The sequence below is a fragment of the Leptodactylus fuscus genome, chromosome 5 (assembly GCF_031893055.1).
Source record: "Leptodactylus fuscus isolate aLepFus1 chromosome 5, aLepFus1.hap2, whole genome shotgun sequence".
Classification (NCBI taxonomy): Eukaryota; Metazoa; Chordata; class Amphibia; order Anura; family Leptodactylidae; genus Leptodactylus; species Leptodactylus fuscus.
Genome location: NC_134269.1, coordinates 27,464,864 through 27,536,952, shown reverse-complemented (window position 1 = coordinate 27,536,952; position 72,089 = coordinate 27,464,864). Strand labels below are relative to the sequence as shown.

At 42.1% G+C, this 72,089-nt stretch overlaps 6 protein-coding genes and 1 pseudogene across 6 annotated transcripts; all 7 read left to right on the top strand.

Moving 5' to 3' along the window:
- The first annotated feature begins 4,286 nt into the window (after window positions 1–4,286).
- Window positions 4,287–5,219, top strand: LOC142202870 (olfactory receptor 2AE1-like). Its single transcript, XM_075273222.1, has one exon. It carries the CDS (start codon window positions 4,287–4,289, stop codon window positions 5,217–5,219), a length of 933 nt encoding a protein of 310 aa, XP_075129323.1.
- An 8,069-nt stretch (window positions 5,220–13,288) lies between these two features.
- On the top strand, window positions 13,289–14,222 carry LOC142202868 (olfactory receptor 2D3-like; annotated as a pseudogene).
- A 10,297-nt stretch (window positions 14,223–24,519) lies between these two features.
- Window positions 24,520–25,443, top strand: LOC142202867 (olfactory receptor 1500-like). Its single transcript, XM_075273220.1, has one exon. The coding sequence runs from the start codon at window positions 24,520–24,522 to the stop codon at window positions 25,441–25,443; it is 924 nt and encodes a 307-aa protein (XP_075129321.1).
- Window positions 25,444–34,586: 9,143 nt separating this feature from the next.
- Window positions 34,587–35,504, top strand: LOC142202866 (olfactory receptor 1E16-like). The gene has a single exon (XM_075273219.1). It carries the CDS (start codon window positions 34,587–34,589, stop codon window positions 35,502–35,504), a length of 918 nt encoding a protein of 305 aa, XP_075129320.1.
- Window positions 35,505–36,482: 978 nt separating this feature from the next.
- On the top strand, window positions 36,483–45,679 carry LOC142202863 (olfactory receptor 1E16-like). Its single transcript, XM_075273215.1, has 7 exons — window positions 36,483–36,504; window positions 38,324–38,401; window positions 42,085–42,233; window positions 42,548–42,641; window positions 42,783–42,879; window positions 43,372–43,465; window positions 44,714–45,679. The coding sequence occupies exons 1-7, from the start codon at window positions 36,483–36,485 to the stop codon at window positions 45,677–45,679; spliced, it is 1,500 nt and encodes a 499-aa protein (XP_075129316.1).
- Window positions 45,680–57,788: 12,109 nt separating this feature from the next.
- LOC142202855 (olfactory receptor 13F1-like) lies at window positions 57,789–58,718 on the top strand. Its single transcript, XM_075273197.1, has one exon. It carries the CDS (start codon window positions 57,789–57,791, stop codon window positions 58,716–58,718), a length of 930 nt encoding a protein of 309 aa, XP_075129298.1.
- Window positions 58,719–63,979: 5,261 nt separating this feature from the next.
- Window positions 63,980–64,909, top strand: LOC142202854 (olfactory receptor 13C4-like). The gene has a single exon (XM_075273196.1). It carries the CDS (start codon window positions 63,980–63,982, stop codon window positions 64,907–64,909), a length of 930 nt encoding a protein of 309 aa, XP_075129297.1.
- The last annotated feature ends 7,180 nt before the right edge of the window (window positions 64,910–72,089 follow it).

Below are 72,089 nucleotides of genomic sequence, written 5' to 3'. Positions count from 1 at the left end.
ACCGTTTTTTGCCGGTATGCAAATTAGTTCTCTGGCAATGATGGGGGTGGGCCCCAGCACTGAAAATGCGATGAGGCGTCCCCACTGCTGATCGAGAACACGATCCTGCGACACTTCTATCTTCGGCTGGATCCTCCCCTTCTCTGTCGTCTTCCTCCTGTGTCACCTCCGATGCTTGCGCAGTTGGCTCTGCCAGTGAGACAATTATAGAGCCGACTGCGCATGCTGGGCGGCGGCCATTTTTGGGAAGCCGCTCTTTCTCTTGTAGTTCAATGCCTCCCAAAAATGGCCGCCGGCATTCGCACTCGGCTCTGCTGGTGTCTCACTCGCAGAGCCAACTGTGCAGCCGTCGGAGGTGACGCAGGAGGAAGACAACAGAGAAGGGGAGGATCCAGCCGAAGATAGAGGCGTCGCAGGATTGTGTTTTCGAGCTGCAGTGGGGACGCCCCATCGCATTTTCAGCACTGGGGCCTGCCCCCATCGCTGCCAGAGAACGATTTTGCATACCGGTAAAAAACAGTATTTCTAAAGAACGGCGTGGCGGAGATCACATCTAAACGTAAGAGACAAATAGCCTTTCTAAAGGCTATTCCAACGTCTTATCCACAAAAAAAAAAGGTTTTAATGGTAGAATCCCTTTAAATAATTGTAGGTTATCACTTGTGACACCAAAAAATATCCATTCAGTTCACTGGCCGCAGTGCTGATTCAAACCAAATTTATCTGGTCCAAAACAAATTGTCCAACTATAGAAATTCTTGAAATTATATGGACCAGGATGGTAAAGTTTTTGGAAAAAAATGTATAATTCTTTTCTAATTCTGGAAAATGTTTTTAAAATAAACAGTCTAGGAAAAGCTGAAACAAACAAAAAAAAATAATCCTAGTGCAATAATATCTCTGCATAAACAAGATATGACCTAGATATTAAAAGGTATTCCTGAAGATTTATGTTTAATATGGGTTTTTCCATCTTAGACCCATATGGCATATTTATGGAAATATCAGTATTGTCCAATAGACACAAGATCCACGTTTGGGCACTTTCATGAGGACTTGCTTGGTGATATCAGCAGCATATTTCATCATCGATGTATCAAGTCCATCTCCAAGTCCTCAGGCTGTGCGGTCAATGGGATCTACTTGTGTGTCTTCAGACAGAAATGTATACAGCTGTCAGTCATACCATGTAACCATGCTCGGCCTCATCTCTGAAAAATTATTTTAACTGTTCAGCTGTAGAGAGGAGTTTCATTGGTCTCATCATAGAACTCCACCAACTCCTTGACAAATTGCCAGTTGATTATGGTGATTTGGCAGCACGGTTACTGACAGGATGTGGAAGAGTATGGCGATGGAGATGGGAGCTGAAATTGGAAATACAATTTTTATGAAGCATGGCAATTCAATATCCTGTCATGTTGTATGGTAACCGTTCCTCCTAAGGATTTCAATTTGCCATAAAAACAAATCATCACAATGCAAGAATGACTCCATACAGCGCCAGAACTGACGCCTCTTGTGCCAGAACCAATCTCATAATAAATAGAGATGAGAGAACAGTGAAATATTCGAGATTCGTTTCGAGTAGAGCCTCAATATTTGACTGAGGTCAGACTATGAGGAAGGGACAGCTATAACGCCCCGAAACGCATCAGTCAGATGTTTTTTGTATTTAACTCTGCCATTATGAATATTTATTGATATTTTACGGAACATTTTATGTTCAGAAAAACTTTTCACAATAAAAGTTAAGTTTTATTTAAGGAATTTGATGCTGGACTTTTCCATTTTGGATGATTTTGTTTGCACCTTGGGCTGAGAGGCTATATTTTCCATGCACATTCCATTTTCTCTGAGGCTTTCCACCAAAGCTATATGCTTCAACAGCTACGGACACTTATACCAGAAGACATGTGAGTGAGCTGACACACCTTTTGTTTATTGTACTCGATTGAATATGGAATCCCATTATAGTCTATGGGAAAAAATGCTCGTTTCAGGGGAAATCACTATTCGACTAATGGAGAGTCACAAAGTCCACGAATAGCAGGAGGAGAGTGTTTAGGAGGCGCGCTGTGCAGTTAAAGCGCATTATAGTCTATGGGGTCTGTGCGCTTTAACAGCACAGCGCTTGCAGTTGCGCTAATAAAAAGTCAGCTCCCTTGTAACAGCAAGCCGCCAGCTCTCCTGACTAGCAAGGACGAGCCTGCGGTTCAGAGCCAAGTGGGCTCCGCAGGATATGTATTATTTAGATTTTTTTTTATATATCCTGCTGACCGTAACAGTAAGCTCTTGTTCATACCAAAATGAATCCACTGAAAACAGATCTTGAACTGAATGACCCAAACCTCAGCAAAGCCCCCCATAAAAACATAGGTTCACCCAGCTCTAATAAAACATTGATTTTTACCTTTCCTCCCCTCTACCAGACTCCCTTTCAGCATCTTTTGCGCTGCTTTACAAAAGTCCTAAAAAAAAATTCCGTTCACAGAAATGTATGATGACTTATTTTTTATGAGACAAATTGTACTTCATAATGGCATCATTTAATATTCTGGAAAAATTCAGAATGGAGTAGAAGTGAAGAAAAATGCAATTGTTCCATTTTATAACTAGATGTTGTATTTGACCCTGGCATCTGAGAGGACAAGGCTGTTTAGTGTCCCAGAAGGATTCCATTACCATTCCATACAACCTTCTCAGAGGGCCCGGGACCGCTGCCCACCTTGCCTTCCCCCACTAGCTCACCTCTGGACACACGTGAGGGAATTAGTGACATATAAGGTAAGACTAATGAATAAGCGTGATAAAAAATCTACTGTATACTGACAGCCAGTAATGGGTAAAATCCACCACAGACTATGTGGACTAGGAAAATAAAAAAATGATGATGAAAATTTTCCTTTGTGTCTCCAATGGTGAGTCTTCCGGGATCAATAAGAAATCATCTGAAGACTATAAATACTGTAGATGTGACTCTAACAGATCAGCAGCTCCTTAAAGACACAGACGTCTCAGGGAAGACGTGGAAGCTTTATATTTACCAATGTCAGGGCTGGTCTGGTAGTACAAGAAGGGGCTAACTAATGTCAGGGCTGGTCTGGTAGTACAAGAAGGGGCTAACTAATGTCAGGGCTGGTCTGGTAGTACAAGAAGGAGCTAACTAATGTCAGGGCTGGTCTGGTAGTACAAGAAGGGGCTAACTAATGTCAGGGCTGGTCTGGTAGTACAAGAAGGAGCTAACTAATGTCAGGGCTGGTCTGGTAGTACAAGAAGGGGCTAACTAATGTCAGGGCTGGTCTGGTAGTACAAGGGAGGGATACAGAATATTAGGTAGGGGCTGTAATGTTATTTCTGGTGTGTAATAGACTCAGTAACTGCTGAAGAACCTCTTTTACAAATAGTTGGAGTACAACATATGAGTCCTCCAGGTATTTGGATAGGAGAAGAATTCTCTATAACAATGTCAGGCTGCTTCATCTTTATAAATATTTAAAATATTTTTTCACATTTTATTCCACTTTTATAGTAGATTTATCATTTTACTATTCAATTACAGTGAAACCTCTCCAGAAGACCACTCCTTTGAGAAGACCACCTCTGAATTTTCTCTATTATGTGAATGCTGCCTCTCTACCAGCAGACGACCTCCTTATCCAACCTAAGACCACATTTTTCTGTTGGAACCCCATTGAAAAGACCACACATAGGATTACATACCGTGTGAGACTAATATGGACCAGGCTCTGGGCTTTACCCCGTCACTGGACTGCAGCAAGAGCAAGAGACTTATAAGGGACATAATGGGACAATAGTCACCAGCATCTCACAAGAGGAGACACCAAGTCATAGAGATATGTCACTGATATGCCAACAGAACAGATTTTTCCAAGACAATCTTGGAAACTGGGTCACAAAAATGGATGGGTTTACCCTATACCTTACACAAAAAATTGTCATTCCTTAGGTTTGACCTACAGGCTTGACAGTTTGACCTATGAAATACTAGAAAGCATGACCAATGTTAGCAATGCGGGGGGAAAATGGAAATGGAAGTCATGTTGTGGTCTAGAAATCATAGGAGAGCCATGTTAGGAACCAAGAATGAGGGGAGCCATGTGTATATGTATTGATGTGAAATCTATACTGAAGGAAATTGATCGCCAAAAACTGCAGATTTTTTAAATGAAATTTTTAATCATTGTATCTTTATTAAACATTGTGTCTTTGCTTTCATTACATAGTGATATTTATACATATGATTCATAGATTTTATTACTAAAATGTATAGAAGTGCAGATAATGAAACATTTTATAAAGACTTTACGTTGGAAACCTTCTCCGGACCTCAGGGTTCTTCTATTGTTCTTATCCTGGGCATTTTCCTGATGTATCTCCTGTCTGTCCTGGGAAACCTTATTATTATAGTGGTTGTATGTTCGGCTCCGCAGTTACATACTCCGATGTACTTCTTCCTATGTAACTTGTCCATCCAAGGTGTAGTTTCTGTCTCTAATATCCTTCCAAAGCTCCTGGTCATTCAGGTCACCGGACAGACCCAAGTTTCCTTTCGAGAATGTTTCACACAGATGTTTGTATTTGCAGCTTGTGCAGATTCAGAGTTTTTCCTTTTGGCTTTTATGGCTTTGGACCGATATGTCGCTATTTGTATCCCCTTGAGATATTCCATCATTATAAATAAGAGAGTCTACATTGCACTTGTCCTTATCTCCTGGATGGCTGGTTTCTTAAACTCATTACAATTTGCCTTCCTAATATCTCATTTAACATTTTTTGATCCCAAACGTATCAGCCATTTCTTCTGTGATGTAAAGGCCTTAATAAGACTGTCCTGTGGTGACATCACGTACATGAATATTGTGATATTGACAGAGACAGGTATCATAGGGGTTTCACTATTTGCCATGATTTTGGCTTCCTATGCTTTTATTATCTCCACCATCCTGAAGATCAAGACATCGGCTACAAGACTGAAGGTCTTCTCCAGTTGTTCCTCCCATCTCACCGTTGTTTTCATCTTCTGTGGGACTTTGATAATTGTCTATATGAGGCCGGACTCTAAATACTCTACAGTACTAGACAAGGTTTTCTCACTATTATATGTGGCAGTGGTTCCTGTCTTAAACCCTCTAGTCTATAGTCTGAGGAACAGAGAAGTCTTGAACGTGTTAAGAATTTCTAATGCCATTCCCTGATTTACTGTAAATCGTATAATTTCTGAAAAAATTCCAATGTTTCTTCAATGTATTGGTCATAAAGATAAATCTAAGCAAACTTTCTATGTTCTAGATCTGCATCTTCAGATGTTTAATGCATTGACTCGAGATGGATATTTGGGGATTGTGTAATTCAATGTGTTCTTATTGTGTCTTTTTAAATAAATCATTTAAAAAAATATACATTTCTCATAACAGACATGGTAAAACCAGTGGATTCAAGCTTGCAGTATCAGAGTTGAAAGTCCCGTGAAAGTCCTATGCTTTTATTATGTCCATAATTCAGCATCACTGGTGGTTCTTGTTCTTCCTTACATGACTGATTTTGTTAGGTCCATGGGTAATAGTGAGGTTTTAGAATTAGCCTTATTCCATCTAAATCAAATCCAAAGTATTTCTCTAAATATTGGAAACTTTACAAAAAAAACACAAAGATATGTTAGTAGGCATGTATATATTGTAGAAGGCAGAGGGAAAAATTGTAGACGGCAGGGACCTTCCACTGAGGTGGCTGGTATCTACATGGTGACTGGCTGGAGCATGGTCCAGGATTTAGGAGATGTTGCAAACCCAGGCCTATATTCCAGTTCTGGTTTTGCTGGGTGACCCAAGTGTTCAGCTATTAATGAGCTGAGGCTACCCAAGGAGGGGATGGTGTGGCCATCTCTTGTATGAGAAACCTGTTGAACACACAGTCCTGTGTGTCTGAAAGGAAAAGATCCCAAAATCACGTGGTGTACTGGTAAGAAAATGCTTGGGAATTATTTTCTTCGTTTCATGAATTAAGGACAGTTTACGTTACTTGACCTTCATGCTGAAGCAAGCTGTTGGATTTGTGAACTGTGTGAACTGCTACTAATAAAGCTACAACTGTGAACTCTTTGGCATTATCAACTCGCCGTGTTTAGAGGAAGAAAAATTCTGCCCAAAGAACACTTTCCTCACTGTCAACCATGGAGGTGGAAACATTATGTTTTGGGGTGTTTTTCTGCACAGGACTACTTCACCACATCAATAGGAGGATGGGTGGAGCCATGTACTATAAAATCTGGAGTGACAATCTCCACCCGGACATTAAAAATTGGTCGTGACTGGATCTTCCAACAGAACATTGATCCAAAACATACAACCAAGACACCAAAGGAGCGGTTCATAAAGAAGCACATTGAGGTCATGGAGTGCTCTAGCCAAACGCCAGACCTTAATCCCATAGAAAACTTATGGCGGGAGCTGAAGCTCAGAGTTGCCAAATGACAGCCTCAAAATCTTAATGATTTAGAGATGATCTGTAAAGAGGAGTGGGCCAAAATTCCTCCTGACGTGCGCAAACCTCATCATCAACTACAAAAAAAACTCTGACTGCTGTGCGGCCAACAAGGGTCTTATTAAGTCTTGTAAATAGTTTTTTCTCTCTGCAAAATGTAAATAAATTTATCAAATTTATACAATGTGATTTTCAGGATTTTATTTTTGATATTCTATCTCTCACTGTCAAAATTAACCTACCCTTATAGACTGTTCATGTCTTTGTCAGTGGGCAAACTTACAAAATCAGCAAGGGATCTAATAATAAAAACCTTTACTGTACCTTAAAGGGGTTGTCCTTTCCTGTGACCACTGAGGCCACTGATTGGCCATAGTGGTCATATGTTGAGGATTTCTTCTGAAACAAGCCCCTGGGCGCTGCTGTATCAGACAACAGTGGAGGACACCGGAGATCCTTTTTTTTTTTTTTAATTTAATTTCCCCCTTCTCTAGCTCCTGGCAGAGATCTTTAATACCTGGACAACCCTTTTAAGATGATTCCTTGTAGAGATGTCCCTGCTGTCTTTTGTCTTTGATTGAACAACATTAGACAAGTTAATGACAGACGTCATTGACTGGTTTAGATTAAGTGTCTGACTTACTCATGGTTCCAATTGCGTTTTGCTGGTTACAACTGTGATTGGTTGGTTTAGTGTAATCTGGGTCACTCTGAGTCATTGACCTACTTTAAGTACTTGTTGGGTGTTCCACTACTTGTAGCACAGATCTCCCAAGATGTATTCACAATTAATTTTTGTGATCCATGCACTAAAACATTAAAAATTTTCCTAGTGTAGGGCAAGGACTCCTTTATCTACAAAGGAGTCCTTGCACTATGAATATGGCAATTGTAGCAATGTCGATTCAAAACATATTATTTTGAATGTGATATTAATAGATGGATTTATCAAAGGGATTTTGCCATTTGTCATGATTTTGGCTTCTTATGTCTTTATTATCTCCACTATCCTGAAGTTGAAGACATCGGCTACAAGACTGAAGGTCTTCTCCAGTTGTTCCTCTCATCTGACCATTGTTTTCCTCTTCTGTGGGACTTCACTAAGTATTTACACGAAACCTGACTGTAAAAGAAGTTCTTGTTCCACAGAACTGGACAAAATTCTCTCACTGTTATATGTGGCAGTGGTTATAGTCTTAAATCCTCTAATCTATAGCCTGAGGAACAGAGAAGTCTTGAACATTTTCAGAATAACTAGAATTATTTCTTGATTTAACTTAGAAGACTTATTGCGTATAATGTAAAATGGTTCTTCGTATTCTAGCATAGGGGTCCTCAAACTTTTCAAACAGGGGGTCAGTTCACTGTCGCTCAAACAATTGGAGGGCTGAAATATAGTTTTAAAAATAAATTATGCGCTCCACAGCAGCCCCCTCCCCACAGTATTATATGTGTTATGGTCAGCAGGATATATTGAAAAAAAACTAAATAATCCTGTGGAGCCCACTGGGCTCTGAACCACAGGGCACCCTGGTGTGAACAAGCCCGACAGTCAACTTCAGTGCCGGCTACACCACCAACTGAGAGCTCCCTGTTACCTCACAGGGCAGCTACCACTGCAGTACAAAGCAGCCACTTAAATGAATTCCAAAGTCTTGCAGTTACTGCACTGTTAGACAAACACAAAGTAACAAACTAAGACAGTGAACAGGGTCCTAACCAACTAGCTACAGTTGTCCTAAAAATAGCTACAATTTTGGAAGGGAGACCCACTTCCACAAACATAGAAGACATAGACAAAACATACAACAGTGCACATGTAACATTTGAGGTTTGCCACAGCTACCTGCTGTGGAACACCATAGGTGTAACACTAGCTAGATAGGCATTCCCTGGGCCATAACCAGGGAAACAATTCAGCCCTACCTAGCTAAGGCAGTACTCTGCCAAATTAATGATTTGCACTGCCGTGCACCATATGTAATTGAGGTTTGAGGCTAGAGTGCTGGGCGTGCAAACCAGCCTCCTTCAATGGAGGGAAGGTGGGGCCAATCAGCCAGCCCAGGTGCTCAAGCCAGATGCCGATAGTCTGAACTCGGTGTCAGTCAGCAGACCGACCACGCCTATTGGATGCAAGGGGATTAACCCCATGCATGTTGGACTGAACACTTACAGCGGAAGAGTCTGCGACTCTGATACCATGACCGCACCTGCTGCACAGTCCTAACAATATGCTCCTCAGTACGCTCCCTCCCACAGTATTATCTGCTCCTCAGTACGCCCCTCCACACACACACACACACAGTGTTATATACTCCTCAGTATGCCCCCTCCCACACAATATTATCTGGTCCTCAGTACACCCACACTATATTATATGCACTTCAGTACACCTGCCACACACAATATTTTATGCTCAACAGTAATCCCTCCCACATTGCGGTCCTTCCTGCATCGCTTTAGACAGAAAGTTTGCCGATTTCTCCTCCGCTGACTTTCTTTTACAAATACATCTTTGGGGAAACTGCCTGCATTTCCATAGATATAATTGACATGCTGCAATTTCCAAAATTGCACCATTTTTGGAAATCGTGGCGTGTCCGTGCTGCAGTTTTTACTGCAAAGTCTGCATGGTATTTGCTAGAATCCCATTTACTTTGCTATTACTGTAAAACACTACAATTTTTACGGCGGCAGGCATATCACCTTGTTTCTGTCCTGTGGGGCCCCGGCCTTAAAGACAAGAACGGGACTTGTTTCAGCTCATGTTTGCCATAATGGAAAGGAATGGAGCATTAGAGGAGGAAATGAGGGACAGGCATCACTCCTATCCATGTTATAAAGAGTAGAGATGAGCCAGTAGTGTTCGATCGAGTAGGTTTTTGATCAAATACTACAGTATTCGAGATACTCGTACTCGATCGAACACTACTAGCTGTTCGAAGTTTAAGGTTCGATGCAGAACCAGCATTGATTGGCAGAATGCTATACATTCTGCCAATCAACGCTGGTTCTTCTCTTACCTTTCCAAAGTCTTCTCCGTGCTGCGTTCCCGCGTCTTCTTCCGGGTGGAATTCACTCTGCCTAGGCATCCGGCCTAGGCAGAGCCGACTGCGCATGCGCGGGCATGCCCTCGCATGCGCAGTCGGCTCTGCTCAGGTGTCGGGGCCTAGGCATAGCCGAGTGCGCATTCGCGGTCGGCTTAGCCCGGCCCCGACGCCTGAGCAGAGCCGGCTATTCTCAGCCTACGGGCCGGGCAAAGCCGACCGCGAATGCGCAGTCGTCTATGCCTAGGCCCCGATGCCTAGGCAGAGTGAATTCCAGCCAGAAGACGCCGCGGGGGCGCTGCGCCGGGAGAAGACTTCAAGGGGAATCCAGCCCGACCGTCACTCGTGGACTTGGTAAGTATAATTGTATCGAATTTTGCCTACCCCTGAAACGAGCATTTCCCCCCATAGACTATAATGGGGTTCGAAATCCGTTCAAACAGCCGAACAGTGTGCGGTTGTTCGAATCGGATTTCGAACCTCGGACATTTTAGTGTTGGCTCATCTCTAATAAAGAGTCCTGTAAGCGGGTCCTCTATCTGTAAGTGACTTTGCCTCCATATTCTATGACTGGATGATTATTAGATTGCTTTTGTAAAGTGAGGCATGAACTACACCTGTTAAACTGCCACAAATCTTCTTCATTGCACCTAAGCCCAAGGGGATCGAAGACCTGGAGACCCACACCAGGGTGCACCTTGGAAGAGCTACCACAATCAGCCTCTACTATGGTGCAATTTTCTTGTGGATGTACCACCCTAGGGTATGCAGGAGGTGTTGGCATAAAGTCTACTATGGCCAGTAAGAGAAAAAATCCATTTGCATTTTAGCCCATCTGTACCAGTTAGCTCCTAGGATTTTTTGACCACCCAGTGGAGGAGGGGGAACTGAAACCTTTCAGCCCTATTATTAACATTTTGTGACATTGTGTCAAATTGGTTTCAAGGCAAATTGGAATCCTTAACCAAATTAGAGATCAGATAAGTTTGGATCCATCTGTAGATCTGAGAAACAGAACAAAACGACCAAGAAGTTCTCACCTGACTCAATCCAATGAAAGAAATGGATAACCAATAGCAAAGAAGAAAACCGCAGTCCATGGGGTAGAAAACAGAGATGGTCTTGGTCACCGTCCTTACAAGAACAATTTGAAAATTTTTGTATAGGATTAATTTGATTTCATTTTATTGTAAATCGGTGTAGATTGAATGATCTTTCCAATGTATAGTACGTAATATTGGTAGGGATTAGACTTGTTTACTATGTTTACTATGTAATTGCTAATCTTCCGGGATTAATCAGAAATCGTCTGAAAACTATAAATACTCGGATGGTAACAGATCAGCGGCAGCTTATAATATGCCGACGTCAGGTAAGCTTTACATCTATCGTTTTGCAAGGTGTGTTTAGATACAGTCAAGATTTTATTTCCTTTTTTCTTTATTGACGTTTGACCCTTGTCAAATTCATTTACAATAACTTTAGGGAGATGTTCCGTAAAAATATGTAAATCTGAACATAGCTTAGTTTACAAATGTATCACGTCTAGAGATGAGCGAACAGTGTTCTATCGAACACATGTTCGATCGGATATCAGGGTGTTCGCCATGTTCGAATCGAATCGAACACCGCGTGGTAAAGTGCGCCAAAATTCGATTCCCCTCCCACCTTCCCTGGCGCCTTTTTTGCACCAATAACAGCGCAGGGGAGGTGGGACAGGAACTACGACACTGGGGGCATTGAAAAAAATTGGAAAAAGTCATTGGCTGCCGAAATCAGGTGACCTCCATTTTAGACGAATAGTGGATTTCAAATCCGGGTCATATGAGAATGTGAACTTTGTGACTATGAGACAGGGATAACTGTACAGGCAGGGATAGCTAGGGATAACCTTTATTTAGGGGGGAATGTTATTAAAAATAACTTTTTGGGGCTCTATCGGGTGTGTAATTGTGATTTTTGTGAGATAAACTTTTTCCCATAGGGATGCATTGGCCAGCGCTGATTGGCCGAATTCCGTACTCTGGCCAATCAGTGCTGGCCAATGCATTCTATTAGCTTGATGAAGCAGAGTGTGCACAAGGGTTCAAGCGCACCCTCGGCTCTGATGTAGCAGAGCTGAGGCTGCACAAGGGTTCAAGCGCACCCTCGGCTCTGATGTAGGAGAGCCGAGGGTGCACTTGAACCCTTGTGCACCCTCGGCTCTGCTACATCAGAGCCGAGGGTGCGCTTGAACCCTTGTGCACACTCTGCTTCATCAAGCTAATAGAATGCATTGGCCAGCGCTGATTGGCCAATGCATTCTATTAGCCCGATGAAGTAGAGCTGAATGTGTGTGCTAAGCACACACATTCAGCTCTACTTCATCGGGCTAATAGAATGCATTGGCCAGCGCTGATTGGCCAGAGTACGGAATTCGGCCAATCAGCGCTGGCTCTGCTGGAGGAGGCGGAGTCTAAGATCGCTCCACACCAGTCTCCAATCAGGTCCGACCTTAGACTCCGCCTCCTCCAGCAGAGCCAGCGCTGATTGGCCGAATTCCGTACTCTGGCCAATCAGCACTGGCTAATGCATTGTATTGGCGTGATGAAGCAGTGCTGAATGTGTGTGCTTAGCACACACATTCAGCTCTACTTCATCGGGCTAATAGAATGCATTGGCCAGCGCTGATTGGCCAGAGTACGGAATTCGGCCAATCAGCGCTGGCTCTGCTGGAGGAGGCGGAGTCTAAGATCGCTCCACACCAGTCTCCATTCAGGTCCGACCTTAGACTCCGCCTCCTCCAGCAGAGCCAGCGCTGATTGGCCGAATTCCGTACTCTGGCCAATCAGCACTGGCTAATGCATTGTATTGGCGTGATGAAGCAGTGCTGAATGTGTGTGCTTAACACACACATTCAGCTCTACTTCATCGGGCTAATAGAATGCATTGGCCAATCAGCGCTGGCCAATGCATTCTATTAGCGTGAACTGAGTTTGCACAGGGGTTCTAGTGCACCCTCGGCTCTGCTACATCAGATTGCTACATCTGATGTAGCAGTGCCGAGTGTGCATCAGATGTGTAGTTGAGCAAAACTGACTCAGCACTGCTAAGTCTCTGCATTCGCATAGGAATGCATTGGCCAGCCTTCGGCCAATCAGCGCTGGCTCTGCCGGAGGAGGCGGAGTCTAAGGTCGGACCTGAATGGAGACTGGTGTGGAGCGATCTTAGACTCCGCCTCCTCCAGCAGAGCCAGCGCTGATTGGTCGAGTTCCGTACTCTGGCCAATCAGCACTGGCCAATGCATTTCTATGGGGAAAAGTTAGCTTGCGAAAACCGCAAACTGACAGGGATTTCCATGAAATAAAGTGACTTTTATGCCCCCAGACATGCTTCCCCTGCTGTCCCAGTGTCATTCCAGGGTGTTGGTATCATTTCCTGGGGTGTCATAGTGGACTTGGTGACCCTCCAGACACGAATTTGGGTTTCCCCCTTAACGAGTTTATGTTCCCCATAGACTATAATGGGGTTCGAAACCCATTCGAACACTCGAACAGTGAGCGGCTGTTCGAATCGAATTTCGAACCTCGAACATTTTAGTGTTCGCTCATCTCTAATCACGTCCCACTAAAATTTAGATTCATTCTGAGTGAAATTGGTTTCCAAAAACTGGAGAATTTTTCGATAAAAATTTATAGCACCATTGTATGTGTATTCTATGTAAGTGACTTGTATGATTTATACCTCCCTTTACTAATATGTATAGAACATCATTTAATCAGACCATTTATGGAGACTTTGTCTTGCAAATCTTCTCCGGACCTCAGAGTTCTTCTATTGTTCTTATTCTGGGCATTCTCCTGATGTATCTCCTGTCTGTACTGGGAAACCTTATCATTATAGTGGTTGTATGTTTGGCTCCGCGGTTACATACTCCGATGTATTTCTTCCTATGTAACTTGTCCATCCAGGACGTAGTTTACGTCTCCAATATCCTTCCGAAGCTCCTGGTCATTCAAGTCACTGAAGAAACTCTCATTTCTTTCCTAGAATGTTTCACACAGATGTTTGTATTTGCAGCTTGTGTGAATACAGAGTATTACTTGTTGGCTTTTATGGCTTTGGACCGATATGTTGCTATTTGTATCCCCTTGAGATATTCCATCATTATGAAGAAGAGAGTCTACGTTATACTCGCGCTTATCTCTTGGACAGCTAGCTTCTTAAACTCATCACTATTTGTCTTCCTAATATCTCATTTATCATTTTCTGACCCCCAAACATATCAGCCATTTTTTTTGCGATACGAAGGCCTTAATAAAACTGTCCTGTGGTGATGCCACACACATGAGCAATGTGCTGTGGATAGAGGTATGTACCATAGGGTTTCTGCCATTTGTCATGATTTTGGCTTCTTATGTCTTTATTATCTCCACTATCCTGAAATTGAAGACATCGGCTACAAGACTGAAGGTCTTCTCCAGTTGTTCCTCCCATCTGATTGTTGTTTTCCTCTTCTGTGGGACTTCGCTAAGTCTTTATATGAAGCCTGACTCTAAAAACGTGACAGAACTAGACATGAGTCTTTCATTGTTATATGTTGCAGTAGTACCAGCCTTAAACCCTCTAGTCTATACCCTGAGGAACAGAGAAGTCTTGAAGGTTTTGAGAATATCTAAATTCATTCTTTGATTTTTGCCTATTAGTGCATACAATGTAAATGTTTCTTTAGGTTTCTACCAAATAAAGTTTAATAAGTAGCATAAAGATACAGATGTAGCCTTCATTAACAAGATGGTTGGCATGAAGTCCACATAACATTTCGTGCTTGCTGCGAATGCAGGAGACCTCCCAAGGATTAACTTGAAGCTCTCTGGTCCCAACGCAAAATCTTAACTTAGACCCCAGCCTTCCTTGTTTCATTTGGAATAGGGGTATATTTTGGGTGGAAAAGGGACCTTCGGGGTCCTCTCTGTGTGGAGAGCCTGGTAGTGACTGATACCTCTGCACCCCCAATATTTACACCCTTGCTCCAAGCAATTCAAATGAATAGCCATTACTTGTGGCTCCTCTCATGACTGCCATTTGGAAACCTTCTTAGGACCTCAGAGTCCTTCTTATTCTAGACATTTTCCTGATCCATCTTCTGTCTATATTGGTAACCTCATAATTATAGTGGTTGTATATGCGTCTTCAAGGTTGCACAATCCAACCTTACTCGAGCACCCACAATGTAGCTTACACTTTCAGCATTATTACAAAGCTTCCAGTCATTCTGAAAACCGGGGAACTAGAATGTTTCCATGAATGTAACAATGTGGGTTGTATCTAGAGCACTGTGTAAGGATATACTGGTCAGGTTCACTATGCATATATTCTCTTAAATGAAATAGGAAATGTCATGGATTAAGGTACAATAAATTAATTCTGTACATTTTATATGTGTTGAAGATATGTTGTTGGAAGAAATCATCTAGGCCATCTCTGAAGTCATCATCTGTAACCACTGTCCACCTTGTGGGATACAATTGACTATTCTATAAATTCACAGATCTTATGCTGAAAAAACCTTGTTGCAGTTGGTGACTGAACCATTTTTCTCAAAACGGAGGTATTGCCCCGTCTATTCAGGGGATTTTACATTGAACAATGTTTCCCTATCCTTTTCTGTACCAGCCAGCTATCAGTTTTGTTGTTCTTCTTTGCTCCTCTTCTAACATCATGGCGTCCTTTGTGTCCTTCATATCAGCTTGGAGCATAGACGTCTTTTCTTATACCTACAATGTATTCTGCATTGCTGAACTATGACCACTTGGACAACCCATCTCCCCTCTGATAATGTCTCCACCCAATTGGGTGGTCCTTTTTAGCAGGGATACATCAAATATTTTACAGAGGTAATCCTGGAAAAAAAAAATAATTCTATCCATCTAACTGACTATAGAATATTCTATAACCACTATCTTGCCTTGCCGTATCCACATTACAATTCCAGACTACTAACTGGCTATTCTCCCAGTTGTTAGTGAGGACAGTATCCATTAGTTGCCATTTCTGAGACTGAAACCCTTTCATCATCACACCATCAAGAAATGTTGCTTGGTAGAACCGAAACAGTCATTGTGTATCACTTCTTGGAACATATTTTCTCCTCCATTGTTACCCCAACCCTCTCTACACTTTACTTTAGTCAGCCAGCACCCATAGCATAGGCAATTACATATGAAATCAGAACAAGGGAAGAGGCAGGGTGACCCATGAGTTGGGGGCTGTTTCTGATCACATGACCCAGGATCAAAACCAGGGTCCAGCATGAAGAAACCACCAAAGGAAGTCAGGTAAAATGAACTCTCTAGACAACCCCTTTAAGATGACCATGCATAAAACTGCCTTGAAAAACAAATGAACACCTTTTTCACAGTTATTTTGCATCCACCTGAGACCCATTTTCATGGATCCTTCATTGAAATTAATTTTTTGAGAGATCCCTGAAAACAGGCAAAGATAGGACATGGTAAAAGGGTCCCTTGACGGCAGTTACAAAAAACCTGCCACCATACAGCTAGTAGTATTTTAGATGAATAAGACCTTAGAGCTGGGATTTGCTATTCCAGTTCTTTAATATGAGCCTTCAGATGGGCAATACGTTCACATGGGATACAGAGATATTCACCATGGTTCTTTTGCTTATGTAGTGCATCTTTGACTACCTGTGCACTTAAAGAGGACCACCTCCACCAATTCAAGTTCTTAGCATCTATCATTGGGCTCTATCATTGGTAAAAGTCATTTTTAGATAAGAACATCCTTGCATAGCCTTTAGAAAAGCTATTTCACATGTACCTTTAGTATGTAGATTACTTCAGTAGTGTTTGAATAAGTCTGTTTTTATTTACATGCTAATGAGCTTTGACCGTGCACCGGAAGTGTCTGTGTGCACTGTCTGCTCTATGTGTGTGTATGGCAGAGGCTGCTGTGCTGATGACTCATCTCTGCTGTGCATACACATAGAGCAGACAGTGCACACAGACACTTCCGGTGCACGGCTGAAGCTCATTAGTATGTGAATAAAAACGGACTTATACAAAATCTACTGAGGTAATTTACATACTAAAAGCTATGCAAGGATGTGCTTATCTAAAAATGACTTTTCCCAAGATAGAGCCCCTTTAATAGGCACCTCTCCACTTATTCCAGTTGGAATTTTCTTTCTAGCCCTTACCACTCCTGAACAACAAGCGCAGCTAATTTTGGTGCCTGATGTGATATTTAATCTCTGTAATGTCGGACAGGCGGTATCCGGTGTGAATCAGATCTCCAATCATAGGCAGCCAGTGTCAGACCTCAGAATCACACCCCTTGTCTGCTTCTGCCTGACATCGCCCTTCTGACTGTACAAAGTCTGGATAGCATATCAGGCACCAAAACTAACAGCAGTGATTGATCAGGAATGGTGGGGGCTAGAGAAAAAATTCCAACTGTGCGAGAATCAGTGGAGGAGCAGTTATTAACATATGCTAAGAACTAGGGTTGATGGAGATGGTGAAAGTTCTTCTTTAAGCAAACCTACAATCTTACAGAGAATAATAAAGGATGATAGAAAAATACTTACGGAGACTAGAGTGTAATTAAAATAAAATAATTTATCCAAAATCCCAATGAGGTCAAGCTCAGAATGAGTTCTGTAATGTAAATTTCAGTACATGAGAACAATTAACCCTTCCTGGATTAGGTGCTGCCAGTAGTCTTAAGACAATTTGCAACATGGAGGAATTTTGATGCGTTAGCCACTCCACAGAGCCACAATATCTCAGTATGAGATAAGAACAAAGAACAAAAGGTCATCACAGGTACTTTACCCCAGCAAATGAGCAAATGTAGCGCAAAGTATATACAGGTAATAGTACAGTATACAGTATAGTTCATATGACTATATGGTATTAATAACATAACAGTCGTGTATGAGGAGAAAGAGGAGGGAAGAAGGGAGGGGGATAAGATGAAGAAAGAATAGAAGGTGAGAAAGCGCAGAAAGAGAAAAGAAAAAGGAGAGAAAAAAGAAGTAAGAATAATTGGTAAGTGAGAGCTCCACCAAAGACGTCGAGTAACAGTGTGATTCACAACTCCCATCATCGTCTAATAAGATTGCGCAGAAGCCAAGGCGACCACATTTTTCTGTAGCTCTCATTAGATCTCGAGGTCCAACTTAGAAGCTCCTCGAAACGAGCAATTTGGGGGACTTTTTCCTCCCATAGCGTAAATGAAGGGACATTTTCTGTAGCCAGAATAGAGGAATAATCAATTTTGCTGCCGCAAGGAGATGGGTAACAAGTCTGTCTTTCCTTGAATGGTACGCAGAGGTAAGCAGGTTTAGAAATATCATGGACGGGGTGATTATGAAAGTCCTGCTATATATGTCTCTAATCAGGTCTTGAATAGCAGTCCAGAAGGGGATTATCAGGTGACAGTCCCACCAGTATGTGCCATGTTCAGCAGAGCATTCCTCCGACTTAGGCTGCAGTCCATGAGTTCAGTGGCACAGGGACAATTAACTGCAATATGGCCCCTGGTACTGCCAGCAGATGACAGTCCTTCTCCCCTGGGTCACTACCTTATCCTGGGGAGCCCAAGATAAATTGGCCCTCTGGGACTTGGGAGCTTGCGGGATTTGGGGGCACCCCTTCGCAAGGGACTGCGTAGCCCAGTATCGCTCCACCAACCCCACCAATGCATTGACATTTCTTGGGTCTCCATGCCCCACCCACCTCTGGATCTTACTTGGTAAAGATCTCAGGTACTGGTGTACGACAATCCGCTCCATAATCTGCGCTAGGGTCAATGTCTCCGGCTGGAGCCACTTCCGGACAAGATGGACAAGGTGGTGCATTTGGGACCTTGGTGGTAACGCCTCCTGGTATTCCCACTCATTGACTCTTTGAGCCCAGACATTCTGGTCCACACCCAGTCGGGCCAGGATCTCTGCCTTCACGCGCTGGTAATCACATGCATCCTGCTAACTCAGGTCAAAGTACGTTTGCTGGGACTCAGCAACTAAGAAAGGAGCCAACACCTCTGCCCAGAGCTGCAGTGGAAGCCTCTCACGGGTGGCCACTCTTTCAAACCCAGTTAGATAGGCCTCTACGTCGTCCTCTGATGTCATCTTGGCAACGCTTTTCTGGCATCCCACTCTGGCTTTGCTGGGTCGGCCTTTTGCTGAGCAGCCAGCAACATGGACAGCTGCTTGGCCAAAAGACAGTTGGTCTCCTGTTGCGCTGCAATGGCCTCTGCATGTCCCTGCTGCAACAGCCTGTTAGCCTCTTGTTGCGCTGCATTAGCCACTACATGCCTCTGCTGCAACAGCTTGTTAGTCTCTTGCTGCTGCTGATTAGCCAGTATCAGCTGTTTCACAGTATCCTCCATAGCTGTGGCTTTCTATTTCATCTTGTGTATGTCTCACTGCACGTATGCCCGCATCCGAAGCACCATATGTGGGGAATCGCTCAGGTAGATGCCTGTAGCAGTGCAGGAAATAGGGACACAGACAGTGGATTGCACAAAAGTTCAGGCTTTATCCACATGTAGTGCATACACTGCATTTGAAAAGCCACAGGTTAAACAAAAAACAAAATCCTTCTCAGCTGAGAAAACTAACTTAAACATAAGGAAACTTTTCCCTGACTAAACAGGAGACTGGCTACGAGTCTCCCACCTTGGCAACAACAACGGGTGGCACAGTACCTGCTTTGGAGGTCCGGTCTGGACAGTTCAACTCTGTCTGTGTGGTGCCACCCTGCTAGTCTTCACACTCAGACTGTTATTAGGGCCTGATTAGTCAGCTGACCTCCCTGGTGTGAGTCTTTACTACACACTCTTTAGGTGCCTGGCTGGAATGTACCTGTCTTCCCAGACCACACCCTTCATTATATATATATATATATATATATATATATATATATATATATATATATATATATATATAATGTCTGAGTCTACTGAATCTTTGGATAACTATCAGCAGACAACCCCACTCCATATACTACAAAATAAAGATCACATCACTCTCCCTCCTTATAAGGTCAATTTATAAGTTATTATAGGGTTAAATGATTTAATATTATTGCAAACAGGTCAATGATGCAATGACCTAGATATTATACCATATACAAGAATATGAATATTCTACAATGATGTATCTGCTCCTTTGTGTCTAGTGATGTCTCTATTGGGATTAATAACCAGCCATCTTAAAACTATAAATACTGGGATTGTAAGAGATCAGCAGCACCTTACAAGGTACGGACCTCTCAGGTAAGACGTGTACAGATGTATCAAGCATCACAAGGGTAACACACTGTGCCGAGGAATCTTCTTATCATATATTATAACAAAAGCCATTAAAATATATAAGAGATCATTCTGTACTGTGCTGTCTATACCGGATATATTACACTGACCAGTGAGTTAGGAAATAGGTAGTAATAGAAAAAAAACATTCATTTGTTGGATTTCTTCTTTACTAATACATTTTTTTTTTACTTATTCTTATTTTTTTTCTTATGCCATATTCTTTATTTTATAAAGTTTTTTTTTGCTAGATACAACATTGTCTGTGAATTTCAGATAAACTGTTCCTCTATTTCTTAATAGTTTTATTAACAGTATACAAAACCATGCATTGTCTTAAACTCCCACAAGTTCTTTTTTTTCCATTTTAAATGTGAGACTCCTGGTACTTACGTTACTTTCTAGGGTTGAGTGATCGGGAAAGATCGGATTCCGATCGTCGCCCGAGCAAATTTCACGATCGGGATCGGCTGGAAAATGATCAGAAATCAGATATAGAAGTCTCAAGATCAACTCAAGTCTAAAAGTGACTTTTCCCATAGAGAAGCATGGAATAGGGTTGAGCGATCGGGATCGGGAAATATCGGATTCCGATTGGTGATCGAGCAAATTTCACGATCGTGATCGGCTGGAAAATGATCGGAAGTCGGATTTTAAAATCGATCCTGAAATCTCAAGATCGGCTCAGCCCTATTACTTATGTTATATTACTCCAGATTTTGGGAGCTGTCTATTGCAAATCTAGATCCGGAGAATTATGGAGAAGTATATAATATGGAGATGTATATAAGGCTAATATAGACTGTAAAGAAGGATAAAATAATTGTATTATAATGGAGGGTAAGCTTTCATCAGTCCATTGTTCATCTATCATAGCATCAGACTGAAAAACTATTATTATGTCGGATGCAGAAGGAGCACATTCTATCTGCATCCATCATCATTCACTGCCATGTTAAGAACAAGACAGATCAGAGCAACAGACTGATGTGAGCTTAGCCTTATTTCTGTATTTTATTATTAATATATTACTATAAGACGCACCAGGTTTTAGAGGAGGAAAATAGGGAAAAAAAATTTTGAAGCAAAAAATGGTAAAATATTTAATATATGCGAGTTGTAGTTTTGCAACAGCTGCAAGGCCACATTGACAGGTGACCCTGCAGCTGTACGGGGACGCATAGAGTGGTTTTTTTTGCGGGGCCAGAAGTACTTTTTAGTTATACCATTTTGGGGAATATCTATTGCTTAGATCACCTTGTATTGAAAAAAAAACCGGTGGTTTATGATATATGATTTTCTACTTTTATATATATATTCTAGGGACAGGAGGTGATTTAGAACTTTTATTTATTTCATATTTTTATTATATATTGTGAAAGCTTTTTTTTTTTTTTTTTTTTTTTACTATTTTATTCCCCCCCGGGGGCTTGAACCTGCGGTCACTTGATTGCAAGTCCCATAGACGGCGATACAACTGTATTGCCGTCTATAGGACATTCTGTCTATTAGTATTACGGCTGGTCATAGACCCAGCCATAATACTAATATAGCCGTGACAGGTCGGGGAGCCTCATTAGGCTCCCGGCTGTCACCCGAACAGGTCGGCTCTTGCGATATCGCCGCGCAGGAGCCGGCCTGCAACTTCACAGGTATGGGGCCGGTGGGGACCGGCCCCGGGGGAGAAGGGGCCACCGATACTGACCCGGCATCCGCTGTACTAGAGAGGCGGATGCCGGCGAGGAATAACGCTGGCACAGGTGCCGGGGCCTGAGACATCGCTACGCTCCCCTGCCCTGCATGAAGCCAGCGGCGGGGGGACGGAGGAGCGGAATAGCATCGCCGCTGCTGGCTTCATGCAGGGCAGAGGAGCGCAGCGATGTCTCAGGCCCCGTCACCTGTGCCAGCGTCTATCCCTTGACGGCATCTGCCTCTCTATTACGGCGGGTGCCAGGCGCCACATTCGGACTATAAGACGCACCCTTCTTTCCCCCCCAAATTTTTGGGGAAAAAAGTGCGTCTTATAGTCCGAAAAATACGGTACCTCTATTCCTGGAGAGTTTGTGCTAATACACAGCAGTCAATCTGAACAGGCAGATCTGCAATGAAAAGGGAAAATGGAGCCAAAACCAAAGCAACAGGAGGTGGATTTCAGATCTGTCCAAACTTCTAGTAAAGGTTGTAGGAAGCAAAGCAGCTAGTGCAGGGGAAAATAAGTAGATCAAAATTTTCTTCTTACAAAGCATTGTTTTTAAAAATAAGATTTGTAGATTCCTGTGGAATATGTTGGTGTTATATAACTAAAAAAAATATTATTATTATTAAGATAAGATAAGATAATCCTTTAATAGTCCCACATTGGGGAAATTTCAGTATGTTACAGCAGCATAGTAATACAGATACAGGATAATACACAGTAATATATTACAGACGTAGACACACATATGCTGAGAAGAGAAGATATATTAGGAGTCCATAGCAGCTAAGGAGAAACGGAAGAGAAAGAGGAAGACTTCATGGTCATCGTCATAATCGTTCTCTGCGCGGAGTGATCTTCGCTTGGTTTGATGTAGATTATACAGCCTGGTCACGGTTGGAAGGAAGGACCTGCGATAGCTCCTTCTCACACTTGAGATGAAGCAGACGGTCACTTACAGTGCTGCCAAGTCCCATCAGGGTCCCATACATGGGGTGGGATTTGTTCTCCGGCATGGAGGTCACCACAGACAGTATCCTTCTGTCACCAACCACCTGTACTGGATCCACAGGACAGAGCTGGCCCTCCTGATCAGCCTGTCAAGTCTATTTCTGTCCTTGGTTGATATACTGCTCCCCCAGCAGGCCACACCAAAAAAGATGGCTGAAGCAACCACAGAGAAGGTCCTAAGAAGTGTCCCCTGGACTCCGAAGGCCCTCAGCCTCCTGAGCAGGTAGAGTCTGCTGTGGCCCTTTCTGTGCAGCGCCTCCAGGTGATCAGCCCAGTCTAGTTTATTATTGAGGATCACGTCCAGATACTTATAGGTCCTGACTATCTCAATACATGTCCCTTGGATCTCCACTGGGGTCGGAGCACCTCTCCATTTACTAAAGTCCACCACCATCTCCTTGGTCTTCCCGGCATTAATTCTGAGCTGGTTCTGCTGGCACCATTCAACAAAATCCCGGTTTAAGTCTGTATTCCCTATCGTCACCATCAGTGATAAGGCCTACTATAGCAGAGTCATCAGAGTACTTCTGTAAGTAACAACTGGATGAGTTGTGCCTAAAGTCAGCAGTGTACAGTGTGAAGAGAAATGGGGCAAGAACTGTACATTGTGGTGCCCCTGTACTACAGATCACAGTGTCAGACACACAGTCCTGGGCTCTCACATACTGAGGGCGGTTTGTCAGGTAAGTCTAGGATCCAGTTGGACAGGTGATGGTCCACACCACCAAGGTTCAGCTTTTCCCTCAGTAGCCCTGGCTGAATGGTGTTGATCGCACTAGAGAAGTCAAAGAACATTATTCTGACGGTGTTCCCGGGTTTCTCTAGGTGAGAAAGAGCTCTATGAAGAAGGTGGATGATGACGCCATCTACCCCAATGCCTGGCCGATAGGCAAACTGGAGGGGGTCCAGAGCGGAGCTCACTAGGGGATGTAGGTGTGTCAGGACCAGTCTCTCTTGGACCTTCATCAGGTGGGATGTCAGTGCTACAGGTCGGTAGTCATTGTAGTCCATTGGGTTGGGTTTCTTTGGGACTGGTACCACGCAAGATGTTTTCCACAGTCGAGGTACCACTCCCAGCTTTAGACTCATATTGTACATGTGCGTAATAATGCCACCTAGCTGGTCACTGCACAATTTAAGAACCCTTGCACTTATACCATCAGGTCCTCCAGCTTTGTCTGCTTTAATCTTCTTGATTTCCCTACACACCTGAGACTTCTGCAGGATCAGATAGTCAGGTTGCAGTTGACCGCAGGTCGGTGGGGGTTGGGTCTTGGTGTGTGAGGAGAAGGGGGTTGTCTGACATGCTGGTGGAGGGAGCATTGGCTTGGAGTCGTATCTATTGAAGAATAGATTAAGCTCGTTAAGCCACTTCCTGTCCCCTACTGTTCGATGACCTGTCTTTTGTTTGTGTCCAGATATATCCTTAAGGCTATCCCACACCATTATTATTATTATTTCGACTTTTCTTCTTCTTTAAAGGTCATTCAAAGTCAATTACTCAGTGGGAAAAGAAATAAACCACAGAGAAAGTTTTCTTAATAAGTTGAAAGATCTGACATGTATAAGGCGGTCCTGAGATGTGATTGGAATAAGAGTATTTGCATTTTTACACTGCTCCAGTTTCGAAATATGGATAGGAAATTGGGCCTAGTTAGCCTGTCTACATGTATAAACACTACATTTACCAAGCTACAAAACCTGTCACTTTTATTACACTTAGAAAGAGGACTAATATCTCAGAAGTGTTAGAATGAAATATACGTTAAATTTATCAAACAACAAGCAACATTTCATAAATTTGGTGTAAGTTACAGCAATGTAACGCAGAAAAACTGACTTTAAAAAGTTTTCTTATGATCAATTCTCCCCATTATATCTGTGTATTCTTTGCATAGTACATAGTCATACATATGATTTGCATATCATATTACTAAAATGCTTGGAAATGAAACATTTTATGGAGATTTTACATTGCAAACCTTCTCCGGACCTCATAGTTCTTCTATTGTTCTTATCCTGGGTATTTTCCTGATGTATCTCCTGTCTGTCCTGGGAAACCTTATTATTATAGTAGTTGTATGTTTGTCTTCCCACTTGCATACTCTGATGTACTTCTTCCTATGTAACTTGTCTATCCAGGATTTAGCTTCTGTCTCCAATGTCCTTCCAAAGCTCCTGGTCATTCAAGTCACTGGAGAAACCCAAATCTCCTTCCTAGAATGTCTCACACAGATGTTTGCATTTGCAGCTTGTGCAGAATCTGAGTTTTTCCTTTTGGCTTTTATGGCTTATGACCGATATGTCGCTATTTGTATCCCCTTGAGATATTCCATCATTATGAATAAGAGAGTCTACGTGACACTTGCCCTTCTCTCCTGGATAGTCAGTTTCTTGAACTCATCGCTTTATGTCATCTTAATATCTCATTTAACATTTTGTGATACGAAACTTATCAGCCATTTCTTTTGCGATATCAAAGCCTTGATAAAGATTTCCTGCAGTGATATCACACTTGTGAACAAAATGATGTGGATAGAGGAAGGTATCATTGGGTTTTTACCATTTGCCATGATTTTGACTTCCTATGCTTTTATCATTTCCACCATCGTGAAATTGAAGACATCGGCCACAAGACTGAAGGTCTTCTCCAGTTGTTCCTCTCACCTTACAGTTGTCTTCCTCTTCTGTGGGACTTCACTAAGTCTTTACCTGAAACCTGACTCTAAAGATTCCTCAGAACTGGACATGAGTCTTTCATTGTTATATGTTGGAGTAGTCCCAGCCTTAAACCCTCTAGTCTATAGCCTGAGGAACCGAGAAGTCTTAAAGGTTTTGAGAATTTCTCAAATTATTAATTAATATATGTCAGGATACGGAGTCGCCGCGGTCTCCTTGCTGCGCGGCGTCTCCCTGGGAGACGTGTTAGGAGTTCTATTGGGTGTGCTTAGGTCATTAAGGGTTAATCTTTTCCTTGCTCTCAGTCTCCATGCTGTTAGCCATCAGGTGTGTTCTCTGCTGCTATTTAAACCCCACCCAGGCATGGATCCTTGCCAGCCATTCACTTTGTGGTTCCTGGTTCCCCTGCTCAGTCTGATTCCCTGTCTGTTTGTATTCGGTCTGTTTTCTTGGTTTATTTACCCGGCTTGTATTTTTGACTATCCCTTGTCTTTTGATTTGGTACCTTTATTATATCTCCTGGCTCGACCTCTTGCTCATCTGACCTCGCCTTCTCTTCTGTGTCTTGCTGGGACTTGTGGTCCTCCCTGGTTCCATGCTGTTTAGTCTTTTGTTTTGCATTGCAGTTACACTGTGCTTTCTGTTTAGGTGTGACCCCGTGACTCCAGTCCCTAGGACTTTCAGGGTCTCCTCTCCCCTTATCCTAGCCGCCAGGATAGAAGCGTAAGGAGCCGTGGTAGGCGCACTTCAATTAGGAAGTGCATTGGTCTGCCTCATCTCAGATATTACAGCATAGTTATAGCTGCAGGGCCTGCGACCCCTTTTGTCATTAGTTGCACAGTGTTGCTTTCCCAGCTGTGTCACTTTGCACTGCCTGACCCTGACTCCAATCCTTACAATATAGTTATTGGAGATCATGTAATGTTATATGGTTCTCCATTAGTTTAGGTGGCCCTTGATGCTTGGATCTCAGTTTCATGATGTCATAGTGCCTCACACGACCAATGACTCCCGAAACAAAACTGTCGAACAAATCTCGTAATTCGTGAACTTTCGCAAGATGAATCTTGTTAGGTTCGCACCATGCTCCTATTATCTTAAAAAGGGTTCTCCGGGAATATGCCAAAGATGTAAAGAATGACATATAAACAAATATTTAATGACAATTCTACATTCTTAATTGGTTCAGGAAATACACAAATGTGGATTTCTAAGGTTACTGGCTAGGAAGTTAGACTATGCGTGTATTGTCTTATATGAATATATGAGGAGACGATGATGGATAAAGAAAAAATAATTCTATACATTGTCATAGATGTTGAAATTATATTAGGCCTTTTTTGAAGCATCACTTGTTACCCCTTTGCTTGACCCCTGAGGTTCAATAAATGACTGTATTCCATACATTCCCAGCTCTGTTAACGAAACATCAAGGTCTTTTGTAAATGAACATTTTTTTCTCTAGATCGTGGAACTGACTCTCCATCACATGGAAGAGAATTTTATCATATTTTCCCAACAATCTTGGTAGATCCCCTGGGAGTTTGACTTTTTGGTCTGTTGGTATCAGTTAAAAAGGGAAGACATCCAATGGACCGCCACCAGACTCTAGTAGTCAGTCCTAGTTTGTGTCCTTAATGGAACAAATCTGTTTTTGTGTTCTTCTGGTCCCCCTATGTAGGTGTGAACCAAGAGTTGTATAGAATTTTTTTCCCACAAAACTTTCTACAGTATGTGAGAGCCCGGGGCTGTGTGTCAGACACTGTGATCTGTAGTTCAGGGCCACCACAATTTACAGTTCTTGCCCCTTTCTCTTCACACTGTACACTGCTGACTTTAGGCACAGCTCATGTAGCTGTTACTTACAGAAGTACTCCGATGACTCTGTAATAATAATAATAATAATAATAATAATTATTATTATTATTATTTATATAGCACCAACATATTCCGCAGCGCTGTACAATTGTAGGGTTCAAATACAGACAGAAAGGATACATTACAAAGAAATAGTCATTTCACACAATGGAACTTAGGGCCCTACTCGCAAGAGCTTACAATGGTAGGCCTCATCACTGACAGAGACGACGGAGTACAGAGACTTAAACCGGGACTTTGTGGACTGATGCCAAGGAACCACCTCAGGATTAATGCTGCAGAGACCAAGGAGATGGTGGTGGACTTCATTAAGTGGAGGAGTGCCCTGAACCCAGTGGACATCCAGGGGACAGGCATTGAAATAGTCAAGAGCTATACGTACCTGGGTGTGCTCCTCAATAATAAGCTGGACTGGGCTGATCAACTGGAGGCGCTGCACAGAAAGGGCCACAGCAGACTCTACCTGCTCAGGAGGCTGAGGGCCTTTGGAGTCCAAGGGCCACTTCTTAGGGCCTTCTTCAACTCTGTGGTAGAATCAGCCAATTTCTTCAGAGTGGCCTGCTGGGGGAGTAGTATGCCAGCCAGGGACAGAAATAGACTTGACAGGCTGGCTTGACAGATGTCCTGGGGAGACCCCTGGACCCAGTTCAGGTGGTGGGAGACAGAAGGACACTGTCCATGGTGAGCTCAATGCTTGAGAACAACTCCCATCCCATGTATGAGACCATGACAACAATGGGCAGTATTGTCAGTGATCGACTACTTCACCCCAAGTGTGAGAAGGAGCATTATCGAATATCCTTCCTCCCAACCACGGTCAGGCTGTATAAACAACATCAGAGCAAGTGAAGATCACTCCGCACAGAGAACTAAATGGTCCTGAAGTCTTCTTTTCTTTTTAGTTGCTATGACACCTAGTATCTTTTTCTATCTGCTATGAGCTTGTATGTCTTCTTTCTTGTAATATATTACTATATTATCTATGCTGCTGTAACACACTGAATTTCTCCATGGTGGGACTATTAAAGGATTGTCTTATCTTACCATCTTATCTTATCTCATCTTATCACATCTTATATCAATCTGCTAAGCTCCTCCTGCTCTGTAACAAGTGTTATAAAAATGGGTGTGGAGCTGTAGTCTAAAGTTGCACTGTCTAAAGCTTAGGTATTGTTAGTAAATGTTCCCCAGTGCAAGGCCAGAAAGACTATTGCTTGTCATCTAATTTTGGACTCATAAAGAAGACACATATAAATATATTAAAAAAAACATTTAAGACTGAGGTCCCATGTGGCGTACACTGTAGTGTTTTACAGTCACTGCAAGGTGGATGGGATTCTAGCTAATCTTATCCACACCTTTCAGAAAAATCCGAACTGCATGCACGCTGTGATTACCAAAACTATTGCGGTTTTGGAAATCACAACATGTCAATTACACTTACGGAAATGCCAGTGGTTTCATTATAGGTATAACTGAAACAGCTCCTGGAACCTTCTGTATTTGCTAACATGGGTATCTTCCTGTTCTGTTTTCCTACAACTACCATGATGCCTTGCGCTTCACTCAGGGCTGACTCCTTCTCTCGCTCCCTCCCCCTCCATTTCTCACTTACAGCCCCTCCCTTTCTCACACCACGTCCCTGTTTCCCTACCTAAATCCTCCCTTACCCGTCTTCCTGGCAGGATCTTCTTGGTACAAGACTTCACTTGTTCTGGGTCGGCCGCTCAATTGCATGCACAATAGAACTATAGTGCCAGCATGAGCAGTAGTCGACACTGCAACTCTATTGTGCAGGTCTGGCGCTGCTTAGATTCTAAAAATCAACTCTTTTAACTTTCCAGGTATCAAACAAGTAAATAGTAGCCCCTTTTTAATAATCCTCACCGATAGGGAGCCAAAAATTAGAATTAAATAAATCATGGAACCTACAGCTTGCAAAACCAGGGCACGTTTTTATAGGGTGATGCACAGTGGTGTAACTAGGAATGGCAGGGCCCCGTGGCGAACTTTTGACATGGCCCCCCCCCCCCAACCGACACCGATGACGAAGACCTCGACCGACCCCCTCCTCCGCACTCTATTATGTCCCTTAGTAAGCCCTGCACACAGAATTATGTCCATTGGTCACCCCTGCACACAGTATTATGTCCCTTACTGGCCCCTGCACACCGTATTATCCCCCATAGTGGCCCCTGCACACAGTATTATGTCCATTGGTCACCCCTGCACACAGTATTATGTCCCTTACTGGCCCCTGCACACCGTATTATCCCCCATAGTGGCCCCTGCACACAGTATTATGTCCATTAGTGTCCCCTGCACACAGTATTATGTCCCTTAGTGTCCCCTGCACACAGTATTATGTCCCTTACTGGCCCCGGCACACAGTGTTATCCCCCATAGTGGCCCCTGCACACAGTATTATGCCCCATAGTGACCCTACACACAGTATTATCCCCCATAGTGGCCCCTGCACACAGTATTATCCCCCATAGTGGCCCCTGCACACAGTATTATCCCCCATAGTGGCCCCTGCACACAGTATTATGTCCCTTACTGGCCCCTGCACACAGTATTATGTCCCTTACTGGCCCCTGCACACAGTATTATGTCCCTTACTGGCCCCGGCACACAGTATTATCCCCCATAGTGGCCCCTGCACACAGTGTTATCTCCAATAGTGGCCCCTGCACACAGTATTATCCCCCATAGTGGCCCCTGCACACAGTGTTATGTCCCTTACTGGCCTCTGCACACAGTATTATCCCCCATAGTGGCTCCTGTACACACTATTATCCCCCATAGTGGACACTCATAAACAATTATTATACTCTGGGGTCTTTTCAGACCCCAGAGTATAATAATCGGAGACGTCAGAGACGTCAGAAAGGAGGCCTGGCAGGATCGTGGAGAGGTAAGTAACATTGTTTGTTATGTTCCCTTACCTCTCCCGATCCGCCGATCATTATACTCGGGGGTCTGCAAAGACCCCTGAGTATAATGATAGTATTTGTGGGCCCGCGTGTCACTTACCGATCCCACCCCAGCCAGTATCGGTAAGTGAATAGGGGCCCTAATGGCCAATTTTAAAAAAGAAAAAAACCGGAGTGATAGCGGCTGTCACTGGGCCCCCTAATGGCCCAGGCCCTGTGGCAGCCTCCTCCGCTGCCTCTACGGTAGTTATGCCCCTGGTGATGCAGTGTTTCAGTGTGAGAAATCTACAATAAAATATTCATGTGATACCAAAGTTGAGAGAAACATTTATCTAAAAGGAGTCATCTGACAAAATTGACATAATGGTCCATGAGGCCTCTGCGGTACCTCTGTATTCCCTTGATTTCTTAAGAAGATACAAAGAGGATATTTCATTTGCATTCTTTTTTTTTTTTTTTTTTTTAATGTAGATTGTAAGCCCACACAGAGCTCACAATATACATTTTTCCCTATCAGTATGTCTTTGGAATATGGGATGGAATTCCATGCAAACACGGGGAGAACATACAAACTCCTTGCAGATGGTTTTTTGTCCTTGGCGGGATTTGAACACCAGGACTCCAGCGCTGCAAAGCTGCAGTGCTAACCACTGAGCCACCGTGTGGCCCCTTTTCATTTGCATTCTTACTATTGTTAGTTGCTCGCTTCTAGCTGACAATACCTCCATTTATACAGTGTCTATTGGACCCTGTGCAGGAACCATGTGTGCTTACAAGAAACTCCAACATTATATAAATACATACAGCACTTTCCTATGGTCATACTCCAATTGTGTTAAAATTTCAGCTGAAAACACTCATTTTAATGGGTACTTGCCACTGTATGGCTCATTTCACAAAAAGCATCAGATATTAGATGGTGTTGGCTTAAAAAAATTGAGACTGTACACAAACAAGGATCGGTTCACATCTACATATGGGTTTTAGTTTGGGGACCCCCCAAACAGAATTTTGTTTAAATTATCACCTTGCTTCTATCAGTCCAATAATAGGCCCTCTGTCAAAGTCTTTCAACTAAACAAAACGTCTTTGAGTGCATGGCTGAGGCATGTCTAGCAGTCAATGATTCCTCAGCAAGGGTGCACTACCCAAAAGTCACCTCTGAGAGTTTATACCCCAATGTCTAATCAGAGCACTTGAGTTTTGCAGCATTCAGACATCCTATCCTTCCTACCTGGATGTTTTTTTTTTGTTGTTGTTGCATTTTTTGTACATAAGTGTATATTGATTTGTGACTGTTTGTGGTGATATATATATATATATATATATATATATATATATATATATATATATATATATATATATATCACTTCCGTGATGGGAATAACTGTTGAAATCCCCATAGAAATTCACAAAGGACACCAGGTATAAATAATGGCAAGAGAACAATAACCTACAGCACAAATGACTGCAGCGTCACACATCCAACATATCAAGGAGAAATTAGATGCACAAGATAAAGGTATTCTTCTTCTTCTTCCTATGGCTACAGAAAGTTGCAGATTGTTCAGACATTTACAGCTTGAAGACACCAGGACATTCTCCTGTATGAGCCGTGTCTATTACATATCAGCCCCATCTACTTTCAATTTTTAAGCTCTTATTTTCTAATCCATAGAAATTCCATCAACTGAAGCTTCACATATGTGAGAATATTGTATATGAATATGAATATTGTACGGCAGATTTCTATCTGACTACTTCTATTTGGTTATCTGTTATTCTGGGATTTCTAGATCTATTACTGGATTTTAGATCCCCCTTAACTCTAATATTGTTTTTTCTTGGCTGGGATATCTTTGGAATTGATTACTTGGTATTAACCCTGGTAAAATACTGTTCCGCTCTATCACCTTGTAGACAGAACATGAGGACTCACAGAAATCGAGATCTCTGAACAGAAGTTAAGACCCTACTAACCAGCGTAGCTAGAGCCAAGTTCATTTTACCAGTTAAAGAAGGTTAGGTTTGGGGGTCCGGATTTTGGAGAAGACAAGTTGATTCAGGGTTTTATACTGATTGCCCTACTTAGAGTTGAAACAGTTACAGTAGCATGGAGAAATTGGAACCAGCCTCATGTGTGTTTGATTTTTGCTTTCTTCTGGATCAGCAACTGTATGGTTGTTGGTTGGACTTGATGGACACGTGTCTTCATTCAGCCTCATGTACTGAAAGCCCAAAAATCTATTAAAAACGGAAGAGCTGTCCACACCTGTGTACCATACCAGGCGACAGTATGAGCCTAATGGGAGAGAAGTGTTTACTGCAACTACTGATGGGTGAACTTCATGAGATTTGTCGTGCAAATACTCACAAGTAGAGATGAGCGAATACTATTCGAAACTGCCGTATCGAATAGCACACTCCCATTAGAATGAATGGAGGCAGCCGGCGCGCAGGGGGTTAAGTGGCCGGCTGCCGACACAGGCTGTGTGCCTGTGTTCCATGAACAATCAGTCGCGGGTCTGAAGCAAGACTCCCTCTCTAATCTGGAGTGGAATGCCATGACGGGACGTTGGTGCACTACATTGGCATTCTGTCGCGGCCAGCCACGCGGTATACTCACATGTGGAATCCATTTCCCCTCGTCTGAATATACCCTTAGAGCTCCTTTGAGGTGAGGAAAGGTACGAGCTGTTTATTCTTTTTCCGCACCTTGCCAAGGCTTCTGATTATTAAACTCTGGAACCTAAAATTTGTCTAAAACTCATAAATGGGGTTGAGCAATCGGGATCGGGAAAGATCGGATCCCGATCGGTGATCAAGCAAATTTCACAATTGCAATTGGGTGGAAAATTATCGGAAATCAGATTTGGAAATTTCAATATTGGCCCATCCGTACTGTATATATGATATATAATTAGGAAAATAGAAAACAATGAAGCGGCACCACTGAAATTCAAGAACCTAAAACGGTCTTAGACCTTTTTTGAAGTAGCTGCAATATATGGAGTATGTAACAGGTAGCCACGTTGTCAGATAGAAAAACTGATCAAGCTTATAGGGTGGTGCTCTCTGTTTATAAAGTCCATATACAATAGTGAAAAAACAAAATGAAAAACAGGACACTCACCAAACAACGGGTCTAAAACGGGTCAGGCTTGCAAGCCTGATGAAATTTATATTGCATGAAATGATCATCGCTTGATTTGTCTATTTTCCATCTACTCTATCCCAATGCACTGGAATTTTTAAAGAGATGAAATAAAGTTCGCTGTTTTTAGACCCGTTGACTGGTGAGTGCCCGGTTTTTCATTCTGTTTTTTCACTATTTAATATATAATTAGGGTTGAGCGATCGGGATTGAGCAAATTTCACAATTGCAATCGGGATCGGCTGGAAAATGATCAGAAATCGGATTTTAAAATTGATCCTGAAATCTCAAAATCGGCTCAACCGTACTCATAAAGAATAAAGAATAGAGATGAGCGAGTAGTATTCGATCGAGTAGGTATTCGATTGAATACTACGGTATTCGAAATACTCGTACTCAATCGAGTACCACTCGCTATTCGAATGTAAAAGTTCGATGCAGAACCAGCATTGACTGGCCGAATGCTATACAGTCGGCCAATCAACGCTGGTTCTTCTCCTACCTTTAGAAGTCTTCTACGCGCAGCGTCCCCACGGCATCTTCCGGCTCTGAATTCACTCTGCCAGGCATCGGGCCTGGGCAGAGCCGACTGCGTGTGTCCGCTTGTAGTGCGGGCATGCGCAGTCGGCTTTGCCCAGGCCCGATGCCTGGCAGAGTGATTTCAGAGCCGGAAGATGCCGCGAGGACGCTGCAAGGAGAAGACTTCTCGGAGGATGCAGCCCGACCCTCACTCGTGGACTTGGGGAGTGTAATTTGATTGAACGTTGCCTACCCCTGAAACGAGCATTTTCCCCCCATAGACTATAATAGGGTTCCATATTCAATTCGAGTAGTCAAATATTGAGGGGCTACTCGAAACGAATATCAAACCTCGAAAAATTTTACTGTTCGCTCATCTCTAATAAAGAACCCTACCTGCAATGCTTACCGAGTAAAAATAGTTTGGAAAAGAAACCCAATTATCATGGAAAAGAAGCAGGAGCCAACATAACCCAGGTAGTTAGAGATATGGTGTTAACCAGCATCAGAAGGTTAATTTTTTGAACTGGGCCCCATGAGCTCTCCATACACCCTGACTCCTGGATAGCTATGATTGTGGTATTAGGGAGCCTTCACACAAAGTTACGCTCTGATCGCGCGTATCACATTGTAAGCAATATTTTTAAAAAGCCTCCCATTAATTTCAATTGATCACCCATAGAAATCAATGGGATCTGTTTTAACGCCGCTCATTCTGAACGAGTTCACGTTCAGAATGAGCGGAGCGTATATTCCATGTGAAGGCTCCCTTAGTGATAACAAGGAATCTCGGCTATGTTTATACAACTTGAAAATATTTTTTTCTTCCATTCAGGATAATGAACAAGTCTGTTGCCCAAGGATTTTATTTGATAGCCTTTTCTATCGATGGTGTGAGGCAGCCATTGTTGTTTCTTGTCTTCTTAGTCATTTACTTCATTGGTGTTCTAGGAAATCTCATTATTCTTCTGGTCATTGTCATAGACAGACATCTTCATACCCCCATGTACGTCTTCCTAAGTAACCTTTCTTTTGTAGACATCTGTTACATGAATATTACCCTTCCAAAACTGATGTCCATTCTACTCTCGGGGGACAATTTTATACCTTTTATACTTTGCTTCATACAGCTGTACTTCTACAATTTCATTGTTGGGACGGAGATTATTTTGCTGTCAGTCATGGCCTATGATCGGTATGTGGCTATTTGTAAACCCTTACAGTATTGTCTCATCATGAGACAGAAGCACCTTGTCCTGATCTTGTGTGTGAATTGGATTTCGGGTTGTTTGAACTCTTTGATTTTCATTTCCTTTGTCTCTTGGCTGCCATTTTGCCATTCCACAACGATTCATCACTTCTATTGTGACAGTAAAGCTTTAGCAAAAATTTGGTGCCCCACAATATCCTTCCAAGTGATTCTTCACCTTGAATCTTTACTGTTTGGACCTATCCCCTTTATGATTGCTTTATTGTCCTATATCCAGATCATCAGGACCATATTGCAAGTCAAGTCAACACATAGCAGAAGAACGGCTTTCTCCACCTGTACGTCCCATCTTACTGTTCTCACTATCTTCTATGGAACAGTTATTTGCACCTATATGAACCCAGTCTCCGAAAATTCAGAAATTTTTGATCAGATATTCTCGGTATTATACACGGCAGTGACTCCCATGTTAAACCCTTTGATATACAGTCTTAGAAACAAAGATGTGAAAAATGCTCTCTTTCTTCTTATGTCATACAAACATTAGAGTCTTTTCTCCTCTGCAACAGGTTTTTACAGGACTATCAGACCTCCATCATAGTTGCATTTAGAAACAAAGACATAGTGGGCACAGATATGTCTCAAGTTCAGGAACAACAGAAGGGTACACAGAAGGTTCAGGGTCAAAATGAGGCCTAAATAGGCTCCAGCCCCACTGCTGAACCCCCTGACCCTAGAAGTGCCAGTCCCAGCACTAGAAGGAAACCAGAACCCCTGCAGACTAATGTTTGGTTCAACATTCCAGGCTTGTGTAACACCCATCACATGTTGCTCTCTTGGACATCAGTGATTTCACTACTAAAAAGCTATTGGGCACCTCCACTTCTGAGTTTGATGCGCCAGAACTGATAGACCTTGTAATGAGCCCACTTGTTGACTCCAATATTTTGCCTGGACATCCATCTCTTAGCTTTTGAATGGATGGACAAAATTCATTTTCTATTCTTCCAACTGTCAGGGCACTGACACATGATGCAATTTGGCAACTTTCTAGGCTGAGAAACTGTTATCGTTGATGCTGTTGATGATGCTGTTTCTATTTTCTTGGGAAATCTTCTTGGTTGACCTTTGAGTTGACCTATGGCTTAGGAACCAACCTAATAACACTGTGAGCGATTAGGAAATGTAAGAACAGGTTGTAATATGTAGTATATAAGAAGAAAAAAAATTCCACCAACAAGAGTAGAGATGAGCTGTTTCGAATAGCACACTCCCATAGAAATGAATGGAAGCGGACGGTATGTAGACTTTGCCAGCGGCTGACCGCTTAACCCCCCACGTGCCGGCTACGTCCATTCATTTCTATGGGAGCGTGGTATTCAAAACAGCTGTTTCGAATAGTGTTCGCTTATCTCTAACCAGGAGCAAAACAGAATCTGCATAACTAATCATATGCTAAATAGTTACAAGTCACATTTATGTATCAGATAGCCAAGATGGTTGTCTATAAAATGGTGGTCGTCTCATGTATGAAGCTGTAGTGGATGGTGAGATATGGAGCCTGAAAATCACAAGGTCAAAACATTGTTACTAGAGATGAGCGAACAGTAAAATGTTCGAGGTTCGATATTCGTTTCGAGTAGCCCCGCAATATTAAACTACTCGAATCAAATATCGAACCCCATTATAGTCTATGGGGGAAAAATGCTCATTTCAGGGGTAGGCAATGTTCGACCAAATTATACTTATCAAGTCCACGAGTGAGGGTCGGGCTGGATCTTCCGAGCAGTCTTCTCCGTGCAGCGTCCCCGCGACATCTTCCGGCTCTGAATTCACTCTGCCAGGCATCGGGCCTGGGCAGAGCTGACTGCGCATGCCCGCACTACAAGCCTGGCAGAGTGAATGAAGAGCCGGAAGACGCCGCGGGGAAGCTGCACGGAGAAGACTTCTAATGGTAGGAGAGGAACCAGCGTTGATTGGCCGACTGTATAGCATTCAGCCAATCAATGCTGGTTCTGCATCGAAATTTTACATTCGAACAGCAAGTACTACTCGCTCATCTCTAATTGTTCCCCGTTTGCTTGTCAGTGTAGAAATATATATCTATATACCAGAGCATTATGCAAAATAATATAAAGAAAGTATTACTGAATCTTTTATTCAGCAAAAATACTTTGGAGCCTGTTGATCATCTGTTTGGGCTTTTGCCTCATACACTGAGGATCAGTTCACACTGAGTTTTTTGGCAGTGAATTTTGAGGCGGAAACCCATAACACTGCACCTCCCTAAATTTCCTCCCTCATCTCTGTCTACCGCCCAACCCGTGCTCTCCGCTCACTCAATGACCTAACACTTACATCCTCTATTATCAGAACCTCCCACGCTCGTATACAAGACTTCTCCCGAGCTGCACCACTTCTCTGGAATGCTCTACCCCGGACAATCAGATTAACTCCCAATTTCTACAGCTTCAAACGCAAACTAAAGACACATCTTATCAGACAGGCCTATCACAATTTGTAACGTAAACCCTTCCACAGTTAAAATTCCTAAAATGAACCCTCCTCTGTTCTTGTTCTGTTCATTTTCCAATGCCCATTGATATCAACAGGGCTTGGCTACGTCACTTTGCACAGAGGTCCACTAGGTCTTTGCAAAAAAAAAAAAAGGATCAACATTTAACTCTTAATGTAAAATACAATTTAATATTATGATATTGCATGTGATGTTGCAGGAACGTACACAAGGAGGTGGTTACTCAGTTACAACAGCCCCCTGCTGACCTTGACTATCCACTGCGCTGATTTCCTTGATTCTTATTTAAGTCTCCTTGTTTCCTGCAAACAAATACAATAAGAATGCTGAAGAAATAGCAAAAACATGAATGTGAACAGAGCCCTAAAGAGGTTGTGGAGGATTAGAAGACATGGCTGCTTTCAAGAAGTGACCTCACGTCCATTAGTCATAGGGCAATGCTACAGCTCAGTCCCATGAATGAGACTAAGCTGCAGCATGACTATGTGACCAGCGGACATGATGTCAGTTCCTTAGAAGAAGATATCAGCCATGTTTTCTAATCCCGCACAACCCTTTTTATTAATAAGATTCTAGAAAATCCTGTTGGACAATAAAATATATGTTTAATGAATGGCCACCGTATAATCACAGATGAATAGCTGAATGAGATGTATTTCTATTCCTTGACATCCCCTTTAATATTTGGACTATTACTATGTGGCTTACAGTAAGGTTAGAGCCCGGTATACACATCGCTCATGTTACAATGAATGGCAGACATTATACTGGGATTGTATTTGTCTGAGGTAACTCTCGGTCATATCTCATTTGCTTTGTGTTACAAATAGAAGTTGATAAATCTGCAGAGACATTGCCGAGATTTCATACAGAATGGAATTTCATTAATCTTACACATTATCCGAGATGTAACACATTAACTATCATTACAAGGCTCAGAGGAACTTATTACACCAGAGGGATTGTGGGATCTGATCATTCAGTTCTTGGAAGAAACAATCTCATGTAAAAAATATTAACTGTTTATCTAATGTATAAGCCACATATTGGAGATTTACCTTAGTATATACAATAATATCTATCTATCTATCTATCTATCTATCTATCTATCTATCTATCTCCTATCTATCTATCTATCTATCTATCTATCTGTCTGTCTGTCTGTCTGTCTGTCTGTCTGTCTGTCTGTCTATCTATCTATCTCCTATCTATCTCCTATCTATCTATCTATCTATCTATCTATCTATCTATCTATCTCCTATCTATCTATCTATCTATCTATCTGTCTGTCTGTCTGTCTGTCTGTCTGTCTGTCTGTCTGTCTATCTATCTATCTATCTCCTATCTATCTCCTATCTATCTATCTATCTATCTATCTATCTATCTATCTATCTATCTATCTCCTATCTATCTATCTATCTATCTATCTATCTATCTATCTATCTATCTATCTATCTCATATACTCTATATATAATATCTATCATATTTCTATTAATGATAATAAACCTTCAACATTCCCTACAGTAACCTTGTAACATATCCAACTTTCAGGTTCAATGAGCAGATTTTATGGGTTTTAATGTTTAAGTTTATGATAATGATTTCAGTAAGAGATTGAAAAGAATAAAGAGAGATTGTTAAAGGGATCATTCAGGAATTTTACATTTATTTCATTAAATTAATTTTGAATCAACTGACTAAGCTCAGGGTTGGCCTTAGGATAAGTCATAAGTATCTGATCGGGGGAACAATAGGAGGCTCACACATAGATCAGCACCAAATACTCATCTGTGAGGGCTGCCTACTTCCAAAGACTCTCAGCCCACATCTCAGACTTCACATCTGCACATGAGAAGAGGAAACTCTACATCCTACTAGGAGAAGAGGAGGCCACTGTGGGGATTGTAAGCGGCCAATATTTGTGGCCGGCGGGCATGCACAGTCGGCTTTGCCCTAGGCCCGAGGCCTAGAAGTTTGAAGCCAACCCCCAGAAGAAGAAGCTGTGAAGACCCTGTTCCTGAAGAAGATGGAGTTCTCTTGCAGCATTGGGGACACCCCCAGTGCTGTTTGAGAGCTGGGGCCCACCCCCAGTGCTGAGAGAGAACTCATTTGCATACTGGCGTAAAACAGGATTTTTACGGAACGGCGGGGCGGAGAAGACATCTAAAGCAGGAGAATAGCCTTTCTCAAGGCTATTCTATCATTTTGTGGAGAAAAAAAGGTTGTTAATGGTATAATCCCTTTAAGTCTTAGACATTGTGCATTGAACTGTTTGCTGTATCCATCTTGCATCTGTTGGCATTGTTCAATAAAAGTAATTTGGCTTATCCTTCAACCGCTGGACTCCTATCTATCTATCTATCTATCTATCTATCTATCTATCTATCTATCTATAAAACATAGTGTAGAACACTGTCAGGGCTTCTAGGAACCTATCTATAAAACATAGTGTATAATACTGTCAGGGCTCCTAGGAACCTATCTATATATCATAGTATATAACATTGTCAGGGCTCCTAGGAACCTATCTATAATACATAGTGTAGAACACTGTCAGGGCTCCTAGAAACCTATCTATAATACATAGTGTAGAACACTGTCAGGGCTCCTAGGAACCTATCTATAATACATAGTGTAGAACACTGTCAGGGCTCCTAGGAACCCATCTATAAAACATAGTGTATGACACTGTCAGGACTCCTAGGAACCTATCTATAAAACATAGTGTAGAGTACTGTCAGGGCTCCTAGGAACCTATCTATAATACATAGTGTAGAACACTATCAGGGCTCCTAGGAACCTATCTATAAAACATAGTGTAGAACACTGTCAGGGCTCCTAGGAACCTATCTATAAAACATAGTGTATGACACTGTCAGGACTCCTAGGAACCTATCTATAAAACATAGTGTAGGACACTGTCAGGGCTCCTAGGAACCTATCTATAAAACATAGGGTAGAACACTGTCAGGGCTCCTAGGAATCTATCTATAATACATAGTGTAGAATACTGTCAGGGCTCCTAGGAACCTATCTATAAAACATAGTGTAGGACACTGTCAGGGCTCCTAGGAACCTATCTATAAAATATAATGTAGAACACTGTCAAGGCTCCTAGGAACCTATCTATAAAACATAGTGTATGACACTGTCAGGACTCCTAGGAACCTATCTATAAAACATAGTGTAGAGCACTGTCAGGGCTCCTAGGAACCTATCTATAATACATAGTGTAGAACACTATCAGGGCTCCTAGGAACCTATCTATAAAACATAGTGTAGAACACTGTCAGGGCTCCTAGGAACCTATCTATAAAACATAGTGTATGACACTGTCAGGACTCCTAGGAACCTATCTGTAAAACATAGTGTAGGACACTGTCAGGGCTCCTAGGAACCTATCTATAAAACATAGGGTAGAACACTGTCAGGGCTCCTAGGAATCTATCTATAATACATAGTGTAGAATACTGTCAGGGCTCCTAGGAACCTATCTATAAAACATAGTGTAGGACACTGTCAGGGCTCCTAGGAACCTATCTATAAAATATAATGTAGAACACTGTCAAGGCTCCTAGGAACCTATCTATAACACATAGTGTAGAACACTGTCAGGGCTCCTAGGAACCTATCTATAAAACATAGTGTAGAACACTGTCAGGGCTCCTAGGAACCTATCTATAAATCATAGTGTAGAATACTGTCAGGGCTCCTAGGAACCTATCTATAAAACATAGTGTATGACACTGTCAGGACTCCTAGGAACCTATCTGTAAAACATAGTGTAGGACACTGTCAGGGCTCCTAGGAACCTATCTATAAAACATAGGGTAGAACACTGTCAGGGCTCCTAGGAATCTATCTATAATACATAGTGTAGAATACTGTCAGGGCTCCTAGGAACCTATCTATAAAACATAGTGTAGGACACTGTCAGGGCTCCTAGGAACCTATCTATAAAATATAATGTAGAACACTGTCAAGGCTCCTAGGAACCTATCTATAACACATAGTGTAGAACACTGTCAGGGCTCCTAGGAACCTATCTATAAAACATAGTGTATGACACTGTCAGGACTCCTAGGAACCTATCTATAAAACATAGTGTAGAACACTATTAGCAGTGTTTGGGAGAATTTAAAATACAAGAAATTAAAATAATATTTAAAATACTTGTCAGGTATTTGTATTTTGTAATTAAAATCCTTTTTTTATTCAGTATTTTGTATTTGTAATTAAAATACTTTTAGGAAGTATTTTACATATTTTAATTACTGTCTAAATTCATAACAAATGTTGTAATTTAAATAACCCGCCTCACCAAACTTTAAAAAAAAACAACAGCGCGAGACACGTCATTACTCTCGTTTCTTGTATCTCGTGCAAGATGTGATGAGAGGAGGGAAAATTCCAGCGTGTTCCAGCAAACACAATTCTGCCTTGAAGCGTGATTTATTTTTATTTTTTAATAATCCCGATCGCATAATCTATTCTGTAAAATTACTACAAAAATGTAGGAAAATCGTAATACCAGTGAAGGGGACGCAACCGACAATGACTCACATCTCGAAGACCCACATCTTCCTGCAGTTTTGGACGGAACTTTTTTCAAAATTAACAAGACTAAAACTGAAGCAGCAGGGGCAGGACAAAAAGTGTCAGCTTACTGCAAGGCCTGTCCGAACAAGTTAATCACGGGTCAAATAAATTCAACATCCAACTTCCTTAAGCACTTAAGGGTAAGTTATTTCATTACATCATGGATTGGTTTTTATTTTACAATCCCCAACCCCGAAGCTCATTTTTAAAATCTATATATTACGCTTTTTGGTAAACTTTTTTTTACATTATATTACCATTAAAAAAAAAAAAAAAACCTAAAAAAAAAATATGCGGGAGAAATCTGTAGATGGACCATAAATGCAATAATGCAAAAATACCATAGACTACAATTAAAAAACCCTTGTGAAGTTTTGGTTTATTAAAAATATTTAAAATAATTAGCGATTTTGCAATAATTATGATGACTTTAATGTTTTGTTTTGTTTTCAAGAATGTCCATCCAAGCCTCGTACAGAAGTACGAAAAGTATAAGGAATCGAAAGGCAGGCAGCGCAAAGGTGACCAGACCCAACAGCCTCGAGCACGTGACGATTCAACCTCGGTTAAAGTCCAGACATCATGGACTTTGATGAAAGAACGAAAGAAGAATCACGCAATAACCCAGAAAGAAGTGGACGATCTTGTCATGAACTTTATTGTTTCCGAAGGCCTTCCTCTTTAAACAGTGGAGAAGCAGACTTTAAAGAACTTAGTTGAAGGCTTAGCACCAGGAAAACGTGATCAGCACCAAAAGACCGGATCGAAAGAAAATACACCGAGCTGGTAAGCACAATGCAGAGCATGTTGAAAAGTGCTGACAGTGTTTGCACAACAGCCGATTTATGGTCGAGTAACCGGAAAAGCTACTTCGGCGTCACTGCTCATTGGATCTCCAACGATTTGGAACGGAAATCAATTGCCATTTCTTGAAAAAGGCTCGTATTTTTAACAACTGAATTGGCAAAACCAGGAAGAACTGACTGTACCCCGCCCTGGTGTATGTCACTCACTATCATGGCCAAGTCTAGTGAATTTGACTTGAAAAAATTTTTAGGAGATGGGCTCATCTCTAATGGATAACTATTAGCAACGCAGACAACTCCAGTCTATGTGCTGCAAAATAGAGATTATATTGCTGGCCTCACTCACATTGCTCACACCCTGACAAGAACAATATTTAAAAAAAATACATTTTATAGAGTTTATAGAGTTAAGTCATTTTACTGTCAATGATGTGAATATTTTTAGATTATGAACATGTTCCTTTGTGTCTAGTAATGTATCTATAGGGAATATTATCAAGTCATCTTCAATCTATAAATACTGGGAGTGTAACAGATCAGCAGCTCCTTACAAGATACGGCCTCAGGTAAGACATGTACAGATGGAGAAACATGTAACATCACATGGACAACACATGGAGCTACAATATGTTGTCACAGAAGAGGAGACATCATCACTATCAGTATATTGAGGGCCATTTTCTAGAGACCACTAATGATTGATATATTTTATAGAGTTTATACAGCTATGTCACTTAACCAATATCAGCTCCAGGTTTCTGACCTATGTATGGTCCAGGGCAGGTCTGGAGTAGTCATCAGCCCAGGTGTGGGTCATAAGCTCATGACTGGCCCATAAAAGGCTGAAGAGCAGATCCAGGGAGTGAGAGGAGGCATCTGGGTCTGTCCTGACACTCTGAGTCTGGTGAGGCTGTGCTTGTCTGTTTGTTCATGTGGCTGTTAGTAAGTCAGACATATAGTTAGCTTATTATTATTGTTTAGTTAGTAGCTCAGACGAGCAGGATTTTGTTTTTTTCTGCCACGTTTACGCTGTATTTTATTTTGCTCATTTTTTGTGCCTGACCTAAGGTTTATTTATTTTGCTGTGTTTTTGTAAATAATTCTGTTCGCTACAGATTTTGTGCCCCTGTCTCTGACTGATTGGGTCCGGTAAGTTGTCCATTATAAGCAACTGTTCGCTTTTTTATTTTTCCCTTCAATTTTTAACTTCTGCAAATTTACATAATTGTCTTAAACTTCTACAAGCATTTCTTTGTTTTTTTTTATCTGTTTTTAAATATAAGGGTCTTGGCACTTATGTTCATGCGAGGAGGATGTTTAGCTCCACTGGTTTTGGCAGACCCCATCATAGTTTATAGGACGGAGACCCAAACACCAGTGTGAAACTAGCGCTAGTGTTATGTAAATACACATTATTATTAGCATTATTTTTACAGTTTTTGCTACTTTTCTTCTTCTTCTTCAAAGAGCATTCAACGTCAAGTGGAAGCGAAGATAAACCAAAGAGAAAATTCTTGATATGCTGAAGGATCTAATGAGTATTATTTGTCCCCAGATGTGATGAGAGTAAAATACAATATGTACAAAACTGAAAATATCTGCATGACGTAGCTTACTAAATCTTATATCAATTCCGAATGAGATTGGTCTTCAAAGACTGGAATTTTGTTTTTTCTGTACAAAAAAACAATCAAATGGTGAAGCTCCGCATTCCAGAATTTTGCTGTAAAAAGCTACAAAGTAATTTATGACTTTTGATCTTATTCTCTCACAAACTGTAACTTTTTGTCATTATTAGTCTGCTCCAATTTTAGAATGTTGATGGAAAAGTGGGCGTGATCTGCGTATCTAAGATGTATAGAGATATATTTAATGAAACGGTTCAAGAAGATTTTACCTTGAAAATCTTCTCCGGACTTCATGGTACTGTTGTTCTTATCCTGGGCATTTTCCTGATGTATCTCCTGTCTGCACTGGGAAACCTTATTATTATAGTGGTTGTATGTTCAGCTCCACGGTTACATACTCCGATGTATTTCTTCCTGTGTAACTTGTCCATCCAGGATTTACTCTATGTCTCTAACATCCTTCCAAAGCTCCTGGTCATTCAGGTCACTGGAAAAACCCAAATTTCCTTCCTAGAATGTTTCACACAGATGTTTGTATTTGCCGTGTGTGTGGATACAGAGTATTATCTGTTGACTTGTATGGCTTTTGACCGATATGTTGCTATTTGTATCCCCTTGAGATATTCCATCATTATGAACAAGAGAGTCTACATTACACTTGCCCTTATCTCCTGGATGGCTAGCTTCTTAAACGCATTGCTATATGTCTTCCTAATATCTCATTTCTCATTTTGTGATCCCAAAAGTATCAGTAATTTCTTTTGTGATATAAAGGCCTTAATAAAATTGTCCTGTAGTGACGTCACCCTCATGAACAATGTATTATGGATAGAGGAGTATGTTATAGGACTGTTGCCATTTGCCATGATTTTGACTTCCTATGTTTTTATTATTTCCACTATCCTGAAGATCAAGACATCGGCTACAAGACTGAAGGTCTTCTCCAGTTGCTCCTCCCATCTGACGGTTGTTTTCCTCTTCTGTGGGACTTCACTAAGTCTTTATATGAAGCCTGACTCTAAAGATTCCTCAGAAATAGAAATGAGTCTTTCATTGTTATATGTTGGAGTAGTCCCAGCCTTAAATCCTCTAGTCTATAGCCTGAGGAACCGAGAAGTCTTGATGATTTTGAGACCTAGAATCATTCATTGATACAAATTGTAATATTTATTACATATAATGTAAAAAGATTCTTTGAGTTCTAGGATATAAACATTTGTATTGTGGATAACACTGATAAAGATACAATGCACTGTCTACCAATAAGTATTTGGCCAGCTGTGGTAGAATAGAAAAACAACATTTCTTCCTATCCAATAGTTGGTAGAACCCAGCAGATGCTTCCTTATGGATGGTATTGAGCGACACAATACTCCCGGATGCCTGGTGAAACTCCTGGTGTATGTGAGCCATCGGTTGGGTGTGGTTTCTCTGGCCAGCACTCGTCGGTCTCTATCTCCAGTTTCGAGTTTCTGCCGACTCGAGGAACACTCCGACAATTGCCATTCACCTTCCAATTTTTAATCACATAGGCCACTGTCGATTTGGGGTAATTCAGTTCGCTTGCTATGTCCCTTAAGGATCAACCATTTCTGTGGTACCCCACAAATACCCCTTTCTCAAACTCTGCACTTTGTGGCATCTTGCATGCGACTATTTATACTTATTGGTGGACAGTGTAGTAGCATTCATTGACATGACAGAAGATTCAACACAAGCAGAACATTTCACACCTTGATGACACCTGTTTTGAATGAAGTAGTCACCCACCAATCCATATGACTATCCACTGCATGTGATCTCCTTCTGACACCTTCTATACCAGGTTCACTTTATGTACTGAAGACCCAGAGCACATTAAATCCCACAGTCCAGGTTTCTCACAGTCTGTAGGTCAATGACAGAAAATACCCTACTCCTCAAAATAGTCTGGTACACCAATCACATAACATGAATTTGAGGACAGCAGATGAATCATCTTACAGAAATTCTCCAGGAATAGACCCCCAAAAAAGGTAAAATATTCAATGTAAGTTTTACATTTTATATCTGATTAATCATATCTTAAGATGTCGAGTTCTAATAATAAAGAGTGATGACAGTAATCTACTCTTAGACATAGGGTTGAGTGATCGGGATCAGAAAAGATCGGATTCCGATCGGCGATCGAGTAAATTTCACGATCGCAATTCCGACCCAATCTTTTCCAGCGGGATCAAGATCGGAGGTTATCTTAAGATCGGCTCAACCCCAAAAGTGACTTTTCCCATAGAAAAGCATTGACTAAGGTCGAGGATCGGGATCGGAAAAGATTGGATTCCGATCGGCGATCGAGCAAATTTCATGATCGAGATCGGGATCGAGATCGGCTGGAAAATTATCAGAAATCGGATTTTAAAATCGATCTTGAAATCTCAAGATTGGCTCAACCCTACTTAGACATTAAAGTCCATTTCTCTTATATGTCATAGGATCAGAGCAACAGACTTAGGCACAAATTAACCAAATGCAAGGAACATCCTCAGTCTACAGCCATCTTATTTTCCGTACTATTGAAAACAAGATGAAAGCTGACTTCCATCTTTTTTGTGTATTTTTCTAACTTTTCTAACAGGAGACAAAGTTGTACTACTGGGACTTTTTCAGGTTTCTCTCTGACAGTCATTGCTTTGGCCCAATTTCAGATGAGAGCAAGGGACTTCAATGACAAATATCTGAACCTACTATAATGGTATACTGACTAAGGATACGATCAGGACCATAAGTGTTGGTACCCCTGAAATTTTTCACAAAATACATGTTTTGTTACACATGTTTATTTTCTTTGTTTGTATTAAAACAACACAAAAATTAGGGAAAAAAAAGTAAAGTGGACACAGTTTAACTCAAATATTCAAAAATGTGGCACACAATGTTGGTAACTTTTAAAACTTGTGGGTAAATAACTTTATTTAAAGCAAGTGATGTTCGTTCAAACTCTCCTGTAGCAAGTAACAGGTGTGGGTAATTTAAAAATCACAACTGACACAAGATAAAAGGGGGAGAAGTTGACTAAATTTTTGCATTGTATGTCTGTGTGTGCCACACTAGGAATGAAGAACAGAAACTGGAGAAGAGAACTGTCTGAGGACTTGAGAATCAAAATTGTGGAAAAATATCAACAATCTCAAAATGATAAATCCATCTCGAGAGATCTAGATGTTCTTTTGTTCATGGTGTGCAACATAATGAAGAGTTTTACAACCCATGTCACTGTAGCTTATTTCCCTAGATGTAGACAGAAAATAAAAATTGATGAAAGGTTGCAACACAGCGATATAAAAAAACTAGACTTCAGTTGTAGAGATGAGCGAACAGTGTTCTATCGAACACATGTTCGATCGGATATCAGGGTGTTCGCAATGTTCGAATCGAATCGAACACCACGTGGTAAAGTGCGCCAAAATTCGATTCCCCTCCCACCTTCCCTGGCGCCTTTTTTGCACCAATAACAGCGCAGGGGAGGTGGGACAGGAACTACGACACTGGGGGCATTGAAAAAAATTGGAAAAAGTCATTGGCTGCCGAAATCAGGTGACCTCCATTTTAGACGAATAGTGGATTTCAAATCCGGGTCATATGAGAATGTGAACTTTGTGACTATGAGACAGGGATAGCTGTACAGGCAGGGATAGCTAGGGATAACCTTTATTTAGGGGGGAATGTTATTAAAAATAACTTTTTGGGGCTCTATCGGGTGTGTAATTGTGATTTTTGTGAGATAAACTTTTTCCCATAGGGATGCATTGGCCAGCGCTGATTGGCCGAATTCCGTACTCTGGCCAATCAGTGCTGGCCAATGCATTCTATTAGCTTGATGAAGCAGAGTGTGCACAAGGGTTCAAGCGCACCCTCGGCTCTGATGTAGCAGAGCCGAGGCTGCACAAGGGTTCAAGCGCACCCTCGGCTCTGATGTAGGAGAGCCGAGGGTGCACTTGAACCCTTGTGCACCCTCAGCTCTGCTACATCAGAGCCGAGGGTGCGCTTGAACCCTTGTGCACACTCTGCTTCATCAAGCTAATAGAATGCATTGGCCAGCGCTGATTGGCCAATGTATTCTATTAGCCTGATGAAGTAGAGCTGAATGTGTGTGCTAAGCACACACATTCAGCTCTACTTCATCGGGCTAATAGAATGCATTGGCCAGCGCTGATTGGCCAGAGTACGGAACTCGACCAATCAGCGCTGGCTCTGCTGGAGGAGGCGGAGTCTAAGATCGCTCCACACCAGTCTCCATTCAGGTCCGACCTTAGACTCCGCCTCCTCCGGCAGAGCCAGCGCTGATTGGCCGAAGGCTGGCCAATGCATTCCTATGCGAATGCAGAGACTTAGCAGTGCTGAGTCAGTTTTGCTCAACTACACATCTGATGCACACTCGGCACTGCTACATCAGATGTAGCAATCTGATGTAGCAGAGCCGAGGGTGCACTAGAACCCCTGTGCAAACTCAGTTCACGCTAATAGAATGCATTGGCCAGCGCTGATTGGCCAATGCATTCTATTAGCCCGATGAAGTAGAGCTGAATGTGTGTGCTAAGCACACACATTCAGCACTGCTTCATCAAGCCAATACAATGCATTAGCCAGTGCTGATTGGCCAGAGTACGGAATTCGGCCAATCAGCGCTGGCTCTGCTGGAGGAGGCGGAGTCTAAGGTCGGACCTGAATGGAGACTGGTGTGGAGCGATCTTAGACTCCGCCTCCTCCAGCAGAGCCAGCGCTGATTGGTCGAGTTCCGTACTCTGGCCAATCAGCGCTGGCCAATGCATTCTATTAGCCCGATGAAGTAGAGCTGAATGTGTGTGCTTAGCACACACATTCAGCTCTACTTCATCAGGCTAATAGAATACATTGGCCAATCAACGCTGGCCAATGCATTCTATTAGCTTGATGAAGCAGAGTGTGCACAAGGGTTCAAGCGCACCCTCGGCTCTGATGTAGCAGAGCCGAGGCTGCACAAGGGTTCAAGTGCACCCTCGGCTCTCCTACATCAGAGCCGAGGGTGCGCTTGAACCCTTGTGCAGCCTCGGCTCTGCTACATCAGAGCCGAGGGTGCGCTTGAACCCTTGTGCACACTCTGCTTCATCAAGCTAATAGAATGCATTGGCCAGCACTGATTGGCCAGAGTACGGAATTCGGCCAATCAGCGCTGGCCAATGCATTCTATTAGCCCGATGAAGTAGAGCTGAATGTGTGTGCTAAGCACACACATTCAGCACTGCTTCATCACGCCAATACAATGCATTAGCCAGTGCTGATTGGCCAGAGTACGGAATTCGGCCAATCAGCGCTGGCTCTGCTGGAGGAGGCGGAGTCTAAGGTCGGACCTGAATGGAGACTGGTGTGGAGCGATCTTAGACTCCGCCTCCTCCAGCAGAGCCAGCGCTGATTGGCCGAATTCCGTACTCTGGCCAATCAGCACTGGCTAATGCATTGTATTGGCGTGATGAAGCAGTGCTGAATGTGTGTGCTTAGCACACACATTCAGCTCTACTTCATCGGGCTAATAGAATGCATTGGCCAGCGCTGATTGGCCGAATTCCGTACTCTGGCCAATCAGCACTGGCTAATGCATTGTATTGGCTTGATGAAGCAGTGCTGAATGTGTGTGCTTAGCACACACATTCAGCTCTACTTCATCGGGCTAATAGAATGCATTGGCCAATCAGCGCTGGCCAATGCATTCTATTAGCGTGAACTGAGTTTGCACAGGGGTTCTAGTGCACCCTCGGCTCTGCTACATCAGATTGCTACATCTGATGTAGCAGTGCCGAGTGTGCATCAGATGTGTAGTTGAGCAAAACTGACTCAGCACTGCTAAGTCTGCATTCGCATAGGAATGCATTGGCCAGCCTTCGGCCAATCAGCGCTGGCTCTGCCGGAGGAGGCGGAGTCTAAGGTCGGACCTGAATGGAGACTGGTGTGGAGCGACCTTAGACTCCGCCTCCTCCAGCAGAGCCAGCGCTGATTGGCCGAATTCCGTACTCTGGCCAATCAGCACTGGCTAATGCATTGTATTGGCTTGATGAAGCAGTGCTGAATGTGTGTGCTTAGCACACACATTCAGCTCTACTTCATCGGGCTAATAGAATGCATTGGCCAGCGCTGATTGGCCGAATTCCGTACTCTGGCCAATCAGCACTGGCTAATGCATTGTATTGGCGTGATGAAGCAGTGCTGAATGTGTGTGCTTAGCACACACATTCAGCTCTACTTCATCGGGCTAATAGAATGCATTGGCCAATCAGCGCTGGCCAATGCATTCTATTAGCGTGAACTGAGTTTGCACAGGGGTTCTAGTGCACCCTCGGCTCTGCTACATCAGATTGCTACATCTGATGTAGCAGTGCCGAGTGTGCATCAGATGTGTAGTTGAGCAAAACTGACTCAGCACTGCTAAGTCTGCATTCGCATAGGAATGCATTGGCCAGCCTTCGGCCAATCAGCGCTGGCTCTGCCGGAGGAGGCGGAGTCTAAGGTCGGACCTGAATGGAGACTGGTGTGGAGCGACCTTAGACTCCGCCTCCTCCAGCAGAGCCAGCGCTGATTGGCCGAATTCCGTACTCTGGCCAATCAGCACTGGCTAATGCATTGTATTGGCTTGATGAAGCAGTGCTGAATGTGTGTGCTTAGCACACACATTCAGCTCTACTTCATCGGGCTAATAGAATGCATTGGCCAATCAGCGCTGGCCAATGCATTCTATTAGCGTGAACTGAGTTTGCACAGGGGTTCTAGTGCACCCTCGGCTCTGCTACATCAGATTGCTACATCTGATGTAGCAGTGCCGAGTGTGCATCAGATGTGTAGTTGAGCAAAACTGACTCAGCACTGCTAAGTCTGCATTCGCATAGGAATGCATTGGCCAGCCTTCGGCCAATCAGCGCTGGCTCTGCCGGAGGAGGCGGAGTCTAAGGTCGGACCTGAATGGAGACTGGTGTGGAGCTATCTTAGACTCCGCCTCCTCCAGCAGAGCCAGCGCTGATTGGTCGAGTTCCGTACTCTGGCCAATCAGCACTGGCCAATGCATTTCTATGGGGAAAAGTTAGCTTGCGAAAATCGCAAACTGACAGGGATTTCCATGAAATAAAGTGACTTTTATGCCCCCAGACATGCTTCCCCTGCTGTCCCAGTGTCATTCCAGGGTGTTGGTATCATTTCCTGGGGTGTCATAGTGGACTTGGTGACCCTCCAGACACGAATTTGGGTTTCCCCCTTAACGAGTTTATGTTCCCCATAGACTATAATGGGGTTCGAAACCCATTCGAACACTCGAACAGTGAGCGGCTGTTCGAATCGAATTTCGAACCTCGAACATTTTAGTGTTCGCTCATCTCTATTCAGTTGGCCAAAGTGTACATGAGTATGCCAAAATCCTTCTAGGGGGATATTGTCACTCCTTGGGGAGAGACCACCATTTAGGTGTATGGAGACTTAGTAAGCCTTTAGCACTCCACTGTGCAAGGGACCATGGGAAAAATATGCAAATCTGTCTTCCATGATGTAATTAGGAAGTCAGGTGCCTCAGTATTGCAAACCAATAGAGGGCGCTCACTGGAATATGCAAGCCTGTCTTCCCTGATGTAATTAGGAAGACAGAATCTCAGTGATATAGCCTAATAGAGGGCACTCCCTTTAAAGAGGACCTTTCACCATTTTGCCCACAGGCAGTTCTATATACTGCCGGAAAGCTGACAGTGCGCTGAGTTCAGCGCACTGTCGGCTTTCCCAATGTGTGCCCAGTGTGAAGAGCTTACGGTCCGGTACTGTAGCTCTTCTATTGTCAGAAGGGCATTTCTGACACTCAGTCAGAGACGTCCTTCTTCACAGCACAGCCAATTGCGCTGTGCTGTGAGAGCCGGGAGGAACTCCCCCCTCCCTCCCTGATAATGCTCGTCTATGGACGAGTACTGCGAGCAAATGGAGGGGTCGTTCCTCCCAGCTCTCACAGCACAGTGCAATTGGCTGTGCTGTGAAGAAGGACGTCTCTGACTGAGTGTCAGAAACGCCCTTCTGACCATAGAAGAGCTACAGTACCGGACCGTAAGCTCTTCACACTGGGCCCAGATCGGGAAAGCCAACAGTGTGCTGAATTCAGTGCACTGTCAGCTTTCCGGCAGTATATAGAACTGCCTGTGGGCAAAATGGTGAAAGGTCCTCTTTAACATCATGCTCAACCTTCCAAGAGGCCTTTGTTTTGCAATGATGCTGGGATTATTACCAGGTATAGTCTCTCAACCGAGGACGGCCATTTCGATGTTATTGCATCTCGTCAGCCCGGTGTAGAGAAGACTAACCTGGTATAGATGAGAGGCTTAGACAGGGTTAGGGGGATATCATCACTCCTTGGGGAGACACCACCATTTAGGTGTGTGGAGACTTATTAAGCCTTTAGCACTCCACTGTGCACTGTGCACATTCCAGTGAGCGCCCTCTATTGGTTTGCAACACTGAGGCACCTGACTTCCTAATTACATAATGGAAGACAGATTTGCATATTTTTCCCATGGTCCCTTGCACAGTGGAATGCTAAAGGCTTAATAAGTCTCCACACACCTAAATTGTGGTCTCTTCCCAAGGAGTGACGATATCCCCCTAACCCTAAGCCTCTCACCTATACTGGGTTAGTCTTCTGTACACTGGGCTGACGAGATGCAATAACATCGAAACGGCCGTCCTCGGTTGAGAGACTATACCTGGTAATAATCCAAGCATCATTGCAAAACAAAGGTCTCTTGGAAGGTCGAGCATGATGTTAAAGGGAGCAGCCTCTATTGGGCTATATCACTGAGATTCTGTCTTCCTAATTACATAAGGGAAGACAGGCTTGCACATTCCAGTGAGCATCCTCTATTGGTTTGCAACACTGAGGCACCTGCCTTCCTAATTACATCATGGAAGACAGATTTGTATATTTTTCCCCAAATCCTTCTAGGAAAACTTCTTGTGGACAGATGAGACCAAGATAGAGCTTTTTGATGAAGCACATCATTCTACTGTTTACCGAGAATGGAATGAGGCCTACAAAGAAAAGAGCACAGGACAAGCAGTTACAATTGTTGTTGGGAGAAGAGAAGGTGTCCCCCAAATATGAGAGGCCTGGAGCAATTTGTCAACGTAGAGTGGGTCAATATTCCAGTTGAGAGGTGTATAAAGCACGTTGATGGTTATAGGAAGATATTTTTTCCAAAGGATGTGCAATCAAATATTAAGTTAAGGGTAGAAGTAATTTTGTCTGGACAATTTCGGGAGTTTTGCGTGAAATTATATTATTTTTACCATTTTTTTCTCTGTGTTTTTTTGTTGTTCCAATACACACAAAGGACATAAACATGTTTATAACAAAACGTGTAAGTGTAATATTTTTCTGGGAGAAGTACCTCATCTTTTGAAAGAATGTCAGGGGTGCCAACAGTTACAGCCATGACTTTATTTCATCCCTGTTCTGTGAGGACTTATTAATACTGTCAATTTTTATATCATAGACAAACAACTATCCCAATTATCCAGCAATGCAAGAAGGGATCCAAAACATAAGGAATGAAGTTAAAACTTAGCCTTTAATCCCTTATATATACAGTATGTGAAAATGAGTTTCTGTTTGTCTATCTATCTATCTATCTATCTATCTATCTATCTATCTATCTATCTATCTGTTTGTTCTTTATGCATGACCAAACGACTCAACCAATGTTTGGCAAATTTGACACACAGATGCATCAAGTCTCCGGGAAAGTTTTAGACTGGCACACAAGTCTATCGGACGTACCGTTTCTGAGATACAGTATTCCCAAAACAATGACCTCCATTAGCCAATACAAACCTGCAAGTCTTTCACTCATATACCAACTCTCATACATGCGGTCACTCCATATGTACAATCCAACACTGATATCCAAACTGAAATATACATATCAGAGGATTAGATACACAGCTAAATATACAGTATCACACATTGGAGGATTAAATTTGCAGCTCAGCATACAGTATCACATGTCGGAGGATTAGATATGCAACACAGCACACAGTATCAAACATAGGAGGATTATATACGCAGCTCAGCACAAAGTATCACACAATGGAGGTTTAAATACGTAGCACAGCACATAGAATCACATGTCGGAGGATTAGATACACTGCCCAGCACACAGCATCACACATCAGAGCTTTACTCCAGGTTTCCATAGCATCCCAGACACTTTTCTTCACTGCTGTATGTCCGCTTTAGATCACATTCACACAGCTTTACCCCAGGTATCCATAACAACCAATCACAGGTTTTTAACTAATGATCATGACATGATCACATGACACTTATGGACACACACACCAACGACATACAAAATAGATCAGGACAAAACTGGGCAATTCTTATGGGGCCACTACACAAACAAAAAATGAAATATACCCTTGCAAAGCCGAATCCTCCTGCTAGTAAATATATACAAAAATGAATTTCAATTGTCTCATCTCTTCTTTATACCGTAAATGACCTAATCGCCAAGTCTAGTGAATCTGACTTGAAACAATGTTCAGGAAATGGGCTCGTCTCTAATGGATAACTATTAGCAATGGAGACAACCACAGTCCATGTGCTGCAAAATAGAGATTGTATCACTCACAACTTTACAAGGACAATTTAGAAAATTGTAAACAAGTCAATGATGTGAATATTTTTAGATTATGAGCAGGTTCCTTTGTGTCTAGTAATGTATCTATAGGGAATATTAGCAAGTCATCTTCAATCTATAAATACTGAGAGAGTAACAGATCAGCAGCACCTTACAAGATGCGGCCTCAGGTAAGACATGTAAAGATGGAGCAACATGTAACGTCACATGGATAACACATGGACCTATAGTATCTTGTCACAGAAGAGAAGACGTCATTCATATATTGAAGAAGTCGCTCTGTGTGTTCTCTGTATACCTACCAGATGAACGACACAGGAACTAATAGTCCAGGATATGATACAGTCATTTTTGAATACTATTGTATATGTGGAGCAAGGTGGCACTACTAAAACAGACAGTAGCCTGGATAGGGGTGATGAAAAAACGCTGTATGGGGGTGGTGCTCTAAGTAGGAAAGAAAAGTCCAAATAATGTGAACAGTAGAAAAAACTTGGCACTCACCCTCTGTGTTAAAAGTCCAAACTTTATTGTAGACGTTCAAATAAAAATGTACACAGGAGGAGGCACGCTCAATGAGAGAGCGTGCCTCCTCCCGTGTACATTTTTATTTGGACTTCTACAATAAAGTTTGGACTTTTAACGCAGAGGGTGAGTGCCAAGTTTTTTCTACTAGTCAAATTTTTGAATACTGTTTGTAAATTTCAGACATTGTCCGGAAAAAAGTTCAAAAGTTTTGCTATCTAATCTGATTTAAGCCATTGTTAATTTTTTTTTCCCGTCAATTTCTTAACTTTTTTTTAACAATCAGCAAATTTACATCATTGTCTTAAACTTCCACAAACATTTCTATTTTTTCCGTTATTAATGTAACACCCTAGTACTTCTGTACTTAGGTTACAAGATACGTTATTCCAGCAGTCTATTGCAAATCTTGTCCATGTTTTAGTTAAGTGTGTTCAGAATGATCATCAGGAAAAGTGACTATGAAGAGGAGCACAAGGCCGACCTAAACTATAAAGAAGGATAAAATATAACTTGGGCTCAGCTCACATCAGTCCATCTATCATAGGATCAGAGCAACAAACTGAAAAACTAAACACAGTAACAGATTCAGAAAGAACACATTTTGATGGTACAAGACAGATCAGACCAACGGACTGATGCACTAGCCTTATTTTTGTACATTATTAAAATGTTTCCTTGCGCTAATAAATATAACTCTCTTCTTGGAGAGCTTGTGCTAATAGACAGCAGCCAATCTGAGAAATGCAGCTAAAACCAATGTAATGGATATTGGATTTCCGACTTCTTCAGACCTCCAGTAACTGTTGTAGCAAACCATAGTCCGAGATCACAGATCCACCCTAGTGGCCAAAAATTAATGAGGCAGGTAGTGGCGAGGAAATATACCATATATACTCGAGTATAAGCCGACCCGAATATAAGCCGACCCCCCTAATTTCACCACAAAAAACTGGGAAAACTTATTGACTCGAGTATAAGCCTAGGGGGGAAAATGCAGCAGCTACTGGAAAATTTCAAAAATTTAAAATGGCCAGAGTTTTTGGGTGCAGTAGTTGCTGGGTGCTGGGAAAGGGGAGGGGGTGTTTTGGTTGTCTGTCTGCCCCTTCCCTGAGCTTGAGGACTGGTTTTTTTTTTCCCCATTTGGAATTCAGTCTGGCTGCATGTAGGGTATCTGCAGTGCTCCTATTAACCCCTTCCAGACGGAACAGGAGCACTGCAGATCCCCTATATTCAGTAGACCGGGCACTGTCAGACACAGGGATACCTAATGTGTTTGTGTTTCACAGGAATTTTCTACTTTTATATGTATTCTAGGGAAAGGAGGTGATTTAGAACTTTTATTTATTTATTAAATAATAATTGTACTGTAAAACTCGGCTTATACTCGAGTATATATGGTATGTGTAATGTGTGTAGAATATTTTAGTGTTATGTACATAAACATTATTATTATTATTATTATTTTTTAATCTATTTGACTTCTTATTCAAATTCAAGTACTCGGTGGGAGCAAAAATAAACCAAGGAGAAAATTCTTGATATGCTGACACATCTAATGAGTATGGGTTATCCTGAGACGTGATGGAAGTTAAATATATTATGTACAATATGTTTGATATTATCTCCCAGGCTTAACTTACACATGTCCCAACATTATTGGGAGATCAAATCATCAAGTCAAAAAAGTCCAAAAAAGCAGCCTGTAGAAGTTTATGACTTTGGATCTTATTTGCTCAAAAATTTTGTGATTTTTTTTATTTTTACACTGCTCCAATTTTGCAATTTTGATGGAAAACTGGGCACGCTTAGCCTGTCTAGATGTATGTACACAAGACTGGAAGGCTATGGCGTTGAAAGTGGATTAACCTCTCAGGACAGAAGTGGTAGACTTAGGTATGCACAATATAAAATGCAGCATTTCATAAATTTGGAATAAGTTACAGCGACGTAAACTCCAGCAAAAATTACCAGAGAAAGATTCGCTTATGATAGGTTCCCCGATTGTATCTGTGTATTCTTGGCATAGGGATTGCTTCTATGTACTCACATGTTTTATTACTACAATGTATAGAGATATATTTAATGAAACGTTTGAAGGAGATTTCACATTGGGAACCTTCTCCGGACCTCATAGTTCTTCTCTTGTTCTTATCCTGGGCATTCTCCTGATGTATCTCCTGTCTGTACTGGGAAACCTTATTATTATAGTGGTTGTATGTGCGGCTCCGCGGTTACATACTCCGATGTATTTCTTCCTGTGTAACTTGTCCATTCAGGATATAATTTATGTCTCCAATATCCTTCCAAAGCTCCTGGTCATTCAAGTCACTGGAGAAACCCAAATTTCTTTCCTAGAATGTCTCACACAGATGTTCGTATTTGCAGCTTGTGCAGATTCAGAGTTTTCCCTTTTGGCTTTTATGGCTTTTGACCGATATGTCGCTATTTGTATCCCCTTGAGATATTCCATCATCATGAACAAGAGAGTCTACGTTACACTTGCCCTTATCTCCTGGATGGCTAGCTTCTTAAACTCATCTCTAGTTGTCTTCCTAATATCTCATTTCTCGTTTTGTGATTCCAAATATATTGGTCATTTCTTCTGTGATGTGAAGGCCTTAATAAGACTTTCCTGTAGTGACGTCACACTCATGAACTATGTGTTGTGGATAGAGGAGTATGTTGTAGGATTTTTGCCATTTGTCATGATTTTGACCTCTTATGCCTTTATTATGTACACTATCCTAAAATTGAAGACATCGGCCACAAGACTGAAGGTCTTCTCCAGTTGCTCCTCCCATCTGATGGTTGTTTTCCTCTTCTTTGGGACTTCACTAAGTCTTTATATGAAGCCTGACTCTAAGGACTCGACAGAACTAGACATGAGTCTTTCATTGTTATATGTTGGAGTAGTCCCAGCCTTAAACCCTCTAGTCTATAGTCTGAGGAACAGAGAAGTCTTGAAGATTTTGAGACCTAGGATCTTTCATTGATACTACTTGTAAGATTTATTACATATCATATGAAATGGTTCCTTGAGCTCTAGGATATAACGTTTTAAAGAATTTATTAACATGACAGCAGATGTAATCGTGCAGCTGCTGAAGCTGGGAGCCAGCTGTAACTTCAGCCGGAGCTCCCAGAGAGATGGCAGGGGAGGTTTATTCCCTTCCCTGCCTTCTCGATCACTGTGTATAGAGCGCTCAATGAGCGCTCTATACACAGCTATGGGCGCCGCCATGATGCGGCTGCCCTCTGCCCCATGGCAACCACGTAATCCACCGGGCTCAGTGTCTTACAAGAGCTGCTGGGTCCTACAGGACCCAGATCAGCTCTGTAAGTCTAAAGAACAGTGCGCAGGAGGCTGGATTCCTCCTGCAACTGAAGCTAAATGTAGCAGCCCCAGTTATAGGGAAATCAGCCTCCCTAAAAAAAAAAAGTGATCAGATGTCTTTTATCACTTTATGGGGACACAATCTGAAAAAAAAAAAAAAAAATATATATATATATATATATATATATATATATATATATATATATATATTAATAAAAAAGTAAAAAAAAAATGAAAATAAGGGAAGTTTCTAGTTCCATACAGTTTGCTGCAGCAAGAAACTGTGGCAAAAATCCACAGCAAAATCTGCAATGAAAAATATGACAAAAAAAAAAAAAATATGACAAAAACTGTATCGTAAAAAAAAGGACATCAAAAATTCCTGAAGCAGATTTTTTCAGCCTGCAAAAAACTGTGAACATACCAAAAGGAATCTCTTGTGAGGCAGAAAAGAATCTGGATTATCTTGACGGTTATCCCTTTATTGGACCAACTACCACATCAACATTGTGTTGGCACAGTGACAATTTACAAAATTAAAAAAAAAAAAAAATAGGGTACATTATCAGCATGCCTCACTTAGAATACCTTGTGAAATGGAAAGGATCCTTCTGACCCTGAAAACACTTGGGTGGCGGAAATAAAACCCTGACTTATCTTCCTGCAGCTTCTCGGGTCTTCTGGTTTCTGACTCCAGCTCATCGATTCTTCTCACAAATGGTCTACTAAGTTTTACTGCACAACTACAATGAGTCCCTTATAATATTCCTCTGCCTGAAGCCTACTATCATAGATGTTGGTGGCTGCACTCTGGTCTACCTACTACCATGTTTCCCTGAAAATAGGTCATCCCCCGAAAATAAGGCATGGGGAGGTTACTGTTTAATTGCCTAATATAAGGCACCCCTGGAAAAAAAGGCATCCCCAAAAACCATTGCAGCCTGCTGAACAATGTGCATGATGTTCTGTGTGCACAGGAAAGCCGGCTGCTGCCTCTGCTGTGATACCGTAGGTTGAATCCACTGTCCCTGCTGTAGGATGAGCTGGGAGATGCCCGCTGTCCATATGCTGCGGGGAGTTGGCTCTCCCAGCTCATCCCACAGCAGCCAGTATCAAAGCAGAGGCAGCAGCCAGCTTTCCTGTGCACATGGAACACAGTACACAGCATTCAGCTGGCTGCAATGCTCGCAGAGTGAGGCTCCCTGGCAACTGCCGGCAGCCTTGCTAAGCCACGCCCACCACTTCCGCCGCCGCGATCAACAGCAGCACCAGCACTGCTATGAAGATGGGGAAGGTAAGTAGCCTACCTCCCCCTCCCCTCGCCTAACCTCCTGCATGTCTTATGGAGCGGGTTGTCCCCCGCTCCATAAGACACCCCCCCTGAAAATAAGACATATCCTATATTTAGGACGAGAATTTAATATAAGACACTGACTTATTTTCGGGGAAACACGGTAAGCACCCCATTCAGAAGACACTATACAGAGTTATTCTGAATACTTTTAAGCCACGTTCCTTTTGGGATCCCTTCACAAAGCCATCTGTTACCTACTTGTCCCCTAATAAAAATATAAATTAAATGGGTTATCCACCTTTCCAATGTCAATGGAACCCTGCAGTTCAGTTGCTCCTAGACAGATGTTAACATTCCAGGAGCCATGGTGCTCACCTGCCATATGATGTGCATTACTATAGTACCTAAATCCATACAGTATAATGGCTTCATCACAGCCACATACACTATAATGGTCCCTTCACTGTGCCTCCTAAAATATAATGTCCATAATCTCTGCTCCCGTACATTACTATGGCTCACTTTACTACCCCATGCAGTATAATGACCTTATCGGTGTCCACAATACATTGTCCCCATCACTAAATCCATTAGTGGGCCCTTACTTGTCATGGCCTCCTCACATTGTCCCTAAACACTTTATGGCCATAGTACTCACAGGACTTATCTCTCTACCGCTCAGTCTTGATCCTCTGCACCCAGCACAAAGCTGTAATATGTCATGTGTTCCTTGAGCAAGAGGGGCCAATAGGCAGAGAGGTAATTACGGAACTAATACTTGCCTCTTGTTTCCCATAGCTTAGATGCCCTGCGATCTAAAAGTCGTACACAGATAAGGCAGGAAGCCTATAGCTTCCTGCTGTACCAGTAACACAACCAGGTTGGGGCTCCTTTTCTCCCCAGTTCTGGGATCTGGTCGTATTTTAAACAACTGAATTGGTAAAACCAGGAAGGACATAATGCACCCCACCCTGGTGTATGTCAGGGCTGGTTCACACTAGCGCTTATATTCCGTCCGCAAGGAGTCTGCATGGAGACCCCCCTGGACGGAATGCAATTGCAATTGCAAGCGATGTTCTTGCAAAGCACACGGTGCCCATAGACTATAATGGGATACGTGTGCTTGCCGTGCACTGCCCGCAAGAATGAATTGTGCGGGCAGTACGCGGCAAGCACACGGAGCCCATTATAGTCTATGGGCTCTGTGTGCTTAACTGCACAGCGCTTGCATTAGCGTTGGTATTCCGTCCGGGGGGGTGGGGGTCTCCATGCGGATGGAATACAAGCGCTAGTGTGAACCAACCCTAACTCACTCTCATGGCCAAGTTTAGTGAATACGACTTGAAACAAATTTTAGGAGATTGGCCCATCTCTAATAGATAACTATTAGCAACAGAGACAACTACAGTCTATGTGCTGCACACTAGAGATTATATTATGTGGCCTCGCTCACATGGCTCACACCCTGACAAGGACACTTTAAAAAAATATATTTTATAGGGTTAATTTGATGTCATTTTATTGTAATCAAGTCAATGATGTGAATATTTTTAGGTTATGAGCATGTTCCTTTGTGTCTAGTAATCTATCTATAGGGAATATTATCAAGTCATCTTCAATCTATAAATACTGGGAGTGTAACAGATCAGCAGCTCCTTACAAGATGTGGCCTCAGGTAAGACATGTACAGATGGAGAAACATGTAACATCACATGGACAACACATGGACCTATAATATCTTGTCACAGAAGGGAAGACGTCATTGAAATATATTGAAGAATTAATTCTGCGTCAGAGTATTTTTTTACTTTTATTTTTTAACTGTCTGCAAATGTACAGAATTGTCTTAAACTTTCACAAGCATTTCTTCTTTTTCCTTTTTCAGTGTAAGACCCCTGGTACTTATGTCCTTATGTTACAAGATACGTTACATGGATCTATTGCAAATCTCGATCCATGTCTTAGCTGGGTTGGTTCACAATGATCAAGATTAGTCAATATGGAGGCCAATCTAAACTGTAAAGAGGGATAAAATAATTTCATTACAACTTAGGCTCAGTTCACATCGGTTCATTCATCTATCATAGGATCAGAACAACAAACTGAAAAGCCAATACCGTGATGGATTCATAAAGAGCATATTCATCCTCATTCACTGACATGTAGAGATGAGCGAACAGTAAAATGTTCGAGGTTCGATATTCGTTTCGAGTAGCCCCTCAATATTCGACTACTCGAATCGAATATCGAACCCTATTATAGTCTATGGGTGGGAAACGCTCGTTTCAGGGGTAGGAAACATTCAATCAAATTATACTTACCAAGTCCACGAGTGAGGGTCGGGCTGGATCCTCCTAGAAGTCTTCTCTGTGCATCGGGCCTGGGCAGAGCTGACTGCGCATGCCCGCACTACAAGCGGACATGCGCAGTCGGCTCTGCCCAGGCCCGATACCTGGCAGAGTGAATGAAGAGCCGGAAGACGCCACGGGGAAGCTGCACGGAGAAGACTTCTAAAGGTAGGAGAAGAACCAGCATTGATTGGCCGACTGTATAGCATTCGGCCAATCAATGCTGGTTCTGCATCGAATTTTTCCATTCGAATAGCGAGTGGTACTCGATCGAGTACAAGTATTTCGAATACCGTAGTATTCGATTGAATACCTACTCGATCAAGTACAACTCGCTCATCTCTACTGACATGTCAAAAAAAAAAAGACAGATCAGGCCAATGGACTGATGCACTAGCCTTATTTATGTACTTTATTAACATGTTCCCTTGTGATAATAAAATATAACTCTCTTGTTGAAGAGCTTGTACTAATAGACAGCAGCCAATCTGAGAAACGCAGCTAAAACCAATGTAATGGGAATTGAATTTCCGCCTTCTTCAGACCTCCAGTAAGTGTTGTCGTCAGCCGTAGTCCTAGATCACAGATCCACCCTAGTGGCCAAAAAGTGAATGTGGCAGGTAGTGATGAGGATATATGCGCAATGTGTGCAGAATATTGTAGTGTTATGTACTTAAACATTATTATTATTATTATTATTATTATTATTATTATTATTATTATTTTCAAAATCTATTTTTCTTCTTCTTCCAAGTCCATTCAAAGCCAAGTACTCGGTGGGAGCAAAAATAATCCAAGGAGAAAATTCTTGATCTGGTGACAGATCTGATGAGTTTGGGTTATCCTGAGACGTGACTTTAAAGATATCTGAAAATATCAAATCACCAAGTCCTGCGCTCCAGAATTCTGTCGCAAAAATAGCAACTAAGTAGAAGTGTATGACTTTTGAACTTATTTGCTCAAAAATTTTGTGAAATTTTTTATTTTTTACATTGCACCAATTTTGAAATATTGAAGGAAATGTGGCATGTTTAGCCTATATAGGTGTATATACACTAGGCAGAGAGGATGTGGCGTAGAACGGGGATGAACGTCTCAGGACAGAAGCGATAGACTTAGGTATGCACACAACAAAATGCAACATTTCATAAATTTGGTATAAGTTACAGCGACGTAAAACTACCAATGATAGATTCGCTTATGATAGGTTCCCCGATTGTATCTGTGTATTCTTGGCATAGGGATTGGTTTTATATAGTCACATGTTTCATTACTAAAATGTATAGAGATATATTTAATGAAACATTTCGAGGAGATTTCACCTTGCAAACCTTCTCTGGACTTCATAGTTCTTCTATTGTTCTTATCCTGGGCATTCTCCTGATGTATCTCCTGTCTGTCCTGGGAAACCTTATTATTATAGTGGTTGTATGTTCGGCTCCGCGGTTACATACTCCGATGTATTTCTTCCTATGTAACTTGTCCATCCAAGATATACTTTATGTCTCCAATATCCTTCCAAAGCTCCTGGTCATTCAAGTAACTGGAGAAACCCAAATTTCTTTCCTAGAATGTCTCACACAGATGTTCGTATTTGCAGCTTGTGTGGATACAGAGTTTTCAATTTTAGCTTTTATGGCTTTTGACCGATATGTCGCTATTTGTATCCCCTTGAGATATTCCATCATTATGAACAAGAGAGTCTACATGACACTTGCCCTTATCTCCTGGGTGGCTAGCTTCTTAAACTCATCTCTAGTTGTCTTCCTAATATCTCATTTCTCGTTTTGTGATTCCAAATGTATCAGACATTTCTTCTGTGATATAAAGGCCTTAATAAAACTTTCCTGTAGTGACGTCACACTCATGAACTATGTGTTGTGGATAGAGGAGTATGTTATAGGATTTTTGCCATTTTCCATGATTTTGACTTCCTATGCTTATATTATCTCCACTATCCTAAAATTGAAGACATCGGCCACAAGACTGAAGGTCTTCTCCAGTTGTTCCTCCCATCTGACGGTTGTTTTCCTCTTCTTTGGGACTTCACTAAGTCTTTATATGAAGCCTGACTCTAAGGACTCGATAGAACTAGACATGAGTCTTTCATTGTTATATGTTGGAGTAGTCCCAGCCTTAAATCCTCTAGTCTATAGTCTGAGGAACCGAGAAGTCTTGAAGATTTTGAGACCTAGGATCATTCATTGATACAACTTGTAAGATGTATTACATATAATATGAAATGGTTCTTTGAGCTCTAGGATATAACGTTTTAAAGAATTTATGAACATGACAGCAGATGCAATGAAAGCAGAACATTTCACACCTTCATCTCACATGTTTTGAATGAAGTAGTCACCAACCAATCCATATGAATACCCACTGCATGTAATCTTCTCCTGCCATCTTCCATATTCTTTGTCTATTTTTCTGTCTGACAATCAAGTCTGGCCCAATGACAGATGAGAGCAACGGACTTCAATGATGATCTGAACCTATCCTAATGTTATACTGACTAGAAAGATATTTCGAACCTGTCCTCTATGGATTTATTATGATTGCAGATTCATAGGACTAGTTCACACGTGGGCAAAGGGGCGGATTTTGACAGCGGATTTCGCTTCAAAATCCGCCCCTTTACAATGGTGGTCTATGTAGACCATCGGGCTTTTTTTGCTGCTAGTGGAGAAAAGAAGCGACCTGCCCTATCTATAGGCGGAAGCCGCGTCTCTCTCGGTGTCAAAACCCGTGCGGGCAGTTCACGTGTGAACTGACCCTTATACCAGTCTTATTCCATTCCCCCCACAGTCACAATAATTGAGGTCAGGCCTCTTAATTAGAGATGAGCGAGTAGTACTCAATTGAGTAGGTATTCGATCGAATACTACGGTATTCAAAATACTCGTACTTGATCGAGTACCACTCGCTGTTCGAATGTAAAAGTTTGATGCAGAACCAGCATTGATTGGCCGAATGCTATACAGTCGGCCAATCAAAACCGGTTCTTCTCCTACCTTTAGAAGTCTTCTCCGTGCAGCTTCCCCGCGGCATCTTCCGGCTCCTCCGGCTCTTCATTCACTCTGCCAGGCATCGGGCCTGGGCAGAGCCGACTGCGCATGTCCGCTTGTAGTGCGGGCATGCGCAGTCGGCTCTATCCAGGCCTGATGCCTGGCAGTGTGAAGGAAGAGCCGGAAGACGCCGCGGGGACACTGCAAGGAAAGGACTGCACGGAGGATCCAGCCCGACCCTCACTCGTGGACTTGGTAAGTATAATTTGATCGAACGTTGCCTACCCCTGAAATGAGCATTTTCCCCCCATAGACTATAATAGGGTTCGATATTCGATTTGAGTAGTCGAATATTGAGGGGCTACTCGAAACGAATATCGAACCTCGAACATTTTATTGTTCGCTCATCTCTACTCTTAATCATTACCGAGCATGTAGCTGCACTTGAACTCAAATCTACACCAGTCTGGAACTGGCATAGGTTTGTCGTAAAGCACACCAGTTATCTGACATGAGTTAGACAAAATTTGACTGGAGCATTCCTGCCATGACCCACCTAGATTTACCTCTCCACCCAATGTCTAAAAAGTTGCCTAGAGGGGCACAGGAGTTGAGATACGCCATTGTATACTGAAAATTTTAACATTTTCCATAGACTGCACTATACTATCCATTGTTGCCAAATCTACAAAAACAGTAACCTGTATCACAAAAAAATGTCTGGACCACTGTATAAGCAATCCTACCTCCTAGGTCACCCCTGCTACCTCTTTTTTTTCACCCCTTGTACCTCATAGATTGTAAGCTCTTGTGAGCAGGGCTTCAGTCCCATTGTGTAAATTGACTATTACTCTGTAATGTATCTTTGTGTCTGTACTTGAATCATACAATTTGTACAGTGCTGCGGAATAAGTTGGCGCTATAATAATTAACATTTATTATTATTATTATTATTATTATTATTATTATTATTATTATTATTATTATTATTACGTGCACTCACAGTCTGCAACACTTACAACCTGTGGTTTCTGGTCAGTCTATAGGAGGCTGAGACACTTGAGGTCCTTTCCAGACACATGGATACTGAAAACAATATTTAGTATTATAAAACCTCATCTGTCCCTCTAGACATGGCACCTGCTCATCCAAATATCACGACTAAGGTCCCATGCACACAACTAAGTGTGCCGTTCGAGGGGGGTTACCGATGCTCCATTTCTTTACAATGACTATAGAGCAGGTCCTATCCTGGTCCATGTCATCAGAACTAGGGTTGACCCGATCTTGAGATTTCAGGATGGATTTTAAAATCCGATTTCCGAACATTCTGTAGCCGATCCTGATCGTGAAATTTTTTGATCGTCAATCGGGATCCGATCTTTCCCGATTGCTCAACCCTAGTCAATGCTTCTCTATGGGTCACTTTTGGGGTTGACCCGATGTTGAGATTTTAAAATCCAATTTCTGATAATTTTCCAGCCGATCCCAATCGTGAAATTTGCTTGATGTTACGGTTCTGTGTATATATATATAATATTTTTTAAACGACAGAACCTCTAGTCTGCAGAACACTTCAGCGAGGTCCACAGGCCCAGTGGGCGGCTGTATGTTTGAAGTTAATGTGAACAGGGTGCAACAAACACTGGCTGAGGTGTGGCGCGGTACTCACTGTGGTACTCAATTTGAACAGGGTCTGAAACAAACAAGGCTACAAAGGGTTAACTGACCCCAGGTCAGCAACAAACATGCTCCTGCAACAGCTAGGAGTTACCAAGTAAGTTTGACAGTCTACACAGGCTATGTCAGAGTCCAAACCTGCTGCAGCTCCACAGGCTGGAACAGTGTCTACTGCTCCTAGCCCTGGTGTAGAGCTGACAGTTCGGGGTTTACAGGTCCTAACTAACAGCACCCAGATAGAAGCAGAGGAACCCCACACAGAGGCCTAGTCTGACAACCTGCCTGCAATGCTGGAGCCTGTCCCTGTACTACCGTCTAAAAACAACCTTCTTTGGACTTTCAGTCAAAGTGTGAGCACCCGGCGGACGTCAGCTACCACTATTTAAAGGGAAGACCCCGCCCAATAGGGGCGGTGGTCATGACTAGAGATGAGCGAACAGTAAAATGTCCGAGGTTCGATATTCGTTTCAAGTAGCCCCTCAATATTCGACTACTCAAATCGAATATCGAACCCTATTATAGTCTATGGGGGGGAAATACTCGTTTCAGGGGTAGGCAACGTTTGATCAAATTATACTTACCAAGTCCACGAGTGAGGGTCGGGCTGGATCCTCCGTGCAGTCTTCTCCTTGCAGCTTCCCCGCAGCGTCTTATGGCTCTTCATTCACTCTGCCAGGCATCAGGCCTGGGCAGAGCCGACTGCGCATGCCCGCACTACAAGCGGACATGCGCAGTCGGCTCTGCCCAGGCCCGATGCCTGGCAGAGTGAATGAAGAGCCGGAAGACGCCATGGGGACACTGCAAGGAGAAGACTTCTAAAGGTAGGAGAAGAACCAGCATTGATTGGCCGACTGTACAGCATTCGGCCAATCAATGCTGGTTCTGCATCGAACTTTTACATTCAATCAGCGAGTGGTACTCGATCGAGTATGAGTATTTCGAATACCGTAGTACTCGATCAAGTACTACTCGCTCATCACTAGTCATGACCTCACCGCTCATGCTCAGTAGGGGAGAAATGACACTTAGCTTGTGAGCGGCTCCAAAAATCTGAGCATGCTCAGTAGGGTGAAAGCTGGACTTAGACTGCCCCGCAGGTGGCGCTGTGCGCCGAGAGAGCAACCTGCGGGACCCAATCCTAACACCCGATTGCTGATTGGAATCCGATCTTTTCCGATCCCGATCCCTCAACCTCAATCAGAACAGACCAGATCAGATCAGAAGCCTTTATAGAAGTGAATGCATCACAGAAGGCACTTAGGAGATAATTGGATATAATCCGGGTGCAGTCCCTTAAAAAATTGTTCCCCACTCAGTCTATACACTCAGTCATATGCCTATATATATATATATATATATATATATATATATATATATATATATATATCTCCCAGCAACAGTCCACCAAGATCTCTGGCTGGGATGCTGCATCCTAATATTGAGCATATTATATATACTACACTATCCGAGCAGCCATTGTCACCCCTATCATGTATGCTCCATTACTTTTACTGTTGGGTGGTCACATATATGTTTCACAAGCTAAGTAGCTTTTCCAATTACAGATGAATAGCTAACATGTATTTCTATTCCTTGGCATCCTCTTTAATATTTGGACTATTACTATGTGGCTTACAGTAAGGTTAGAGCCCGGTATACACATCACTCATGTTACAATGAATGGCAGACATTATACTGGGATTGTATTTGTCTGAGGTAACTCTCGGTCATATCTCATTTGCTTTGTGTTACAAATAGAAGTTGATAAATCCGCAGAGACATTGCCGAGATTTCATACAGAATGGAATTTCATTAATCTTACACATTATCCGAGATGTAACACATTAACTATCATTACAAGGCTCAGAGGAACTTATTAGACCAGAGGGATTGTGGGATCTGATCATTCAGTTCTTGGAAGAAACAAATAATCTCATGAATTTTCTATTCGAAATGTTAGAAATATTAACTGTTTATCTAATGTATAAACCATATAGTGGAGATTTACCTTAGTATATCCAATATCTATCTATCTATCTATCTATCTATCTATCTATCTATCTATCTATCTATCTATCTATCTATCTATCTATCTCCCTATCTATCTATCTATCTATCTATCTATCTATCATCTATCTATCTATCTATCTATCTATCTATCTATCTCTCTATCTCCTATCTATCTATCTATCTATCTATCTATCTATCTATCATCTATCTATCTATCTATCTATCTATCTATCTATCTATCTATCTATCTTTCTATCTATCTCCTATCTATCTATCTATCTCCTATCTATCTCCTATCTATCTATCTATCTATCTATCTATCTATCTATCTATCTATCTATCTATCTATCTCCCTATCTATCTATCTATCTATCTATCTATCTATCTATCTATCATCTATCTATCTATCTATCTATCTATCTATCTCTCTATCTCCTATCTATCTATCTATCTATCTACCATCTATCTATCTATCTATCTATCTATCTATCTTTCTATCTATCTCCTATCTATCTATCTATCTCCTATCTATCTATCTATCTATCTATCTATCTATCTATCTATCTATCTATTATCTATCTATCTATCTATCTATCTATCATCTATCTATCTCCTATCTATCTATAATATATCTATCTATCTATCTATCTATCTATCTATCTATCTATCTATCTATCTATCTATCTCCTATCTATCTATAATATATCTATCTATCTATCTATCATCTATCTATCTCCTATCTATCTATAATATATCTATCTATCTATCTATCTATCTATCTATCTAACAGGAGGAAGAGGAATTCTTATAGGGGTTGTCCAGGAATTTTTAATTGATTGAATTTTTAATGAAAGACTTATCCTCAGGATAGGCATTAGAATAAATCATATATATCTGATCAGTGGAGGGCCAACAGGTGGCTCCTACATGGATCAGGGTGGGAAAGGAGGAAATACTTATGCAACTGTCACACCATCTACGACTGCAAATACTAACAATAAGAATGTGGGTTGCAGCAGCAACACTTTATCGCTTTGGCCATGTTGCTAGTAGTTGCAGGATTGTTTTATTTTCTGAGAATGAATTTCACAAAATGATTGTCACAGAAGGTTAATACATCTGAGAGAAATAGTGCAAGCGTGATATTAAGTCAGGCCTCTATGTCTTCCTGCTTCTCTTTTTAAGGTTTAATATGTAATTTACCGCAGTACCTTTCTGGACTCTCAGACATGTCTTCTTCATCCTTACTGGCACAGTTCTCTAGCAGTGACATGGCATCTGCTGAGAAGGATATTTCTTCTACTCTGGGTCTTCCTCCTTTCTTTGATGAGTTAGATGGAAATAGTGGAAGCAGAGGAGGAAGAGGAAGACATGACTATTGGTGATGGAGCTAGTAGTAGCAGGGAGTGTTGTAAAGAAAACCTTGCTGGTACGGGCCTTAAGGCATAATCTATGGGGAGAAATTATGAGGGTGGCAAGAATTCCATGGCCATGATGAGTCAAAAAAATGTAGGGAAGATGATTATGACATTGCCTATAATAATTTTTTTGTAGCTAGGACCTAGCAGCTGGATCAGAGTGACAGGGTGACATCAGAGGAAAATGTTCATGGCAGTGGTCATAATAACAATTCCAGTCTATGTACAGTCCCAAACTCGAAAAAAACCCATTCAAAGCAGACCTAGGGGAAGCTCACAGGGTGTTGGTGATGCTATTGGCAGAAAATTCCAAGCACTTGGTGTTCGCAGCAGCAACAACATGTGGCCACATAGGAAATTATTTACACATTGCCCAATGATAAATTCATGCAATGTGCAAGATCTACAAGGAGAAACTTAGCCATGGCCATGCAGGGACAATTGTAGGAATGGCATCTCTATCTACTCACATGAAAAAGCATCACCATCTTATTTGATCAAATAGACTTGGCAGAGGAACTGATAGTGAAAGTGAACAAGACTGTTCTACTCTTCTACATGTTCTTCCTTGTAGGCCACATCTACACAAGCATGTGGTTGTCCTTATCATCACCACCACCAAATCTTTCTCCTACTACTCCACTTCCACACCAACATTAGTCATTCATAAGAGAATGTATGTCCAAGGGATACACTCAACCTCGATGGAGGATACCTAGCCCCATTATTTCTTTAGGAATACTGTCTCTGATTTATACTGCCATATTCAGGGAATGTTGGTCTTTCTTTGGATATGTCACTTTGGAGAAATTTGTATTCCACCTTTGACACATGGAGCAGCCATAACAGACTAGGACAATAAATATCTTTCACAGTCCACTAGGGTCAATGTTTTGAATAGCAGTGGCCACAGCCAGGAAAGCAACATGGTTCTAGTCCACCCTGTCTCTGCAGGCCCAGTTACAACACATTGCAGGGCTAATCTACCTGTTTTAGATCCTCCTCTCTGGACCTTTTCCAGTCCCATCTCCATCAAGGGCTTTCACTTCCCCGTCATCACATCATGTGTGTAAACAGAAGTGCTGCCGTGTAACAGTATGATTAATGAACTTGGACCGGAGAAACCACACAGTGGAGGAGCTACATCACTGTATCCTAAAGCAACTATTCTGTTGTTGTTGGTGATGGGTAGGGTTGAGCCAATCTTGAGATTTCAGGGTCAATTTTAAAATCCGATTCCCGATTATTTTCCAGCCGATCCCAATCGCGATA

What these genes read in the sequence shown, in the direction of transcription:
- LOC142202866 (XM_075273219.1), top strand. Translation starts at nt 34,587, where the DNA reads ATGAACAAGTCTGTTGCCCAAGGATTTTATTTGATAGCCTTTTCTATC.
- LOC142202867 (XM_075273220.1), top strand. Translation starts at nt 24,520, where the DNA reads ATGCTTGGAAATGAAACATTTTATGGAGATTTTACATTGCAAACCTTC.
- LOC142202870 (XM_075273222.1), top strand. Translation starts at nt 4,287, where the DNA reads ATGTATAGAAGTGCAGATAATGAAACATTTTATAAAGACTTTACGTTG.
- LOC142202863 (XM_075273215.1), top strand. Translation starts at nt 36,483, where the DNA reads ATGTATGAAGCTGTAGTGGATG. An exon ending in GTATGAAGCTGTAGTGGATG is followed by an intron (nt 36,505 to 38,323) that starts GTGAGATATGGA and finishes TGTTACAAATAG; the next exon opens with AAGTTGATAAATCTGCAGAG. An exon ending in GACCCAACAGCCTCGAGCAC is followed by an intron (nt 42,642 to 42,782) that starts GTGACGATTCAA and finishes CTCTTTAAACAG; the next exon opens with TGGAGAAGCAGACTTTAAAG.
- LOC142202854 (XM_075273196.1), top strand. Translation starts at nt 63,980, where the DNA reads ATGTATAGAGATATATTTAATGAAACATTTCGAGGAGATTTCACCTTG.
- LOC142202855 (XM_075273197.1), top strand. Translation starts at nt 57,789, where the DNA reads ATGTATAGAGATATATTTAATGAAACGTTTGAAGGAGATTTCACATTG.